We start from the raw sequence: 60,948 nt of genomic DNA, 5'->3' as shown, positions 1-60,948 counted from the left end.
CCAGTCAGCAACACCCCATATTACAATGGTTTTATCAGACTCTTTAACTGACACTTTTATGTGATATCATCCTGAACTGAAAGTTTAGAGCTTGTTCAGTGAAATCACATCTCAAATCATAAACCCACTATTCATAGCCAAACACACTGTCCACTAGGCCAAATATTTTTCTCATAGGCCTATTGCATAGGGTAGACCAAAAGATAATAACAATTTTAAAGTGATATTGCTCTAAAATACAATTAAATTTTCAATTTTTATTGGTTGCTAAAATCCCACAAAACTAGCATTTTAATGAAGCTCATCACTTTCATTATGGATATATTAATTAATAGAGAGAACCTTCTGATAACATTTCGACCCAAAATCTTAAATCTCACACGAGACGAATTTTGCGTACGTTTGTTATGTGACGTTAAAACCACGACTCCAAACTACAGAACCATAACAAACAACTGATGATGAATTTAAAAAGAAAGAGCTCCAAAGTTTGTACACGAAATGTAGAACAGAATCGGGAATTAAACAGGATAAGGAGCTAATGCATTCATGTAAACTGATGTCTGTCAGAAAAGTCTGAAGTATCTGCAAATTGCAGGTTTATGGATTGTAAAGCGAAGAATAAACTGAACACGGACAGAAAAGGAAATAAATAAACAAAATTCTTCATTTTCATTAATATATGTAATGTTACCATATTGGTGGCTGGATCCTAGTTGTATGAATACTGTCTGGCAGCTGGAATCGAGGGTAGAAACAACTAGAACTGAAAACGAGAGCAAAAGAAACAAATCCAAAAAATATATGTGTAAAAACGGCTGTTTTGGGTTCAGAAAATTGATGACCAAAGAAGGTCGAAACGTTGTTCGCTCCTCTACGTAAAAATTTTCTCAACTCAAACCAGCCGTTTATATATATATATTTTTTTCTACAAGTGGGTTTTCTCGACATCATCTTTTATGGTTTGAATAGTATGCCTTGCAATACAAAAACACATAGATGTTAATATGCTGTTCTCAGATTAAACTTATTTCCACAAAAGTGTTTTAGGTACGTTTGTTTGATTTTTTTTTAATTTCGCGCAAATCTACACGACAAATATCTGTGCCAGTCGTCCCTCATTCAACAGTGTAAGACTAGAGAGAAGGAAGCTAGTCATCACCTCCCACCACCAAGTCTTGGCCTACTTTTTTACCAACGAATTGTGGGATTGACCATGACCTTATAGCGCCTCTACAACTGAAAGGGTGAGCATGTTTGATGCGGTTGGGATTTAAACCTGTGGGTTACGAGTCGCACGCCTTAACACGCTTGGCCATGCCAGGCCTTTTCTTATCTACTAACACTGACTTGACTCTTTTATTTCAAACACAAAGGCTAAGAAAATTATCATATTCAAAATCACTTTCCTTTTGTTCCTAAGCGAATCTGCTGTTATGAATTAAGAAATTCGTTTATCTGTGGGTTCGCATCCCCGTCGCGCCAAACATGCTCACCCTTTCAGCCGTGGGGGCGCTATAATGTGACGATAAATCCCACTATTCGTTGGTAAATAGTAACCCAAGAGTTGGCGGTGGGTAGTGATGACTAGCTGCCTTCCCTCTGTTCTTACACTGCTAAATTAGGGACGGCTAACACAAATAGCCTTCGAGTAGCTTTGTGCGAAATTCAAAAAACAAAAAACAAACAAATCGTTTATCTGATACTTGTGTAGAAAACACTGGCTAGGGTTACAAGTATTTCTAGAAACAGTATAATTATGGTAACCTATTACGGAAAATTTGATCTTAAAGTGCTATTTTCACTTATTAATAATTTTCCTAATTAGTCAAATATTGATATTGAGGGAATTTCTGATTTTAAATTGTAAAGAAAGCAGTTAAGTAGGAAATTCTGAAGAAAAATGTTTTTTACAATACTCTCGTTTCTGTGTTATTTGAATATTTCACATGTTTGTTTAAATTATTCATCATTTATTTATAAATTAAATTTTAGTTCGGAAAAATTGTTCCAGTGAAATAATTGATTCAAATTACTCTCGTTCGCTGTAACACGAGTGTTTCATAATTTGTATAAATTGTTCACTAATTATATATATCTCTTATAGTAGTGCGAGAGTAGTTCTTTTCATTTGGACTTTGTTGGGAGTCATTTGCTGGAGTGGTTTTGACCTTTAGGTATAGATCTATTAACATAAAATGGGAGATACAAAGTTATATGATCTGTTAGGTGTTTCACCAAATGCTTCAGATTCTGAAATTAAAAAGGTAAGGTTTTATTTTTACTTGTTTCAATGGAATTCTTGTATTAAATTAGTTTAAAACAAAGACGAGGGTTCAGTGATGTAACCTAAGCCTACTTGGCACTACGTGTACTGTGAACTGATGCGCAATTAACGTTAGGCTTAACACTATTCTACAAGGTCTCTTGTTAATTTTGAGAACAAAAGAAAGACATTTGAAAAATGATTTTACAAATTACATACGCATATATTGAAATTTTAAAAAAATCAAGTTTTGTTATTAGTAAAAGAAATACGAAGAAAAATTGAGAATAAAGCAAACTAGTCAGTTTTTAAATTTAAAAATGGAATGTCTTTTAAGTTTTATAATAAGGATTATGTGTTCTGTATCAGCCTTTTGTTTCTTTAAAGATGCAGAAAAGTTTGGAAGTACTGGTTGTGTTAACAGTCCACTTGGAGTGGAAGTTATATCCAAATTTCAACTTTTTTTTTTGTATATTGAAAGAAAAAAGGCTACCTTTTTAAAATTGTAGTGCTTTTGGAAATTTTCAGAAATTGATACATTGTGTGACTAATTTAGAATGTCCAAAGTTCTTAAAGCAATAAATTTATCTCTGCAGTTGATATTTGAAAAACTGGTGCTCTATGCTGAACCACCTGACTCTTGGTAGATTTACATGAATGAATGTGACAATGATGTCTATCATATTTAAGTATTACACCAAGATATTACTAAATCACTGTAATTTTGGGAATGCTTCAGTACAATTAACATGCTATTAAAAATGTTTAACACACCTACAAAAAGACGTTTCTAGTCCTGATTTCTCCAAGACCGTTCCCCTGGCTGTGGTTTTGCTAGATAGTAGATAGGGACAGTGGGAATCTCGTTAATCCATTCATTAATGGATTTAAATGGCAATTTCATTTAAATACAAAATTATTAGCCTAATATTAATAACCTTTCAAGTTGTTCTGGGGCCTATTAGGCCCCACTTTTCGTAGGAATGTTAATAGCATCTTTCTTTTGAACTGAGAGAACCTAAGTGTGGGCACCTCTAATCGGTTGTTAAAGCACATGTATTTTATACGTGGACTGGATTATCAGATATGTATAAAATAACACAAATATTGCTCGTGAAGTGGTAATATGTTGTATAGTTTGTTATAAGCTTTGTGATCAGCTTGCAGTGGTATGAATGGAGCTTAGCAAGTAATGATATTTGATATAATAGATTAATAAATTTGCATCTTAATCAGTTACATCTGACTAATTCATTACTACATACTCCACCACTTGTCCACCTCTGAACAAACATAAAAATGGATGTGTGGTATCATAGTAACTTTTTCAACAGTTTTATTTTACCACAGGATGATCGCTGTTTTGTTGTGTTCCGAAGTAATTTTCAAAATAATACAATAAACCTCTTCCATAGGTCGTCATATGCACATTTTGCACGTACAAAAAAAAATGCTTTAAAAAATTTGACAATTTTTTCAAAGTACTCTGGACATTTTGTACTTGGTAAATGGATCTGTAATGTTGACTCAATACCACTGTTATCACCATTGTACTTTTTTCTTTTTTTTTAATATTCAATAATTCCATAGAAATATTCTGATAAATAATAAAAACACATTTCACTTTCACTTATAAGAGTAACAGTGATTTTATTTAAAACATACCATAGTTACAATTAGAGATAATTAAGTAGTTAGTAAATTCATTTTTTGTAATTGTTTGAATAAGAAAAAATATTCATTTAAAGTTCCAAGCTGCCAGAATATTTTTCAGTCACCTGCCATATAAATAGTAAATATAACTTACTTAATTTGATGAACATAAAATATTCTCACATAAAAAACATATGTTAAAAGTAAAAACATCAATTTGAAGCAAAAGATTAAACCTCAATAAAATAGATTTATTATTCTGAGGTCAATCAAGTCATGTGACTTTGTTTCATACTGTATTCCTGTCTAGATAACATTTGTTCCTGATGTTGGCAAACATTTGTTAAATGTGTAATAAACTTTTGGTTATTACATATTCAAACTATCTCTGAACTGTACAAGCTTACTTTACTTAGTTTTTGTTTACGAATTGTGGAAGTATTTGTTAAATTATATCTGCTTGGAAGATAAATTTTCTTCAGTGAGAAGACAACTGTAAATAAGGTGAGCTTGTATGATTTCTATTTCATTTCTGTGAAGATTTCTTAAAAACCTATGTTTCTCTAACATCATGAATTTACGTAGTATAATATCTATCCAAGTATTTGAATTATGAACACACCTGTTAAATTGTTCTATAGGTTTCAAAAAATGTTTTGAAACATAATTGTTTACTGTTTAATCCTATAAAGAAATCTTCATTTATTTTTGCATAAGTCAGTTTTTGCTATATCCTGTAATACTTGAGTTGAACTTTCTTTACAACTGTTCTTAAGATGTTTTATTGGTGTGATGACATAATGTTTCAGCTAAGGCATGTACAGAAAGTAAGGAAAGTGATTGAAAATCAAGAAAATGATAATGTACTCTTAAGGTGTGATAGGTTCTTAGAAAAACTGACTTTATGGGGTAAGCAGAAAAATACCAAAATAAATTGATAAGTGGGTTTTCATTTTAGACAAATTTATGTAGCTACGTAAAGATAAAAGTATAATTAAAACTACCTTTTGAATTACACTAGAGGTGTTGGAAAATGACTATCAATTCTGTAATATTTTAGTTGTTGAAATTTAGTTAGAACTAATATTTAAAATTTGGGTTTGAAGCAGTTTTATCATGTGGCAAAAAGTATGGTAAACTGGTAAAAGCTCTAGTTACAATGATTAAGTTATTTTTTAATTCTTAGCTTTGTACTTGAAAATATACATGCAGTTCAACTGTATTTTAATATTTAGAAACAATAAAATATTCATTATTCACCTGTTGCAACAATATTTACAATATTTAGTGTTCAACTCCTGCTTAACTTGCTTTTTAGTAATCTAAATTAGTCTGTAGATAATGTGACATCCCAAATTTATTATTCAGTATTATACAGTGGACCAATTGTCTGAAGGTTACTAAATGGTGGGATAAAACTGAAAAATAAGTAACAAAACTTTAAATATTACATACATACTATCATTATAAGAAGTCTTACTATATTTCCTTGATTTGCTGACACATTTTGGTGAAGAGAAAAATCTGTTTTTATCACTATTTTTCCAGGCTTGTTATTTCTGACAATTTGTTTTACATATAAGTTTGTTTACAGTAAGGTTAAGTTTTAGTTTGAAAATTCAAAAAAATCTTGAATTTGCTTTGTATATTAAATGTCAAATGAGCCTATCAAATATTAAAATCCTAAGAGCTACTAAGTGTTTTCTTATTGTTTTATATTTTAACATGACATTACTGTTAGATTGTAAGCTCTGAAATTATATGCTTGTCTCAACACACATTAACTATTCTTTGCTTCTCTGCTTTTGAGGTTTCATATATGATACTAACCTTGTTTTCTCCTACTTAAAACATGTAAAGTGAACTGTGCTAGTGCATAGAATAAGCATGCAAGAGTAGCTCTCCACCAATAAAGGAAATGCATCCTCCATGCACAGTCGATACCCATAAGCACTTGCACATGAAATTAACTGTTTCTTTTCTTGTACTGTATTTAATGACTATGTTTCTTTAAACTTAAAATTAAAAACTGTTTGTTGCTTTTTCAGTGTTAACTTTCATTTACTTTTAATTTGGTTGGTTTGATTTCAGTTTCATCTCCAACCTGAAGTCTTACACCATAATTTTGACAGTTTGTCTTGAGAGATATTCCCCTTTTTAATATGTTGGCCAGGGCTTCATATTTTGCATAGTTTCTGGTTACTTGATTCCTATGCTACTGAGACCTCCTAGGACACAACATTCTTCTCTTTATCATTTATCTTTTATATCCTTGACTTCATCTGGCTCCTTTTATTTAGACAAACTTTTGTATGGTATTCATAACTCCTTGGACACTCAGTCTGAGACTACCCAACACCAGTTTTTCTTTTCCTCTTATTGTATCATAAACCTATTCCTGTTTCTCAATCCCTTGTGCCTTTTAATCTTTCTTGTTTCTTGTCCCTTTACCATTTTGTCTTTGTGTTAAGTCGGCAACTCTCCCTCTGTCTACTCCTTCAGCTCAAGCTGTATAGTTTTTGAGACTAATCAATGTAATTACTGCTTATAGGTGATAGGTTAAATCATCCAGATCTAATACTAATACACTGCATAGCCAAATGTTGAATAATGGTTATGTAAGCAGAAATTCAATAGTTTGGATCAAATAATGAGCAAAAATATTTATTTCAAACTATATATACAAACACTAGCTAACTGTAAATTTTGTACACATAATTATGATCTATATCAGAATGCACCTTTGAGTAAGCTTTTCTAAAATAGTGGATATTTACACACACACACACACACACACACACACACACACACACACACACACACACACACACACACCTTAAGGACATTGACATACTGATTGTCAAAATTCAATCCTGATATTGGACGATGTTGAGTCCAATCATGTTGAGTGCATTCAGGTTGTATGTGTAGTCAACTAGAAACTAGAATAAGTTTTAGAAGTCTGAATGCACTTTATTTTTCTTTAGTTAATTTTTGTTGTCTGTACAATTTAATGTCTGTGTATATAATGTACAATTTTTTCTCATATTTTAGGCTTACCGTAGGCTTGCCAAAGAATACCATCCAGACAAAAATCCCCAAGAAGGAGAAAGAGTAAGGAATTATTTCAACTTCATTTTAAATATTGTATTCTGTCATATGTTATTAATCCAAATTATTGATACAGTTTGAACTTTTTCACTGCAGCTGGCATGTATATTTCCCATTGCACTGAGTAATATTGGGGGTAGAAATATTCTAAATTTTCAGCAGGACACATGTCCTTCTGGACATGGAACTTGCTGGGCATTTGAAATTTTAGCAGGAGACCTCAAAATTTTCAACTGACGTTACCAAAAAAAAGAAATCAAATACAGACAATTATTATATAAAACAATCATTTTATTTATGGCAGAAACATTATTTCAAAGTAAGTGGCAGCAAGTCTTGTATCCATGAAAAATGACAAATCAGTCAAACTCATAATTTATTCATCTAGCACTAAGACATCAGCTGATGTAATCTCAGTATCTCTTGTCTTTGTGTGTGAGTTCCATGTGGGCTCACAAATCATTTTTTTTTGTTTTTGTTTTTATTTATTTATTTACTGTCCTTCCACCAGGATTCTACAGACTTGCACAGTAATTCTGTGCTTGCAAGATCACAGGCCTTATTCTTAGCTAATTTTATTGTCATTAAGAGAATCATTTATTAGTTTGGATTGCCATCTGGGAAAATCCACATTCTGGTTCAGGAGATAACGTGGAAATCACCTGCATGAGGCATACCAAGGCCAACACTGTTGATCCAGGGAAAGGTTTAATGTCCACAACAGTAATTTGACTTAACATGTGGGCCCACAATCCACTTGCAGTACTAGCCAGGGACTCATCTGATTTGGCAAGTCTTGTGGCTTTGAGCAGTGTCTCGTGCAAGTTGGCTTGGCAAATTTCAGCTGCGGTGTTGAAACCCTTAGCTTCTAGCAGAGCACCAAAGTGGTCCAATAGTGTCTGGAGTTCATTATGGCCATAAGATGACAATGCTTCCTTGCTTTTAGGCCAGTTACTTGGTTCAAAAATTGGAAAGGCACAAATAAAATCCTTGTCAAATTCTTCAAATCTCATTCATATATGTGACAATTTTACCTATGAAGATGGCAGTTTCTTTAGCCACAGATTGAGCAACTGTCTCTTTTATGGCACATTTTGAGTCCTTGTTTCACCACTAATAGCAATCACCTTTCCTCTATGTAACCACTTGCCAGTTTGTTCACATGTTGTGAGCTCTTTAACAATTTTCTGGAATCTCTCAGCATGATTCAGATTGCCCAGCTTCTCTTTGCAAACAGTGAGTTTGTCAAAAACAATTTTCACAGTAGCAGAATTGTCTTGCATTTTGAGACTAAGAGATGTCAAAACAGGCAGAACTGCCAAGAGTATGTCCATGTACAGGATGAATTTAAGGCTTGTCAAAGTACTGCATAATCCTGCAGCTTTCTGTCCACATTCCCCTTTGTCATGCAGCTTTACTTGATACAAATGCTGTGCTAAAGCTGGCCAGTTATAAGAAACTGACTCCAGAGCATGCTTTTTGTAGGCCACCCACCAGGTTCCTATCCTTTTTGTTGGCTTTACCAGCTTCTTTGAGGCCAGTCCAGTTCTATGGTGAATTGTCAAAAACTTCCATAGGTTTTCTAAAAATATTTGGATATTATCAAGGTAAGGGATGTACTTGATGGTTTTCTTAATTGCAAGTTCCAATCTCTGACTAACACAGTGGATCCCTATCAAATAAGGTTTTTGTACTACAATCTGTTGGCAAGTCCTTTATTTGTGCCAAAATTGACAGCTGTTTTATCAACTGTCAGGCATATAATTGATTCAAGCCAGTCGGGAAACTTGTCATATATGGACAATGCTGCAAGTACAAAAAGTAGTATCCAATATTAGTTACTTTCTGTAATAATAATAAAATAAATTTAAATTTGTACTTTGGAAAATTCAATTGCTCCATTATTTATTACGCTAGTTGTGTTAGGTTATGCTCCAATTCTGTCAGTGGTAAATACATGGTTCTTCTTGGTTTAAATCAATTGAAAAATGCTTGAGTTTTCACTGATGTCTGCTGTATAATGGAATGACTGTGTAAACCTGAATTAAAACACAAATATACATGAAATATTGTCCATTTTAATCTTTCTTAATTAGGAATTCAGGATAAATCCAGAAAATTCTCATCCCAGATAATTAAGGAACCTTTACTTGAACTAAGTGCCTGTAGCAAGTGTTCAGAATCAACCTTCTCAATGGACTGCAGACACAGGAAGTGGGTGGTTACTGGGCAACAGATACTGTCCAAGTATCTTGCACAGACTCTCCTGCTCAATGTTGGCAGTGTCTATTGAGCCATCAGTCATAATGCCAAAGAATAATGAGGTGTGCAGACAAGATCTGACATTAATTCTAATTGTTTTTGCAATATACTTCATAAAGATAACTGCTTGTTTGTCATTGGCATAATGTTCTGTTAAGTTCATACCAAAGTTGTGCTTCCACAGCAACAGAAGCTCTTGAAAATTGCTGAATGGTTTGGCATTCAAAGCCATTTAAAGGGTAGTCCTGAACAGCACAAGCAAAGTGCCAGTCAAACTTGATTTTATAATGGACATGTCCTGCTTTAAATGGAAAATTTCGAACCCTGAATATTCACCCCAGCTGCAATGAATTGGTTAACTCACAAGAGCTGTGGTTTCTCCAGTTCTGTTAATATTAGGTGCCAACTTCTATCAAGCTTAAGTGATACCATAAGCAGCTTATACTGCTGTGATGCTGGTATCATTGAATTCTGTGGTATTGGTCAGCATGGTAAGGTCTTCAACTTGACTTGGACATATCATTATCTTCTTGTATGTTACATAATCAGCCACATAAATGTTTAACATACAGACCAATATTCACTCAATATATAGGCAAGGCTTTGTTTGGTCCTTCTTGGCTGTTTTGCAAACTAACTTGATAAAAGTAAAAATTAAGTCCATCGTTTCAAGAAGACATGTAAACTACTGCTTTAACCCTTTTGCTGTAGGTCAGAAGTCATGTCATTGCATTTGTTGACTTGCATACAAAATCTTATTGAACTGCTGTTTTATGAGTTTGTCAAGTTTCAAATCAAATTGTAGATTATAATTTAAACTTTTATTATGAGTTAATTTCTCAATTTAACAGTAAATATTAAAAGAATGCGTGTAAATATAGATTTTAGTGAGTCGCTTGGCATGTTGGATACGGCACTGTTTAAAATTAGATGTTTGTGATGTTGCAATACTAAGTCTGTAGTTTGTATGAATTAGGAACTCATTATTATTATTATTATTATTATTATTATAAAGGAACAATATAAAATAAGAACCACTTTTATTTTGCTGAGATATGGCTTATGTATTGAATGAAACAGTGGCCCTGTTCACCTCTTTCCATTTTTGAAAACCTTTCTTTATATATATATACTTACTTTGGTATTTGACATGTTAATAACCACTCAGCAGCTTAGAGTGCTCCCAGAGTGGTTTTCTCAGCCACTTTAATATGTGAAAAGGCTACTGCTTTCTTTTGAACCAAGGTTTTATGAAGGTAGGTTGTGTGTGTAGTCTGCTTGAAGTTTCATATTTTTAGATCTAAATACATCTTAATTACTAAGCTTAATAACTTAGTGGAATTATGTGATATTAGTATAGTTATTTGGTTTTTTTTGGTTATTTAACTGGATATATAATATAAAATCTAAAATATACATATCCTTTGTGTGAAAGGTTGCTAAGCTTTTATTTTAAAATAAAGTTATCCAGCAGCAAGCAAGTTCAAAGTTGATAGTGAAAAGAGAATTTTGTTTTTCTTTATGTAACAATAAATCTGGAAGTGAAAGAATTTTATTTTTAAATAATAATTTCTGTACATGTATAATAATTGACACATGACTATATATTACAAAATACTAGTCCACTAACACAGGAAGACTAAAGGTCAGTTTTTATTATTGGATAGTAGCATGAGTGCATCTGCACTGTGTCAATGCAAGTTATGTTATGTTATCTAGGCAGGATTAGAAGGTTAATATAATAGAAAAATAATATATATATAGCATTGAGACTTTTGATACTTAGACCAAACATTTCTATTTTTGTTGGAACATGTAGTCATTGCAGTATGAAAAAAGCATAATTAATATTTTCCTATTGTCTTTATGATGGTTGCAAGGTTGGTTAAGTGGCAGACCCTACATAGAGTATAGAAAATAAAATCTTATTGAAAATGAACATTTGAAATGTATATAGGAAGTTCTAGAGATTATATAAATGTTTGAGAAATTTTAGAACAAAGAATAGTTTTTTAATCATAACGTAAAATCACTTTGCACTCAGACTAGCAAAGAAACTATTTTCACGAACAAATCTTTAGTAAAAATAGTTCATTTAAAAACTGATTTATACAAAATACTTGTAATTTTTAATAAAAGTATTAAATTTTGTGAAGATATACATGCTGTATTAATAGCTGTGATGCCTATGGGTCATTCCATGCCAACTTGCTCGGAAAAACTTTCCCAAATCATGTCACGGATTTTCTTGAAAAATTCAAGTAAAAACATTTTTGATTTATTTGGCCATGCAGAATTCTAAAGCTGTACTCCAAATAGTTTTATAAATATGGCCACTCTGAAGAAAAAAACTGACATTTTTTTTCATTGCTTGAATTTTTTCAAGAAAATCTGATATGAACTAGGAAGTTTTTTGTTTTTTTTTTTCCTTCCTGGGTGAGTTTGTGTGGAATGTATGTTATACCAAGCCCATAATGAAATGGGTAAGAGAAATATACATGTCAGAGATGGAGGCTATCAGAAGAGTTTTTCCTTTTGCAGTGTTTACTGTCTGTTTTCAGTTTTTGTAAATTTTTAAAACTTTTTTCTTTCAGTTTAAAGAGATTTCGTTTGCATATGAAGTGTTGTCAGATTCTAAGAAAAGGCAGATTTATGACAATTATGGAATTAAAGGCTTGCAAGAAGGTCATCATACAGGTGAGTTTCATTTAGTATATCAAATTCACCAGGCTTAAAGTTGGCACATGTGAATTTGCTTTAAAAAACAAAATTCCATCATGGAAGTATTTCTATTTCCTGGAATTAAAAAAAAATTAACAATCAAACTATTTTAGAGCAGTTTATTTTTTTTTTTTTTTTTTAAGCACAGGTTGATGTAACTGTACTTTTAATCAGTAACTTTAACATTACACTGATTAATATATTTCAGTTAATTGACACATGCTTATCCGAGATACATTGTATAAAATGTGTGAATTTTATTTTAGTTTGAGAAGCATAATTTGTTATTCTGTATTAAATTATTTAAATGGTGTTTCCTTGATTTATTTAGTGTAAAAAACATTTTTGTGTTCCCCAACCTTGCATTTAAGACTATCGTTAGGCATTTTTAAAGTGAAGTTGTTTAATGTTTTCTTTTTCAACTAAAAATATTGTGCATTTTATGAACTTAATTTTAAACATATTTCTATATCTAGAATATTATACTTTATTTTGATCTCAGGTGTCCATTTTCCAATATTCCCCAATTCAGTCTGTTAAAGATCCCACATTGTATAGTTACAGTAACTCTTGTATTTGTGGTATTATTTTAGACAACTTTAAATTAATGTACTATTGCATTAGAAGTGTATGTGGGTGAATAAAATAAATTTTTTTAAACAAGTTTTTGTTATTTAATACAATTCTACTCTAAATATATTTAGTCAGTAATATTTAATCTTTTTGATCATTTTGTTGTGATGACTTTGGTCAGATTAGTACTAACATGTCATGTTTAAAAATATGTTCTGCTTTCTTCATCAAGAAATTCTTATTAAACATAGTACACTGGAATAATTTTATTGTGAAGTGAATATTTCAGTTTCTAAGCAGTTGTCTGACTCATCTTAATTTTATCAGCATAATTGGGCCAATTTTTTTAAATGTTTTACTGAGTAAATAACCATCGGATAATTTTCTTTTAAAGAACATTAGTAATAAAAACAAACGAAATTGTTAAAACTATGAATCTCTTCACTGAAAGAAATGAAACATCAAACTTTAGCATTGCAAGTCTAAACCTACCATCAACCCTCTGAGGGACAGAATTTTAAGAGTTTTTATTAAAATACCCATCAATCCTTTATCAGAAAGTATTTAATATTCCTAAATGTTTTTGTGTTCTCGTAAAATTACTTATCAGTGTATCTTCTAAATATTGCTGGCTTCTGATAAAAGTAGTCCACTGTTTGTTGTAACTTCAAAGTATAGAGATAAATAAAAAAATTAATTTCATTAGTAACAGCAACTTTCAGTACATATTCACTCAATATCATTATTAATTTCATTAGTAACAGCAACTGTCAGTACATATTCACTCAGTATCATTAACACCATGTGTCTAAAAATAGTTCATGAGTAATATCAGAATGAATCGTGTCTGCTACTATACATTTTGTTATTGTCCTATTCAGCCTGCAATTTATTAATCTCTTCCAATAATTTCATATTTACCTACCTATTTTATAGCTTTCATTGTGGCATGAACTAAGGAAACTGTTTAAATGAATGTATGAACAGTTTGGCCAAATGCGTCTTGGGACGGCTGTTATGGGTAGTAACACCTTTTTGTAATAAAGCAGAGAACAACATTTTGACCTTCCTAGGTCACCTCCAGGTTGAGAAAGAGTTTGCAACAGACCGTTGCCAGGCATGTTTTAGGGACGAAAGTATAACGGGTACGGGATTGTAGGTAGTGTTGCAGTTAGATATTAGGTTATTAATTACTATAGGGATAAAGGTATTCCTTTATATTTGTTTAATTTTAGCTTTAGTTGCTGTAGAAGTATGGCTTCTTAGATTTTGCATTTGTTTGTGTTTCCATACTTAGTGTCTGGGTGGGTATTTTCTATGGTTATGTTGTGTTTATTTGATTGGCAGTGTTCAAAGTGTGTGAAGGTGTTTCTTGTGTCATTTGAATCTAGTTTTCATTTTTCTCCCTGTTTTTCCAATATAGAAGTTGTGGCAGCTTGTTGCATTGTATTTTATGAATAATGTTGTTTGTCTGTGTATAGAGTTTACATAGTATGGACTTTAGTTTTGTACCTGGTTTTTGAATAAATTTGATATTTTACTGGAATGTTAAGTTTTTCCAAATGTTGGCTATTTTTTCACTGATGTTGGGAACGTGCAGCAGTATAAGGTTTTGAGTTTGTATGTATGTTGGCCATATGTATCAAAACTAATATGCTGCTGCTTTACACACACACACACACACACACACACACACACACACACACACACACACACACACACACAGCAAGTATGTCTGAAGATCTGTAAAAATAAAATACTTGTTTAAGATTATGGCTGTACAATTATGTTTTAGATATGTTAGAATTCTGGTGGTCTGTTGCAGAGGTCCAGAAGTAAAAATTCTGAATGACTTATTGTTTTATGGTTTGAGTGAATTTTAAAGTTGTACTAATTATTCAATAGAGAGAGCACGAAATAGGTAACTTTTTATCATTTTTATGAACTTATCAGGTGATAATATATTAGCAGTATTTCAAAAAGAACTTAGTTTTTGGAGTTAAGTTTTTCATGAAACATTTTGTGTGTGTATTAATAACTATATATGGGCATGTGTTTGAATCTAATAAACGGTTTCACTTCATATTACTTTTTTTGGATGAATAAATAAGAACCCATATTATACATCAGCCATACGACATGATAATTCTAAGATGTTTATAAAAATAAAAATTGAGTTATTTAAATAAATTTGTGATGGGTTCTTTTTTAACAGATGGATTTTCTGATGATATATTTTCTCACTTGTTTGGAGGAGGTCTATTTGGGGCTATGGGAATGGGGTTTGGTGGTGGTGGCCGTCGACGGAAACAGAAAGGAGATGATACAATCCATCCTTTGAAGTATATTGATATTTTTACATTTGTTCTCTCAGTAACATAGTATTGTACCATAAACCATGTGTACTGATGCTCATTTTCAACATTTAATAGCATAATGGTAATGAATGAGTGAGAAAGGAATACCCTGTATTTTTTTTTCAAAGTTACTACATTTAAAATATTAATATATGTCTTTCATTTTTTATTCTAATGTTGGTGATTTTTCAGAAAATTATATTTATCTGTTCCTTTATTTTTTTATGATTTATTGTATAACAATTTTTCTTTTAAATGTTAGTTTTAAGATACTTTAGTGAGCTTTGTGAATGTTGATGTTGGAAAACTGAGTATTACATTTAGTGCTTGGAGACTTAAGCTTGCTATTGGTACTAGATGTTGCTTGAATAATTTAATCATTTAATTAGTAATACACTATAAGCTTAAAATTGTTGAATTTATTTTCTTGTTTCAACACAATTGTAAGAAACTTACAACTAGGTTCACGTTAAATAACACTTAAGTAAAAACAGAAATTTCTAATACATTTTTCTTAGTTATAGTATTTTATTTTTAGGGTTTCCCTAGAAGATCTGTACAATGGAAAAACAGCAAAGCTACAACTTAGTAAAAATGTAATTTGCTCTACTTGTAATGGGTAAGAATAGTTTTTGTTTTTTTCCAGATTTATTAAAATTGATTATGAATCAAAACGCATTCTTTCACCCACTAAACGCACACTGTTGTTATTAAGTTGATGCAGAACTTATGTTATGTGGTGATTATTAAATTAATTACATTAGAACCTTCTGGTGCCAACAAAACTTTTTTAAAATTGAGACAGCGCAAGTGAAATAGTTAAAGAAATAAGTTGTGATAGTATGTAATACAATGAAATTGTCACATACAATTTCAATATTACTAAAAGCATTAAAAATATTTGATTTTTCACTTCTTTATTAATTTTGTGATGAACTTAATCTTGTATTTGTTTTTACCCTTTATTGGTTATAACAGTGTGACTGAAATATGTATAAGCTAATAAAAGTTAGTTCTTTCGTAATGTCACATTTGACACTTACCTAAACTGTACTTCCAGTTTTAATACCCATGGTGAATAGAATGCAGATGGCACATTGTAATGTAACTTTGTACTTAACAAACAAATGCTTAATTATTTTCGTATAGAAACAAAAATCAAAATGGTCAACACTGTACCTGTTTAAGTTGATGGGATTTATTTTGCTGGTAAACTGTCAGTTATACTCCTTAATTGTATAAACTATATATTATATAATTGTTAAAGAATTTATTTTAAATTAAAGATTGAAGTTTAACAATTAGTGTTTTCATCAAAGGTCTTGAATTTTTACCAGACATGAACCACAATTTTATGCATTATCATAGGTAATCTTACTGTTATTTTACAACACTTAGTGTAGTGTTAATTGAGTGAATGAAAATTAATGTTGCAAAATAGTTTTACACATAGAAAAAAGAAGTCTGGTTTTAACTATTAGTGTAAACAACAAGAAATATTTAGTTTCTTTACCAAATAAATTTGGGTAGAGATTTTTCTTTTTAAGCCTGATTTTTATAAACCTGTTTCTTTTAATTATTTTTTTATCAGGGAAGGAGGGAGGCATGGTTCTTCTCAGACTTGTCGAGGTTGTCATGGTCAAGGTATTAAACTAACTGTTCGGCAGCTTGGGCCAGGGATGGTCCAACAGATGCGGTCTGTTTGTCCTGATTGTAGAGGAGAAGGTAAAAAGTTTTCTGATTTCTTTGTACAGGATCTTAAGCAGGAATAAGAATTTACAATTACAAGGATAAGAAACCTGTAAACAGACATACCTTTATATGTTATGGAATATTTGTTATTACCCCTGGCGGTAAACACTAGTTTGAAAGTCTGCTTTACTCAGTAGGCCAGCATCATCTGAGATAGTTTGTTGTTGCATTTATTGCAGAATAAAAATGCAAACAAAGATGAAATCAACAGTGGTTATAAGGAGCAATTCTGCTTGTTGTTTGAAGTGATGATACTTGAACTCAAATGGCAGTGGAGAAGTGTAAAACATGGCACAAACCTGAATGGATTTTTTTCAAAAGAATGAGTACTTTTATTAGTGCAGTATGAGAGATACACAATATAGAAGCAGTAATGTTAACATCAATATTGATTCTTTATAGATTTCTAAATATTAGTTAACCCTATCATTACATGAAGGGATCGGTGTGTGCTATCATGTTTGCAAACTTTTATTCAAACCTTTATTGAAATACTATTTTATAAACATATCTATAAATATGGCATCAAATTCTATATAATTTTTTCAATATAATACATTAGTTAATTTTTTTAAATTTAAAACTAAATATTAAAACAAATTCCTAAATATCAGTTTCACCTGGTATATTGGATGCAGCTTTATTTCAAATACTGGTATTAACAAGCTAAAATATAAAATAAGAACTTGCTGTCTTATCAGTTTCCTAAGATATATAGTGAATCAAACAACCTGACCCCACCCACCTCCTCAATCTTTAGAAATGCTTGGTGACATGCACCTACTGCACTCTGTAACATGTTTTAAAACCAGTCAGAGGCTCAAAATTTCCCCCAGCTGATATTTTTGTCTTTGCAAAAGATTTTCTAGCAAAAATACATCATTCATTTAGTCTTGCAGACTATAAGACCAGAATACATCATGGTTACTAAGCTTGAAAATTATAATGGATATCTGTGGTACTGATATGGTAATTTACAATTTTTCTTTTATTTCAAAGTGCCTATATAAAACTTTGTTGAATTTTGTACGTGGAGTATGTAAAAAAAAATTTTTCTAAGTTTAGCAAATTACACCAAATCAGTAGAAACTTCATAAGGAGAAGAGATCAGTGTCTGTTATTTCTTTTGTCAGTTTCATGTGTTTTAAAAAAAAAAGTAACTAAAATTTATACATAATGTACTTCAATGAAAATTTTGTTTTTACAAAATATTGGTCCACTAGAACAAAGCTACAACTGCCAGCATGCAACTTCTGTAATGTTAGTCAGACACAGCTGAAAGTTCCATGAAATGAAACATAATAAATGTATACAGATGTTATGAGATTTAAACTAGTTTTGGTCTTGTGTTGTAATATATAGTCACCAGTTTGAATATATTTTCATAATTTTATTTTCATGGTGGATACAAAATCTATTGAATTGACAAAACTTGTACTGAGATCAGATAGATTAAATAACATGTTTTACTGAAAAGAAAGGGGGGGGAAGATGCCTTCACTCATACATTACACAAATGAAATTTGTTATTTTTTGAGACAAAATATTTTTAATCTTAATGTAAAATTCACTTTGCACTGAAAATTGTCAAAATAGTTGACATATTCATGGACAAGTCTTTAAAAAAAACTTCTTGTATATTGATATGTAATGTGTACTAAAGGTCTGTTATAATTTTCATGCTATAAATTTTGGCACTAACAATAGTTATGAGGTCGATCCCTGTGTCCAAGTTCATAAGAGTTAAATACAGTAGAATTCCTTAAAAAAAAAAAACGTTAAACCTTCCCTCCAGAACATAGTGCCAGTCTTGGATTCAGATGTGATTCTCATTAACCACAAGAATTTTTTCAACCTAACTTGTTTATCAACTTTGTTTCAGAGGTATATAAGAGCTAAGGCAGAATTTGTTAGAAACATTCTTATATTGGATTTCCTGTTGAAACAATTTTTAGGATTTAAAAAACCTGAGTCAGTTAAAAAGATCTTTCAAAAGTTAAACCTGTGTATGTTGGCACTTGCTAAAAAGAAGCATGTATTAATCAGTTTTTATACTTTATTTTATAAGGCTGTTATGTTTTTATACAACTGAATTTGTTGCAGTTTCTGATCTCTTGTACATACTGTTATATGCTAGGTGTGAGTTTTTGTTCTAAGTTTTATAGAAAATTTATTGGTTTTTGTATTGGCTTTTTCTGGCTTATTATCTTGGCCTATCATCAGTTTAACCCTTTACCAACTAGTGGATATTCTAGACATTCCTGTTCCCCAATGGTATGTGTCTGCCAATCTGCAGTGCTAGAAACTTGTGGTTTTGATACCCATGGTAGGCACAGCACAGATAGTTAGTGTGGCTTTGTGCTTAAATAACAAACTTAAGTTTGAAAGCTTAATTAAAAATGTGTAATTCCAAATATTTTGGATATTTTGCACAATTGATATTTTAGCATGATTAGTAAATGTTTCTGGCTGAAAGTTAAGAAAATGTAACAATATGTCATCCATGCATATTTCTACTATATGCAATGTTAATGTGACCTTCCAACCTGTGTCAGAGATTAGACTGAGTTATGACAAAGTGGTTGAGGTACTATATATTACCAAATTTTTTGACAAAACTTATGGTTTAAGATGGGTTAAGTTGTTATTCATTAAATTTTATATGTTGGAACACATCAGTAAGGCAATTGCTGCCATATTTTTTAAAATGGATGTGTTATCCTCAGAAAGTTACTAAAATGCATGCTCATCATGATGGCCATCCTTTGGTATCCCTCTGGCCATTGTGCTTTCACTATATAAATTTGTTATTTCAGTAAGTGGGAAAACCATTGGGATCACAACTACTTTCTTGTGGGAGACATTAAGCATTTGATTTGTTATTTATGCTATATTTTTAAATAAATGTATAAGAGAGGAGTAGAGCCACTGACTGCTTGATTTGGTACATAATCATTATCTCCTCATATAGGAAAAATGATGTTTTTGTTTTATATTCTAACTTGTCACTATCTGTAATTTGATTTCCTAATTTTTTATGAAGCTATGAACTTCGTATTTTGACATCACAAACATATAATTTGAATCGGAGCTGCATTCAACATACCACGTAACTTGCAAAAATTAATATTTGTGTGTTTGTTTTTTTTTAACATTTACTTTTAAGAAAAATGTATAATACTAAAATTTTGAATTATAATTTACAATTTGATACCATATTTGTTGACATAAATTCATAAAAATGTAGTTCAATAAATTTTGAATGGAAATTAACAAATGTGATGCCATCCTTTGACTTCTGACCTGTTGCAATAGGGTTAAAGTCACAGGGTGTTTTAAAACTTTGTACTTATCATAAGAGCTATATAAGTCTTAGATATTGTTCTATTTATGTTCTTATGTTCTTTCCTACTTTACAACTTATAACTAGAAAATGAAGTTCATATGGATGATCAAATTCTTTTCTATGGAAAAGTGATATGTAGTTTTAACATCAAAAGCCAGCATGTCTAGACATGTTTCTTTAACTTTAGTAGACCGAAAGGATTATTGATTATCACAAATGGTTTTTTCAAACTTTTTTTTTAATAACATGAGGGAACTTCAGTGTTGGATGCCACACCTAACAAGTCATTAAACCTACACTGTTCTTACTGCACCTATCTGCTAATTCAGTTTAGATCCATGTTTGGATCTATTTTTTATTAAAAAATAACATTTTATTACACTATGTAACACACATTTTATTCGTGGATAGTATGTGTTATTTCTTGCTTATGTTGTAAAAGTACAGAAAATGGCCATTATTTGCTTCAAACTTTGCTTTTATGACTTAGGTTAATTTCTAAATTTCATTATCCATTTTCTGTGTAAAAACGGACAAATTTGGGCATTTTCATTTACATAAGGTCTGAATAAAACAATATATGAATCAAGATTTACATGTATTTATACTAAAGTTATACAAAAATATGTAGAAGTAAGTAGTTTTTAGAGATTTGCGACTGTCGTGTAAATCACTTTCGCGTATCAGCGCCCAAATATAGTCTCCCATCATGTTTTCGTTATATGCTCCCACGTCACAGAAGGAAAGTTTGAAGAGAAAAATAGGTCTTCTCCATTTATTTTAGACATGAGCAATTGGGAAATAACACTTTCTGCCCAGGAACAAGAGCAAACATTTTGTTACATAGTGTTATGGAATGATAGTCATTTAATTTTATGAAAAAGTGGTAGGTTATTAGGTTTTGTATAAGAATTACTAAAGATGAATATTACTTGTACTGATTTAAGGTAACACATTTTATGAAAAGCAAAATTATATAAAGTTGCATACATTTTATTATTCTGATTTTAAGTAAATGTGTTAACTGAATTTAATCATTTAAATTTGAAATAATCATCTGTTTATAAGTATTCTTTTTTTTTGGTTTTTTTTCAGTATTGTTTCACAAAGTACATGTGATTTGGAGGTTGTTATAGACAAGATAAAATTATTTCCATCTTTTATAATTAATTAATGATGAATACATAGAGAATAGTACAGAAACTGATGGAACTGTGAATTTCTGAATATTGTTTTTCAGGAGAAGTGATTAAAGACAAAGATCGTTGTAAAGTCTGTAGGGGTAATAAAATTGTAAATGAGAAGAAAATCTTAGAAGTTCATGTGGATAAAGGAATGCGAGATGGACAAAAGATACAGTTTAGAGGTGAAGGGGACCAAAAGGTAAACATAATGACCAGAGAATTGTCATATTTGTTTATGAAGCTGCAAAGAAAGTAGAAATATGGACATAGTACATGCTAACATGTTCTGTATTTCTTTGGAGTTACTTTTATTAATAGTATTAGCTGGAATATTTGTATATAGTTTTATCAGTTCCTAATATTGTTTTTGTTATTACTCTTATTATAAAAAAAGTTTTTAACTTGCTAATTTAGTATATATTTATTCAGGATTGACTTGAATCTTTTAATCTGAAAGAACCTTGTGATATGATGGGATTATATTCAAAAATACTTAACAGCAAGGGTACCCTACTGGTGAAACAATGTACTTCAGTTTTTTTTTACACAAGAGATTTTAGAGGATGTTTAATTAGCTGTCATCAATACTGGTACAAGGTTTGGTTTTATACTAAAAAGCTACTTAATTATGTATTACTTATAACCAACTGGAAGTTGTAGTTTTCACTAAATGCTCCCATGAGAAGGTTAACAAGTTTTAATAAATTTGTAATGGCTTTTGTTTCAGTTAGTCAGAAAATTTTCTAGTTAGGGAAAATTGTTTAATGTTTCATGTTATTACTGTTTTTTGGTTATTTACTACAGTAGTATATTAAAAGTAGGGTTAACTGTCGTCACTAATCAACAGCAAGAAAAAGATAAAATTGGGTAAATAGTTTATTTCATGATTTTTTTTACATATTTATTATAAAAACAAGTAAAACCTATATAGGGACCTTATGTTGGTTAAGGTTAGATTAGGTAACATACAAATAATTTTTCCTAAGGCATGTACATGAACCAGCTTGTACCAAGTCTTGGCTAATGTAATTCAATAGTATGACCCGAGCATCATGTTCCCCAAGTGATTTACAGCTTATAATGGTGAGGATAGTAGTTAGACATGTTCAGAGGGCAATAAAATGTAGTTATAAATAGGTACATGCTGTTACCAGCTTAAGGCTACCTAAGATGAATTAGTTTCGTGTTACAATTTGAAGCCATTGTAGGAATAAAATACAAGGTACTTTAGAATTTCTTTTTTGGTGGTTATGAGGTTGGTCTAAATGACTGATCCTGTATAGAGATAACATAGAGGAAATAACAGAAAATAGTTTTACTGAAGAAACAAATATGTTTGAAATGTGTTTAAGATGTTTTGGGAACTACATGAAGGAAATTTTGAAGGTAAAAATATACTATTTAAAGTTAAGTATTAAACCTATAAATATTTTAAAACGCGTACAGAAGTCGTGGTCAGTTAAATTGACCGAGCCTATGTTGAGAGAGTTAACTTGATAGATTTTCTTAAATGAAATAATACTTAAATAGAAAAAGTAACCCTATAATTTTAACTAGTTGTTGCAAATAAAGAGCAGCTAATTAGTACAACTCTTGTTTGTTATTGTCAGTATGCTGTTAAAATCCTATGTTCAACACCATGTAATTTTTCAAGGAGTAAACCTTATTCACAATAAGAAATGTTATTACCAGTCTTTCTTATTTTGTAACTTCTAAATTTAGAAATTGGGAATAATTTTGGATCTTATTAGAAGTCTAAAATTCTACTAGAAGTATTTAGTAGTTTTAAATTATACTTTTATTATTAGATAGGATGAATGGGGAATCCAGAGTATCTATCTGTTAGGTGGATGAGTAGAAGTGAAAGAAAGTGTTAATTTAGTGTGATTTTATTTATTGATTAAAGCTTGTGATCTTAGGTTTAAAACTATATACAAGCATGTTCAGAACAGTGAAAAACATTATCCAAAGACTTATAAAACAAAAATAACAAAAAATCAAACATCATTGCACTCTTCAAATGGCCAGGTGATTAAGGCACTTATAGTCTGAGAGTTGCAGGTTCAATTTCCTGTCACACCAAACACACTTGCCTTTTCAGCCGTGGGGGCACTATAATGTGATGGTCAATCCCATTATTCATTGGTAATAGAGTAGCCAAGTGTTGGAGGTGGGTGGTGATGACTATCTGCCTTACCTTTAGTCTTACACTGCTAAATTAGGGGTGGCTAGCACAGCTAGCCTTTGTGTAGTTTTGCACAAAAAAAAAAACAACAAAAAAAACTTCAAACACACTTGGAAAAAATTCAACAAGAAAGTATTTAATGAATAAACCAAATTTTAGAAATGTAGTTAATTCTTTTGAAGTGGGTACTAGTATCCAGCTGTTAGGACTGTGGCTATCATTATGTAGGTGTTAGAAATACAGTAAACAGAAAATATATTCTGATCCAAGTATCAGAACTAGCTAAGTGTAAAAAAAAAACAAAAAAACAGGTCAGTATATAGGTATAAAGACTTGTAAGTAAATATAAGCAGTTTGTTCTTATCCAGCTAAAGGTGACAAAGATGTAAAAAAGGATATAAATAAAATGTGTGTTTTTTCTTGTTTTGCTACTTGTGAGAATCTTTTACATAATTCTTTGATAAATGACAAAAATATAACTTAGTTTTTATACAACTAGTAAATAAAAAATTTGATTTTGTTCATTTACATTTTAAAACTAAGATAAAAGTGCAGTTGCAAATATTTAACAGTAGTTTTGCAATTCTAAGATTCAACAAAATATTTGTTGAATTGAATAAACAGTTTGAAAATTTTCTTCAAGAGTAAAGATAATTGTCTAATGAAAGGAACTTGGTAATTATTTTGAAATAGTAAAAATAGTGATGTTTTTCAATTAGTATTCTAATTCCCTTTCCCCTTTCAGCCAGGGATGGAACCTGGAGATGTGGTCATTGTTCTCCAAGAGAAACCTCATTCACATTTCCAGAGGAATGGTAATGATCTGTACATGAACTACAAAGTTAATCTCACTGAATCACTTTGTGGATTTTGTATTGCTATAAAACACTTAGATGGACGTGACTTGATAATAAGGCATCCTCCTGGAGAAGTTGTGAAACCAGGTAGGCTCCACTTAGTGGAAAATACTGAAGTACAAACAGTTCTGCCAAAGTTCTTTAATTTGTATTTAATACATTTTGAAATTCTTAACCTTTAATAAAATAAATCATCATTGCTGCTGTTGAAAACTGCTTTTAACTTTAGCTTTTTACTTTGCTTTTCACATTTTTTTTTTTTTTTTTTCAACAGATTTGTATCACATACTAGCTAACCTTATATTTTGTGTTATGCACGTATTTATAGATACCATTAAGGGTATTCAGGGAGAAGGAATGCCTATTTATAGGGATCCATTTGAGAAAGGAAATCTGTACATTAAACTTGATGTTGAATTTCCTCCAGATCATTTTATAGAAGAAGAGAAACTTAAGGTAAGAATTATTGAAGCTTCAAATCTGTAAACCTGTTAGTTGACAGGTTAAGAGATCAAGTTATTTTAGTTTAATATTCGTAAGATATCTAGTTTTGTAACTGTACTCTTGGCTTATGGAAGAGTTTATTCCCACAGCTATAGTTAAGGCTTGATGTGTACTAAAATTAATACATTTATTCTCATACACTGATTTAATGTCTGTCAAGAACTAGTAGAAATGTTAATATCATTGATTGTTATGTGAATGTCAGCAGAAGTAATAAGTGTGTCAGCACAGTTGCTTGTTAGTGTAACGGGTATTGCAGCATTGTTTTACAATACTATAGCAGCAAACAAATTGGTAGTTGTGATGCAGATAAAAATGTATTTTGGAGAAGCTGTGAATAAAGTATTTGCTGTATCACTGAAATGTGAACACAACATAAACTTGCTTGTGCACCTGGCAAAGTAAATTGATGCTTCTAACTCTGCATCATATCTTCCCATTTCTAGTAAGATTCATTATATATTTTTGATTATTTCAGCTGCTGGAGAAACTGCTTCCAAAAAGACCACCTTGCCACATTCCTCAAGGGGAACATGTGGAAGAAGTGGATCTTCATGATTATGACCCTAACACTAGAAGCCAGGGTGCTGGGAGAAGCACAGAAGCCTATGAATCAGATGATGATGATACTGGAGTACACATGGGCCATGGTGTTCAATGTGCACAACAGTAGAATTCTTACAAACTTTATTCTTGGATAAAAATAGTTTGTGACATGTTTTTTTGACTAAGTAACAATCAAGATATCTTTTTCAATATGTGTAAGTATTGGTTTGAAGAAGTGAACTTAAAAATAAGACTTTGATTAAGTAATGTATGGTGAATGTGTTGGACCTTCCCCCTTTATGTTAATTTTTTCTATTAAGATTTTATGTGGGCCCTGTATAGAACTTATACCTATGGAATATATATATTTCCATTATGTAGATTTCCAGTTACTGGAATGAATCTTAGTCAATAAATTTTGTTCTCAATGAATACATCTTCAATTTCAGTGCTGTTGACAGCAATCTGAACTACATGTAATTGTTGTGCTATCTTGTGTCTGGATCATGTTACTACCACTCAAACTCAGTGTAGCTGTTATTTGCAAACTTGCAATATAAACATTTTTTTTAGAAAAGTTGCTTTGAATGTTTAAGTAGTGTTTTTTCCATTTATTCCAGTACAGAACCATCTACTTCAATGCACACAGTAAATGATTCAGATTTCCTGCATATGAATTTTATGCAGTAAAGATGTAGTTTCATTTATGTGCATAACATAAGTTGACAAAGGCAGAAAGTTATTTAAATAACAAAGGTACATGGGTTGTTTCAAGTAGCCTCACCAAGCATGTATGATCTTATTTTATATATTTTAGTTAACTTCTTGGAGAAGATGAAAGTAAGGTTAAGCTAATATAAGTACATTAGATATGTTTTCACAAATTACTTGTTTCTTCAGCTGTTTTGAAGATAGTATGTGTACAGAATGTTGCAAAAAAGCAGTATACCATTGGTTGCATACAAAGTGTGATGGGTGGAAGATTTGCACAATTAGCAAACTAAAAGTGCCCTGGACCAACTCAAGGGTGAGGAAGTTAGTGTTTTGGTTTATGAATGGTGAATCGTAACTTTAGTTTACGACTGCTTTACCAAGACCTGAAACTTCCATGGACTTTGAAGGAGACACTGACCTGATGTTTTTTCATCACCTATGATTATAATACAATGTTGAAAGGTTAATATATTCAAACTAATGAAACATTTTATAAACTTTTATGCAGATGAGAAATCATTCAATTCGTTGTGTTGGCTTTAACTGCAATAAACTTATTTTGATGATATTTTATCTTTTGAAGTAATTCACATGATATAATATTTGATGCCACATGTGGTAAATTTTTTTAGCTTTTGAACTTTTTTAAAGTCTTCCCATCTGAACTTTAAACATTTGAAATACTGACGGTCGGTGTGTAATGAACGCGTTGTTTACAACCTGAAATCTCTCGCGAAAGGAATGGTTGTATGTGGAAAAAAGTTAAACTCAACATTTGGTAATCGAGCTATTTATCAGAGCTTTTGATATCTACGTAAAGTCACGTGAGTTGTAAATGCTCAAATATTCCGTTTATTTTACCCTAAAGACAACGTACATGAGTGAGCGAACTGTCGAGATTTTGATTAATAAAGCCATGATTATTTAATTATGAAGTTTCAATTATTCATAGAGTATTGTAGCTATAGACAGTTACACTGAAAGAGTAATGAACTTAATTTTTTGACATCATTTGGTACCAGCTAACAGATAACGTAGGTGTTTTGTCGTGTTATAGGTATTTGTACAGAGTGCCTCGGAAATATATAGGCTGAATTTCTCCACACTGTTATTAAATGAGATCAGATTGTTCAATACAAGTCACTTCTGCACGTTCAGTGTCATCGTGCAAAGTAAAACAATATTACAATGGCAACTGTGTTTGGGGGCACAGCCTGTACAATATTCTAAAAACCGACGTTCTTCCATTTCTTGCCCAATATATTTTAGGGTGTGTTGTGCTAAAGAACACTGCAGATGTGAACAAAACTGAGTTATTTCATTGGACTACCCCATTTTGTGTGCACATAAAGGGGAGTTACTCACTATTAATAAGGTTTATTATCTGATAAAATTACGAATTTCCTTTCATTAAAACGTGCAGTTACAATGAAGAAACTAAAGAATCCATGAATGATATAGATGCCTGATGTATTCATTGATTCGATACTCCTTTTGCAATACACTAGTTTCACCGAATGCGTGGTTAATCGGTCTTACTTGAGAGAGTACTTACGTTGATAGTACTTACTTGCTAAAGAAAAAAACCAAAATTTGCTCCAAAACACCTTTTGTCGCTTTCTTAAATGCTTTTCTCCAGTTCCCGCAATTCAGACAATTAGACAAAAATAGCTTTCCGTTGTAGAGCTTTATGGCAAGCATTAAATGTACAAAATATCAGTATAATACGATTTTTCTACATTAACTGCTTAAATTCATTGGTTGAATCCCCACTTCCGCACCCAAAAGACTAAAATACTTTAACTGTCTAGTTTCCATCTGGTTTATAACGGTGACTCTGTGGTATACCCAAGTATGTATCCTATATATGCTTTGTCATCTTTACTTCGTCATGACCTCAAGCCTTATTTGAATAATTTTAATCGTAAACTTAGGTACGGCTTGCGCACATGGTGACACAATAAGAACGATTGTATCATTACTTCATTTTCAGTTTTCTCTGGTAGAGCTACTGTGTAATAGCGACGCCAAGGGAAAGCAGGGTGCCTCTTTAAACATGCCCGCTTTTAACATCTCTACTAACTATATCTCTGAAAATGTAGTGTATTAAATTACTTCGACGGAAAACAACCCAGTAATTCTATGTCGTATCTGGCACGACCTACTGTCTTTGAAGCCTGTTACAGAAAGATAAGGTAAAATTTGAAACTATTTTGTTAGCGTAAACTACTATTTAAAAATTTAGAATTGTTGAAAAATATAACAGGAACCCTTCTTAGTGTGGACTTTGGCACAGTCAGACAGTGAAAGAAAATTCAATACATAATTACATACATGGACATGGCGATGAAAGGAGTCGGTGGGAAAGAGTGGACTAGCAAAATTATAGCCATGTAATAAATCAATATTGAATATAAATTTATCAAGGTCTTTTGAACCTGACCTCCCCAGCTATCTGTTTCGAATCTGTTTTTCATTAAGTTGGAGCAGAAATCAACCCATTTTTCTTGTTTTAATAATTGTACTTTTGCTCTGATTTGGTTTCTTATTTAGTTTGTGTTTTCAATTCTCTGTCTCTTGTATCCATGTATTGTCTTTTTAATTGGCGTCTATGCTTGATTTGTGTTATTAGTTGTTTTGGTATTGCTTTGTTTGCTGCGGTTTGAAGAATCCATGATTATTTGAGAGTAATTATCAATATCTGTTTTATTTTTAGCTGTTTTTATAATTTTGTTTGGTAACCAATTATATAATACTTTGTGGTATTCCTTACTTTCTTTTTTTTATATATTGTATTTTTATGGGGGATGAGATCGAAGACAACCCTATAAGTAAATGATCGCTGTCTTGTTTTTGACTCGTATTATACAAGCTTAGACAGAGGTCTAGTATGTCACTAGTATTAGTGGCATACTTGTAATTATATTTACAAATAAGTTTGTTTTGTCGTTTGTGTTCGTTTCTTTAGTGGGATTGCCATTATCTTATGTTTTTGGTGTATGTGTGTTGTTTTATTTGTGCCCTGTTTGTCTGTTTGTTTTTTGAATTTGCCACAAAGCTATCACTCGAGGGCTATCTGTGCTAGCCGTCCCTAATTTAGCAGTGTAAGACTAGAGGGAAGGCAGCTAGTTATCACCACCCACCGCCAACTCTTGAGCTACTCTTTCACCAACGAATAGTGGGATTGATCGTCACATTATAACGCCCCCACGGCTGAAAGGACGAGCATGTTTGTTGTGACGGGGATGCGAACCCGCGATTCTCAGATTACGAGTCGCACGCTTTGCCTTGCCGGGCCGTGTTGTTTGTCACAGCTGTTGGTTTTTGCTGTTCGTTATGTTTTGGTAGTTATGCGATTGCTTTTTAAGTGTTTGTGCGTATGTTATTTTGTCTTGTGTCATTGTTGGTTTTGTTTGTTGTGCATTTGTATGTGTTGTTTCAATGTCGTTTGGTGGGGTGTTTTTATTTCGTAGATTCGTTGTTTTGTTTGTATTTTTCACAGCCTATATAATTTGCTGTGTTCTTGACTACATTACAACATTTCGGTTTTTCCTGTTCTTTTTTACATTGCGATATGTTGTGTTCCCCCCAACATCCGCGTCACTTCGGTGATGCTTGACTTGCTGCTCAAACATGACCATATCTCTGGCAATTGTAGCATTGTGTTACAACACTTGGTGTTTTCATTTGTTCCACTTGGTATATCTAATACCAAAGTATGATTCCATTATTTATTAAATAATGTATTGTAAGTGTATTCTGTGTCGACTCGTACAAGGTTTGTAGGTTAGTGTTATTTTGTATATGATACGATCTACGTAAGGGTGTGGAATATTTGTTCGTCTGGTTACTTTTTGATGTCGTCTGTATTTATTGAATGACGACAGATTTCGGCTGTGGTTTGTTTCCAGGTAGGTGTATAATTATCTTGTCTGGTTTAAACGCGTCTTCAGCCACTTCAGTAATTTATTTAGGTCAGCTGCCTCTTGATCTTGGACAAGGACAACACCTCGGGATAAACTTTAATGGTGGCTAGAGACGCGTTCGGCTTAGTGTTTGATTTCTGCCACCAGTTGAAGTTGGTTATATGTGCTTGGTATTCCTTCAATTATTATAATATTGAGGTGGTTTGGTTTGTTCCATTATTCTGTGTATTGCCTGTTTGCCTTTTTCTTTTTGAAGTTACTAATTAGCATCCATCATTTTCGGTGTTGTGTTTTCTGTTGTGGTTTTACCTGCTTCATTACTTATTTCTCAACATCCAAAGTTGTTTTCGAGTTAGTTTTAACTTCTTTTGGGGGATACTTTCTGTACCGCAGTACTGGAAGTATCTTCCAAATCGTCTTCGTTTTCAGTTGAATTAGACAATTTAATTTTTTCTTCTAGTTTTGCATTTTTCCTAATATCACTTTCTTTCTCCACCGAAGTTAGTTGTTTTTAAGCTTCATTACAAAGCAACATTAGGGGGAAATAATTTAAGTCACATCAAACTTACTAGTAGATTTTAGGCAACCTACAAGACTAGACTTTCTTTTATTCTCGAAACGCTTGTTGGTCCCGGGTCTTTGGTTTTTAATTTCAACGTCATATTATCGTTGTCCTTGGTAGTTTGTGCCGGCGTCCTAATAATCCCGGCCCTCACTCACCGACGAAGTCAAGCTCGAAGGTCTGTTGTCTTCACTTTTTTTTCCTGCCTAAACCTATTTGTCGCTGTTAGTTTTTGTGTCGCCCAGATATACGATTTAACTCGAAAGACTGTAGAGGTGCCCGCAATATATAAATTCGCATTTCTTGGGAGCCTAGAAAATTACTTCCTTTCTCCTCTCCCGCCAATAACGTAATCTTTGTTAACCTCTAGATGGCCCTAGAAGTTTTGAATTTCCCGCAAAGCTACTTGAGGGTTATCTGTGCTAGCCGCCCCTAATTTAGCAGTGTAAGACTAGAGGAAAGGCAGCTAGTCATCACCACCAACCGCCAACTCTTGGGCTACTCTTTTTATCAACGAATAGTGGGATTGACCGTCACATTATAACGTACCCACGACTGAAAAGGCGAGCACGTTTGGTGTGAGGGGGATTCGAACCCGCGACCCTCAGATTACGAGTCCACCTGGCCAGTTTGGGAATAACTTTAACACAAAGAGAACCAATGAGTTTTACAGTTAATAGTAAAACTATCCCCATTCTTCTCTTTAATTATCACGCTTCCTTTGTTAAGCTTTACAATCCCTGATAAAAGAATATTGTCACAGGAGATTTTCTTAAATTGTTCGTTTTACATTACAAATTATTTTACGGGCTTAGCGTTTATTTTTTTCATTGAGGTTTCACGGTGCCTTTGGATATTTAGAGAAGGCATTCGACACTGTATGGTATCACGGTCTCCGGTTTCGAATGCAAGAAATGTGACTACCGCGGGAAACTATTTACTGGCTATCTAACTTTCTGGAAAACAGAATATGTACACGAGTTAATGTTGAAGGAACCTTCTTAGGATATTTCGCTCCAGAAGCTGGTGTTCCTCAAGGTTAGCCCTATCCTATTCATCATGTACGTGAATAATATTCCTCCAAATAATGGATACTCCTCACAGTTCGCAGCAATAGCAGTCACAACTATACAGAATAGACAGAACAAGTGAATATTGTAAAAAATATAGAATCAAAATAAACACAAATAGTATTCACTAAGTTAACTAAACATAAAAAAGCACAACCACAGATCTAAATGAATGGAACACTCCTTCAGACTGCTACATCTGTAAAATTTCTAGGACTTGCATTCGACTCAAAACTAACATGGACAAACCACATAAATAATATCAGACAAAAATATGGCGAAGAGCAAACTATGCTAGGAGTCTAACTGATAGAAATAGTGAGCAACGGCAGATAATACAAATATATATAAAACCTGCATTAGACCCGTCATTGACTATGCAAACCCTGCATGAATAAATGCAAGTACGAAACTACAAACCATACAAAATACACAGCTTATAAAGTACCCAGAACTACCTCATCTGAATTCATGCATAAATACGAACATATAGCAACAATAGCAGATAGACTCCTCCATAGTACAATAAATTATTTTTACAAAAATTGGAGAAAAATGAAAAAGGAACTTGAGAGGTACTGTATACATGATGAGGATAGACCTGAACACCTTTACCCAGTGAATATATATTTTCTAAATAAATAAATTTAAAAATAAGAAAAAAGGCCACCTATAAACTAGACTCCACGTGAGGCAGGGGTCACCAAACTTTTTCCTCAGGGGACCAGATTACTTTGGAATGAGAAGCGCGGGCCACATGATCATTATGTTCAATACTCATAAACTAGAACGAAAGCTCTTTGTAAATGACTCAACACAAAGTTAAGGATGCCACATTAGCCATGTGGGAGTAGTATGCAATACACACATATAATAAAAAACAGACAGAAATATAACCAACATTTTTATTTACCAAAAGGTTATCAAAGAAGGTGACATTAGCAAAAACAATTGTCATATCCCACATAGTGAGTACATATTTGAATTTCACTAAGCCGCAAAAAAGTTAGTGAGATTTATGAAATTGGCATTTGGCTTTCAAAATATCTTCAATGTTCGGTTTTGAATTGCTGCATCCAATCATTAGAATTGCTTTCAAATGTTCATCAATCAACCTTGATCGATGTACCGACTTCACATACTTCATTTTTAAAAATGCTTGTTTACAGACAAGTTGTTCCGAACACTGATGCCATACCAGATGCGAACTGCTTCAACTTTGGAAAATCATCTTCAGGTATGCAGCTGTGAAATTCAATAAGTTGCTCCTCTCTGTGTTTTGCTTTCAACAAGTCACTTCCTTGCAAATCGATGACCTTCAGTTGAAGTTCCACTGGCACGTCATCAATGACACAATCAAAAGGATTCTGAGAAAGGAGACTGTCACTTTCGTTTCTGTCGAGATCCGAAAATCTCTCTAAAAATGCTTATTTAAATCGCCAATAATCTTTTTCTGAAACTTCAGGTTGACATCTTCTGTGATTCCAGCATAAAACTCATTAAAACACTGAAAATGAGAGAGGTTTCCTTCTTCCAAATGTGCTTCAAACAATGACCGCTTTCTCCGAAATCCTTTAATGATTCTATATAAATCACAGACAAGATTATTCTTTCCCGGAAGTTTCAAGTTCAATTCATTCATGTGGGATGTGATGTCAACCAAAAATGACAACTTTGACAACCAGGTTGGATCCGACAGAAGTAGATCGGCTCTATATTTCTCGATAAGAAATATATCTTTCTCTTCTCAGCTTTTTAAAACGAGACAAGACTTTACCGCAGCTGCGTCACCTCACCGCCGTGTGATAAGAGAAGTCACAGAAATCTGAATCAATTTCAGAAAGAAACGCCTTGAACTGACGATGATTAAGTGCATGCCTCCGAATGAAGTTCACTGCAGAAATGACTGGTTTCAGTACGCATCAAATGTGCTGACTGACCAGGATGTAAAAAGCGAAGAAAATGTAGAGATTAGTGATTCCACTCTTCTTGTCTCTTAGTCACAGGTGGTTAAGGCATTCGACTTGGATTCGAACCCGTGACCCTCGGATTATGGATTCGAATTCGAGTCACATCAAACATGCTCGTCTTTCAGCATTTGGAGCGTTATAATGTTATGGTCAATCCCATTATTCATTGGTAAAAAAATAGCCCAAGAGTTGGCGGTAGGTGGTGATGACTAGCTGCCTTTCCCTCTAGTCTTGCACTGCTAATTTAAGAATGGCTAGCGCAGATAGCTCTCGTGTAGCTTTGCGCGAAATTAACAAAATATATATTTGATGGCTCAAAGCAATGTCATCTTAGAAGTTATCCACAAACATGTGATCAGAGTGGTTAGGTTTTAATCAGTATGTGATTGAATATATTGTAACAACTAATGTAATGATATTGTGTTTTCTATGTAGAATTTTCCCTACCTCAAACAGAAATCCATTATGGTCTCCAATTGGAATAAAACCTCAAAGAAAGATACTGAACTGCGTCATCATGACAAAGTGAAATTCATAAAAAATGTGACTCAGTAGCAGTGTTACAAAACACACAAACTTGACGATGACCAAGGTTAAACCAATTAGGTTTTGTTTTTTCAGAATTAAAATGAAACACACAAGCTATGTTTATCCTGTAGAAAAGGTTTTTACTGTTTAGCACAGAGGAGACATGAAGAAAGTGAAACCAGTTTAAATCGTAAGAATGTACTAGAACTCATGAGTATAATGGGTAAATATCATGAAACAAGTTCATAAAAGATTTGGGTGTGTGGCGAAAAATGGGGCTTAGACCCCTCATCAATACAAAATGAAATTTTTAGTGTTGTAGTCAGTACTGTGAGGAAATAAATTCGTAATAAAATTGAAACACCTGAGTATTTTGAGTTGAGAGTAAATGAAAGTAATGATGCGAGTGAAGAAAGGCAGGTGTACAAAAGTCCTCGATATTTTCATGAGGAAGTTTTAGAGATATCTGGGATTCCAAACTGTTTTGTTTGTAAAAGATTTAATGTCATTTAATTTGATACCTGCGTTTTTTTTCAGTTTGATGCATGTAACGTATATTGTTGTATGTGTATTGCTCAAGTTCCACCTGCTTTATAAATTTGTAGAAGATTCTTGAGAGTAATAAACAACAATAAAAAGTTTTACGAAAGCAATAGTATATCTTCGAATATTGTTGTACTTACGAGAATCTCGCCGTTAGTTATATAAACCGACGCGCTGATACTATGAGCCTCATAAACTATAATTAGAATTAACGCTTATTAATCTGAAAATTACAAAATTTGACCATGAACGTTTATAGATTTTGAACATTAAAATCGTTTAATTTCAGTGAATTAACTTTGGACATTAGTATTTCTACCAGGCCATTAAATATCTTCGTCAGTAAAATGTCAGCTTGTAAACGGTACGAAGCCAGCTAAGAAAAGACAGCTAGCTTAAGTGAGGTGTAGGAATATCAACTCTGAATTAATTTGCTCGTTGTGAACCTAGACCATCGATAAAATATTCAGTTCTAGATCAGATAGAAGACTCAGTATGATTTGTAAAACCATTGTATATAAGCCAATATTTGTAATAACAATTATTATAAATCGTATTGTTGTTTTTATATTACAATATACTTGTGTTAAGAAAGAAAATTGTGTCTACCAGTCTTGTTGACAATTATCATAAATGTGATGCATATCGACATTCATTTACCTTCTAAATTGAAAATAAATTTTCAAACTGTTTGAAATCGTAAGATGTAACATACGTAACATAATAAATCGGAGACTCGTCCGAGATAATTATAATATCTAACAAGTCGAAATGTAAAACCACTTTTCAAAATGGTATCAGTGCCCAAAATCATTTATACAATGGGAAAGAGTAATAAGTAGATATTTCCTCAGTTATATCATAAGCTATTTATACTTATTGCTTCAATCAACGGTTGAACTTAGCCGTTCTAAACACATGTAGAGAATTCAATGAAGCTTCTGAAGAAACTTTATTTTTCATATCTCGTTCAGCTGTGCATTTCCGTTGTTTTCTGAGTGTGCAAAGATCATTGATTCTTGAACAAGAGTGATCGAACTAAAGTGTTTATATGATACTTGGTGAGCATGTTAGAGTTCACATTTGTTAGGAAGTTGCTGTATGGAACTTCCACAACCAATCCAGCTATTGTGAGGGATGTACAAACAGGGTCTTCTTCTGCAACTTAACTTTGTCTCCTCTTTCACCTTTTTATCAAGAATTTTAAAAGTTCGAAATCATTGTCTGATTACATTATGCTACTCTTAAATGGCATTTAGTTTCTACATGTAGGCTTGTGAATGGCACTTTGGAAAATATTTACCAACTGAGGGAATCTCCAGAATTTGAAGCATTCTGAAAAGAAGTTGTTTCTTTGGCTTGATAAAATAACATTGATGAAGAATTTAATACAATGCAACAAAAACCACAAATATAATGCCTACTTTCTGTACATCTCAAGATATGTGCCACAGAACATTGTACGTAGTAAAAAGGTATCACTATCAACTTCAGAGGAGTACCACTTTAAATGGTACTTACTATTATCAACATCAGAGGAGTACCGCGTCAACTGGTGTATACTAGTCATTAGCAGAATTGTAACCTAGCTAGCAAATAGATTCAGTGGAAATAATAGCATTATGAAGGGCGTCATCAATATGTATCCTAGGAGCAATACGTTCCTCTAGACTTTATTGATGACATGGACATTAGGTAAAATCTGTGAGTTTGCTTGCAGATCGCGTTAAAGGCTGTTATGAAGACAAGGAACGGAACAAAACTTATCAATATTTCAAGCCTGCAACATAATCACAGGATTGTCTTTCAAGCTCTGTACAAATTGTGTATCATTGCTACTACCGCGCCGATTGTAATTTTGAAAACATCTACAAAACCAAAATGAACGACAGCCGTCTTTCTAATCTTGCTATAATGGTTGTGGAATTTGACTTGGCTAAAAACTAGACTTTGATGTTGTTGTGGACGAGTTTGTCTGGAATGATTACAACAGACTAATTCTGCTTATTTACAACATTGCTACTTTAAAAGGTAAGTTCACGGCGCCCTTAGTGTATCAGCAATTGTTTTTTCATGGCGCCCCTAAGCAAAAAGAAAAACTTAAAAGTTCCCTTAAGTAGTTAAGTCCAAACAACTTAGTAGCCGTTTGAAAGAATACTACACTTAAATTGAAAGAAAAACAATATTTATATTTCATTATTAAATAACCACAATTACGAACAGGATGTGTGCGCCTGTTGTGCACTGCACAGTTTCTTAAACCTTGGAATCAGATTGGACACCGCCACTCTCATTTCCTGATCCACATTGATTTTCGAGGCACTTGCTTTTTATCACAACCGCCAAAAACCAGCTTCGCAGAGATATGACGTCACAAACAGAATTAAGATTCTCTGAGCTTTAGCACTTAGCAACGGATATCCATCTTTTACTGATATCCAAAACTCAGTTCCATGTTGCCAAATGTTTTTTCTAAGTCTTGTCACAAGACAATTCAATGAGATTTTCTTCTTCTGCAGAGGTAAATTCAGATGGGACCTTTGCCTTGAATGGGTCTTGGATCCATGCAAACTTCTCCTTCTCTGCGAGTTTCAGAATGTGCGTGTTGCTTCCCTGCAGAGAGAGATTCAAACACATTCAGTCTTTCGAAGACATTGCACAGGAATGCTAATTTTGACAAAAAAAATCAGTATCCAAGAAGTTTTTAGCACATTTGTGTTCTTCTTTGAGATAAGAGTATAGTTCCTGTCCTAATTCGAACAGAACGAGTCCCCCGTTAACAGTAGGAAAATGTCCCTAGCAACGGGTGTAAGTAGTGTGGGAAATGTCCCTAGCAACGGGTGTAAGTAGTGTGGGAAATGTCCATAGTAATGGGTGAAAAGCAGTGGGGAAAATATCCCTAGCAACGGAGTGTAAGCAGTGGGGACATTTTCCCTAGGAACGGGGGGTAAGAAGTGGGGGAAATATCCCTAGATACGTGGGGTTAGTAGTGAAGAAATGTCCTTAAAAACCGGGGAGATTCAGTGAAGGAAATTTCCCTTGCAACGGGGGTTAAGCAGTGGGGGAATTTTCCCTAGCAACAAAGGGGTATTCAGTGGGGGAAATGTCCCTAGCAACGGGGGTAAGCAGTGTGGGTAATGTTCTCAGCAACGGGGGTGTTAGCAGTGGGGAAATGTCCCTAGCAACGGAGTGTAAGCAGTGGGGAAAATGTCCCTAGCAACGGGGGTAAACTGTAAAGGAAATGTCCCTAGCAATGGAGGGTAAGCCATGTGAGAATTGCCCCTAGAAACAAGGGATAAGCAATGTGGGAAATGTCCCTAGCAACATGGCGTATATAGAGGGGGAAATGTACCTAGCAACGGGGGTAAGCAGTTTGGTTAATGTTCCTAGCAACGGGGCTGGGGAAAGCAACGTCGGGGCGTATTTAGTGTGGGAAATGTCTAGCCCTAACAACGTCAGTAGGGGTTAAGCAGTGAAAGAAATGTCCCAAGCATCGAGGGATAAGCAGTGGGTGAAATGTCCCTAGCAAAGAATATAAGCAGTGAGGGAAATGTTCCTACCAACGAGGGGCAAGCAGTGGGGAAAATTTCATTAGCAAAGGGATTTAGCAATGGGGAACTTCCCATATCAACGGGGTAAGCAGTGGGGGAAATGTCCCTAGCAAAGGGATTAAGCTGTGGGGGAAATGTCCCTAGTAACGGGGGGTAAGCAATGGGGGAAATGTTTCTAGCAACGGTGGGTAAGCATTGGGGGAAATGTCCCTATGAACACGGGGTAAGCGATGGAGCAAATGCCCCTAGCAACGGGGCGTAAGTAGTGGGAAAAATCTTCCTAGCATTATAGGGGTAGGCAATAGGAGAAATGTCCCTAGCAACGGGGTAAGCAGTGGGGGAAATGTCCCTAGCAACGAAGGTAAGCAGTGTCGGAAATATCCCTGTCAACGGGGTGGTTAACAGTGGGGAAAATGTCCCTAGCAACTGGGGGTAATCAGTGGTGGAAATGCCCCTAGCAATGGGGGGTAAGCAATGTAGGAAATGTCCCTAACAACGTCGGTTAAGCAGTGTCCAAAATGTCCTTAGCAACGGAAGGTAAGCAGTGAAGGAAATGTCTCTAGCAATGGGGGGCAAGCAGTGGGGAAAATTTCACAAGCAACTGGGGTAAGCACTGGGGGAAATGTCCCTAGAACTTAGGGGTAAGCAGTAGGGAATATGTCCCTAGCAACGGGGTAAGCAGTGAAAGAAATGTCCCAAGCATCGAGGGATAAGCAGTGGGTGAAATGTCCCTAGCAAAGAATATAAGCAGTGAGGGAAATGTTCCTACCAACGAGGGGCAAGCAGTGGGGAAAATTTCATTAGCAAAGGGATTTAGCATTGGGGAAATGTCCCAAGCAACGTGGTGTAAGCAGTGGGGGAAATGTACCTAGCAAAGGGAATAAGCAGTGAGGGAAATGTTCTTAGCAACGGGGACAAGAAGTGGGGACAATTTCATTAGCAATGGTTGGTAAGCAGTGGTTGAAATGTCCCTAGCAAAGGGGAGTAAGTAGTGGTTGAAATGTCCCTCGCAAAGGGATTAAGCAGTGGCGGAAATGTCCCTAGCAAAGGGATTAAGCAGTGGCGGATATGTCCCTAGCAAAGGAATTAAGCAGTGACGGATATGTCCCAAGCAACAGGGTGTAAGCAGTAGAGCAAATGTCCCTTGCAACGTGGGGTAATCTTTGGGGAAATTTCCCTAGCAACGTGGTGTAAGCAGTGTGGGAAATGTCCCTAGCAACGGGAGTGTATGAAGTGTGGGAAATGTCCCTAGCAACGGGAGTGTATGAAGTGTGGGAAATGTCCTAGAAACGTGGGGTAAGCAGTGAGGGAAATGTCCGTAGCAACGGGGGAGTTAGCAGTGGGGGAAATGTCCCTAGCAACGGGGGAGTTAGCAGTGGGGGAAATGTCCCTAACAACGGAGGGTAAGCAGTGGGGGAAATGTCTCTACCAACGGTGTGTAAGTTGTGGGGGAAATGTGTCAAGCAACGGAAGGTAAACCGCGTGGGAAATGTCCCTAACAATGGAGGGTAAGCAGTGGGGGACATGTTCCTAGCAATGTGGGCATGCAATGAGAGAAATGTCTTTAGCAACGGGGGGTAAGTAGTGGTGGAAATGTCTCTAGCAACGGGGGTATTCAGTGGATGAAATTTCCCTAGAAACAGAGGTAAGCAGTGGGGAAAATGCCCCTTGCAACGGGGTAGTAAGCAGAGAGGGAAATGTCCCTAGAAACGCGGGAAAGTAGTGAAGGAAATGTCTCTAGCTACGGGGGGGTTTGCAGTGTCCGATATGTCCTTAGCAACGGGGGTAAGTAGTCTGGGAAATGTCCCTAGCAACGGTAGGTAATCAGTATGTAAATTGTCTTTAGTACGGGGGTGTAAGCTATGGGGAAATGTCCCTAGCAACGGGGGGTAAGCAGTGAGGAAAATGTCATTAGCAACGGGGGTAAGCAGTGTGGGTAATGTCCCTAGCAACGGAGTGTAAGCAGTGGGGAAAATGTCCCTAGCAACGGGGTTTAAGCAGTGGGTGAAATGTCCCAAGCAATGGGGGTAAGTAGTGGAAGAAATGTTACTAGCAACAGGGGTAAGCAGTGGGGTAAATGTCATTAGCAACGGGGTAAGCAGTGTGGGAAATGTTCTCAGCAACGGGGGTAAGCAGTGGGGAAAATGTCCTCAGCAACGGGGGGTTAGCAGTGGGGAAATGTCATTAGCAACGGGGGTAAGCAGTGTGGGTAATGTTCTCAGCAACGGGGGTGTTAGCAGTGGGGAAATGTCCCTAGCAACGGGGGTAAACTGTAAAGGAAATGTCCCTAGCAATGGAGGGTAAGCCATGTGAGAAATGCCCCTAGCAACAAGGGATAAGCAATGTGGGAAATGTCCATAGCATCGGGAGGTAAGCAGTAGGGGAAATGTCCCTAGCAACGGGGGTAAACAGAGAAAGAAATGTCCATAGTAAAGGGGATAAGCAGTGGGGGAAATGTTTCTAGCAACATGGGTTAAGCAGTAGAGGAAATGTCCCTAGCAACATGGCGTATATAGAGGGGGAAATGTACCTAGCAACGGGGGTAAGCAGGGGGTAAATATACCCAGCAAGAAAGGGTAAGCAGTGGGAAAATGGCCCTAGAAAAGAGAAATAAGCAGTGGGGAAAATGTCCCTAGGAAAGGAAGGTAAGCAGTGTGGGAAATATCCCTAGGAAAGGAAGGTAAGCAGTGTGGGAAATGTCCCTAGCAACTTGAGGTTAAGCAGTTGGGAAAATGTCCCTAGCAACGGGGGGTAAGCAGTGGGAGAAATATTCCTAGCAACGGGGTATAAGCAGTGGGTGAAATGTCCCTAGCAACGGGGATAAGCTATGTGGGAAATGTCACTAGCAACTGGAGTTAAGCAATGAGAGAAATATCCCAAGCAACGAAGGTAAGCAGTTTCGAAAATGTCCATAGCAACGGGGTAAGCAGTGGGGGAAATGTCCCTAGTAACGGGGGGGTAAGCAATGGGGGAAATGTTTCTAGCAACGGTCGGTAAGCATTGGGGGAAATGTCCCTATGAACACGGGGTAAGCAGTAGAGCAAATGCCCCTAGCAACAGGGCGTAAGTAGTGGGAAAAATATCCCTAGCATTATAGGGGTAGGCAATAGGAGAAATGTCCCTAGCAACGGGGTAAGCAGTGGGGGAAATGTCCCTAGCAACGAAGGTAAGCAGTGTCGGAAATATCCCTGTCAACGGGGTGGTTAACAGTGGGGAAAATGTCCCTAGCAACTGGGGGTAATCAGTGGTGGAAATGCCCCTAGCAACGGGGGGTAAGCATTGTGAAAAATGTCTCTATCAACGGGTTTGTAAGCAGCAGGGCAAATGCCCCTAGCAACGGGTGGTAAGCAATGTGGGAAATGTCCCTAACAACGTTGGTTAAGCAGTGTCCGAAATGTCCTTAGCAACGGAAGGTAAGCAGTGAAGGAAATGTCTCTAGCAATGGGGGGCAAGCAGTGGGGAAAATTTCACAAGCAACTGGGGTAAGCACTGGGGGAAATGTCCATAGCAACGGGGGAAAGCAGTGGGGGAAATGTCCCTAGAACTTAGGGGTAAGCAGTAGGGAATATGTCCCTAGCAACGGGGTAAGCAGTGAAAGAAATGTCCCAAGCATCGAGGGATAAGCAGTGGGTGAAATGTCCCTAGCAAATAATATAAGCAGTGAGGGAAATGTTCCTACCAACGGGGGGCAAGCAGTGGGGAAAATTTCATTAGCAAAGGGATTTAGCAATGGGGGAACTTCCCATATCAACGGGGGAAAGCAGTATGGGAAATGTCCCTAGCAACGGGGGTAAGCAGAGGGGGAAATGTCCTTAGCAACGGGGTGTAAGCAGTGTCCGAAATACCCCTAGTAACGGGAGTTAAGTAGGGGGAAATGTCCCTAGAAATTGGTGGGTAAGCAGTGGGGAAAATGTCCCTTGGAACGGGGGTTAAGCAATGGGGGAAATATCACTAGCAACGAGGGATAAAAAGTAGGGGAAATGCCCCTAGCAACGGGGTTTAAGCAGTGGGGTAAATGCCCCTAGCAACGGGGTTTAAGCAGTGGTGTAAATGCCCCTAGCAACGGTGGGTAAGTAGTGGGTGAAATGGTTTTGTGGTGAAGAACCTAAGGCGAAAAATATGTTTATTAATATAATATAGCGTTATCTGTTGGGGTAAAATATATTTAATTCTTTCTGACTCATAGTTACTCGTGTTTATTATGTAACTAGCCTCGCCCGTTAAGAAATGAGGGGTTGGGGTGTGTTACCCCCGCCCCAACGTCCTCACCCTTCGTTCAGTGAGTTTGTTTATTAAATTTCCCCCATCATCATAAAAGAAAAACAATCATACATTGTACAACCATAAAAATTTAGAAAAAATCCTAAATTACAATGAATTTTTCTTTTCTTACATTAAATTTTGTTTCTCAAAAAATCGTTTTCATTACTTTCTATAGGTATGAGGCTAATGGCTTATTACGCTCTTAGCACACCATATAGTTTAATGGCATCATTCTCTATAACATGATGTTTTAAATTTTTAACAAAGTTTTAATGTGTTACCAAAAGATAGACAGTGGGTTTTACATATATATTAAATTACCTCTTCACCTTAAGGCTAGTAATAAACAATTTCTGATGGAAAGAAACCATAGTTTTAGTAACATACTCTTGTTGCCCAAATCTTTACCCATAACGTTCCAGCGGAGATTGTTGAACTAGACCCAAATTATCTATTTCATGAAGTTGTCTTTTTCAAGTGTCTCTGTGATAAGTTAGAGTTTACATAAATTCATCGGTATTTCACGTGTACCAAGACGTATTTTTCTAATTGCATAATATAACCTAGAAATTACGGTTTAAAGGTCGAAAGAAGATTATTTAAATATAATAATTAATTTGAGATGTCATCATTAGTTAAGACTAATGACAATACGGTTGGGAGAAATAAAGAAAAACATGTTTTACCTTTTAAAAAGTAATAATATAACTGACAAACTTCACGAAAACATAATAAAAACAAAGGATAGTTTTGAAGCTCGATAAAAACTTCTAAACGTTTTCATCAAGATAAACGTGTGAATGAAGTAAAAGGTAAAGCGATGAAAAAAGTAAAATTCAAGCCAGCTTTCGTAAACTTCGAAGTTTTACTTTACTCACCTTTTGAAACTATAAAACAAGAATGAAACTAGTTAATTCAACCTATTCAAATCTTTATAAACAATACAGAAGTAAACCAGCTGGTATCTTTAACTCCTATTTACTAGCTTTAACAACACACTTTACTAATTAAATTAATCACCTAGACACAGTTAGTTTCACAAGATCTCTCTCAGTTATATAACATAAGTATTTTGCTATGTAATAACTATAGCTACATAGTATGTTAAAGGGTTTTAGCTCGATTTTCCTGAGGATACACCTTACTAGACTACATTACAATAATATAACTGGTTTTATTATTCGAAAGTAGTTTTCACAATTAAAAGGGCTTTCGTCACCACTATTGCAGAAGATCAAAACAGTATTTCAATTCAGTATTTACTTTTAATACTGCAGACTAAGGGGAAAATGTGAGTTGTTATAAATACATATTGCCACGCATATATTACTTAGTAATTTATAAATTTATATGTTTAATAATTTAAAATATTCTTTTAAAAATTGAAATTCAAAAAACACATGACTAAAAGAACTAATGTGCAGTTGACAACATGCCACTGCACATGTGATTTTGAATATTTTTAAAGTTTAACTTAAGTTGAAGATGAAATAAATAAATGATACAAATTGGATAACTCGAGTGGACCTCTCTGTGACCCAGCGGTATGCATTGGGGATTTACAACTCTAGTGAGCAGGGTTTCATATCCATGGTGGGCTGAGAACAAATATTGCATTTTGTAGCTTTGCGATTAATTACAAACATAATATATACATCAGAGTTCTTCTCCAGACAATGTTAAAAACAACAACAACAACACAAACTCTACAAAATTATTTTCAGTCAATAGAGTCCACTTCTAAATTGGTTTCATTATTTCTAAAAATATCCCAGGTTTTACGTAATAAAAACAATAAATATAAAATAAATTAGTCGGTATGATTAATAAACTTCATATTCTTGCTCTAAGACGAATTGCTTATTTTTTAATTTTTTTTATTTATATATTTATCACTTTTATTAATGTTATGCGTTTGCATGAACGTCTGTTGATTGTTCCAATATTTCGTTCCTAATTAAATTAATTATACTGACATATGAATGTACATTATTTATAATACTGTCTTTTACAAAATACAGATTATATCCTTTTCCAAGTTCTCGATTAATTTAAAGATAATCCAAACAGTTTTCTCATGATAAAATCTAAATTATGTTTTCCTTATTTGTAGATATTATTGGGAGATCAACTTCACATTAAACTTGTACATCTGTATTTCTTATACATATACTTAGCCTACACAAAAATTAGCCAAGGGTATTTAAGTTAAGAGTGTTTTGGTCTCTGGATCAAGACATCCCACTATACTTACACGCAACAATCCTTGACAGATTCAAAATTATCTTAATTAAAGCATAATATATTCAGAGCTGTTCAATGTTTAATTCTGCACGCATGTAAATAACTTATTTAATAAATAAAATTACTTTGATTCTCTACGTTGTCAGATTCTAAATATACTGCGGTATACAGCATGCGAGAAGATGGGGCATAACAGAAATCAGAATTTTTAACGTTTCGTCTAAAGTTGTCATGGCAACGTGTCATTGCTGGTGAGATTGAACGTAGTAAAACTACTGTTGCAAATATCTTAAAAGACCTTGACCGGAACGAGAATTTCAAGCGGTCGACCAAAAAAAATTTCGCTAACGTTGAGCAGTAGGATTCGACGGGTTGTCCGGTAAGATAACACTAGCCAATCGAAGAACCAGATTAAGGCACTATCGAACGCAGAATGCAGCTCAAAAACAATAAGACGGCATTTACAAGAGAAAGGCTTTAGAAAACGTAAACGTGTTCAAAGGGCACGCCTCCTTCCACACCACAAAACAGCTCTTTTAAACTTTGCTGAGAAGCACGAAACATGGGACGTAGAAAAGTGGGTAAAGGTTTTGTTCTCTAATGAGAAAAAAAGTTAACCTGGATGGTCCAGATAGCTTCAAACGTTATTGGCACTACAAGGATATCTCACCGAAGACATTTCCTACACGACACAGTGAAGGAACTTCCATTATGATCTGGGGTGCTTTCTCCTTCCATGAAACAATGGAGCTTCAGGTTATACAGGGACGTCAAACAGCAGTTGGCGATATTGGCAGTCATTCTTATTGACTGAATACCCTCGCTTGTGTGAAAATGACTGGATCTTTCAGCAGGACAACGTTGAAATCCACAATACCCGCAGGACAAAGGACTTTTTCATGGAGAATAACACGTTTCTTTTGGTCCATTCAGCGTGTTCGTCAAAACTGAACCCAAATGAAAATGTTTGGGGTGTATGGCAAAGGAAGTCTATAGAAATGGACGTCAATTTCAAACAGTGCATGATCTTCGTAAAGTCATCTTCACCACTTGGAATAACATTCCAGTCAGCCTTCTGCAAACGTTTCTGTTAATCATGCCAAAGCGAATGTTTGAAGTTATTCGCATTGACAGCCGTGCAACTCACTACTGAGACTTCTTGTTGGGCATTTCCTATCTTGTTTAGGACTACTTTTTGGTATGGTCTTAAACATTTGACCAGATAGTATTTAGGCTTATTTCATAGTTTTCACATTTTCCCTACTAAATGCTAAAAATTTGGTGTTTTTTTCCTTTTCTTATTTCCATCTTTCGAAGCTCTACTCAAATAAGTGGTTGAGTCTAACAACGCAAAATGCATATTTTTTCTTTATGTTCACAAGTGGCGTTTCTCGTCATTAAGATGATAGAAAAACGATGAACTTTGCTTACACATTGTACAAAATAAAGGTGCTGTAGCAGTTAAGGAAAATAGATATTTATTGTTATTTACATTTGTGAGTATATAATTACAGTTAGATTAGAGTTTAATGTGAAGAATCGATTGTTAGACACAGTTTTTAACATGGATTATCATGTTCATAAGATCTCAAAGACACTCCTAAATTATATCGCGTCATAATTTAGTTTATGAAAAACGTGCTTAATGAAAAGAGAATCTCTCTTATAAATCAGGTGAAATAACCTTATTTGTTACTTTTGAATGTTTCTTTTTGAAGTGATTGATGAAACATAAAATACAAAGGTGTCATCACGAAAAGTATAATAAATAATCTTAGGTGTGTGTTTTTACGCTCATAAAAACGAAGTGAAGGTGTTTTTGTTTGTTTCATAATTTTAGCGAAAAGCTGAGCAAGTACTTTGTGAGTTCAGAAGTTTTGTATTTTGAACTAGAGAAAAGACAGTTAGAAAAAGGTATTCATTGTCAACTGTTTTACAAATATTGGAATGTTACTGTCCCTCTTGTAGCGAATCCATTTTCCTAAAGTGCGAGCGAAATTTTTTTAAAAACCGGGATGCGAATAAAACACCCTCCAGGTACGCTAACACCGGAACGTGCTCTCTCACTGAATAAAGAAACGATAGATTAAATAAACGAACTCCGATTTTGTGTCAATAAACTAAAAAAAATGTACTTTACGAAAGCGCGAAAACATTCTGTTAACCTTGATATTTTTGTCTACTGTGAATTATACATTTGTGGAGAAATGAGAAAAAAGTACCGAAGGTAAAGAATAATAAAATGGGAGAATACTTCATTTCTAAGATTTTCTTGTTTGATTTGTTATTTTCATTATGAAAAATGATATTTTTCTACAATATATTGTATAGAGTACATAAATACCTAGATGTATTTATAGCCTGTACTGAATAGTTTAGATGATACTTTTGAATGATGACGCGAGTATTAGAATAAATTAGTACTTGAAATATCTGAAACTTATTAACGTTATTCTTCGTCAATAGTCTTTGATATAACTAGACGTGCAAAATAAAATATAAAAGAAAAATAATCATATGAAATACAAAACAAAGAAGCTTTATTGAATTTAAGTTTGATAACTGTACAAGTCAAAAATATAATAAATAAAATACAATTCAAATTTTGAAGCATAATAGGCAGATAATTTTGTTCAAGGTAAGTGGAATACGCCATTATTTGAATATGATTACGTTTTGACTGAAGGTAAGGGAGCAACCTAATTATTTTAGTATAAATGATAAACGTTTGTAGGAAAGTGGATTACTTAAATTTATTGTAAATATAATAATATATTTTTGTATTATAAATTTGAAGACATTTTTCAAAATTTTCATAATTTATTAATTGGCTACGTGGTTCGGACGCTCGTTCTATTATCTGAGGGTGACATGGTCGAATCGACGTCACACCTACTCGCCCTTTCGTCGGTAGGGGAAGTCATAAAGTCATGTTAAATACCACAATTTATTTTTAAACTAGTAGTCCTACAATCGTCTGTGGGTCTTTAACTGCTATATTAAGGACTGCTAGCGGAAATAGCACTCGTATAGCTTAGCGCGAAATTCAAACAAAAATTATTTATCAACTGACATTTTCTGATCAGGCAGTTGATCAATAAAAATAGAAGCTCCCTCTTTTACCGTTATTAGATTTGTCCAATATTCCTAACAATTATCTTAAAAATAGTGAACTTAATATTTAATCAAATGTGAAAATTATTAGAAACAACCACTTTATAATGAAGTATCTGATTTTTTGAATCTATCCTCCTATGTTTAATAGCACTATGGCAGTTTTTTGGTAGTTAAAATATTAGAATTATTCTGCACAATGTATCAGTACTGCTGTTGGTTGAAAATTGTTTTTCTGAAAAATGTAGCTCATGAGAGAGTAAAAATCTGAAGTTTTCGTGATTGTGGATATTCTACATCGGATTTAAAAGTTAAATGACGGTTTAGTTTTAACATTTCTTTCTTAAACTAATAAAATATTCGTTTTATCGTGTGATGAATTGTATTAAGTTTTTGTCCGACATTTTTTGTCAGGACGAATTAATTAAGATCAAACAGCCACGAAATTAGAATATCTTCGACTCCAGCCACTAGAGCAACAACAAAGTTACAGGCAGAGCACGTGTATTGAATTTGATGATAGTAAAAATGATGATAAGAAAATTCTAGTTGATTATTAACTTACACTCCAAGAATGTTGCTCAGTTGTAAAACAGATTGAAAGCATAGTTGCCTGTTTACATTTTGATCGACATTTAAGATGCGCCAAATCAACAATAATCTAACGGAAACTTTGATTTTGAAAACACGACCTTCCAATGGGAGACTGGCGTCCTTTTCAAAAAACAAAACATGTATCCATGTTATCAGATGTTGGAGGAAGTCTTAGAGAACCTGACCCTCCAGGGTATGTACCCAAACACCGACGACATTCACTCATTCATTATCAGATGATGGAAAGAGTTTTGTGCAGAGGACACGCTATACATGCACGTGAAACACGTGAACTAGTTAACTATGGTCGAGAGTCAGTTAAGCTATCTTTATTTAGAGTTCTAGCATATCTGATGGACTCAAAGTAAAAATATATTTCAACTTTTAGTTTATTGATCTCAGGCATAAACTGTAACAATCAGTGTGACGCAACCTCTAACAGCTACACGTCACTCTGAAAGATGACACATGTCAATAATACTTTAATAACCGAAAATGGTGCATGTAAATTATATCTTAACAGTGTTACACGTTAATCACTGAGTTCCATTTGAAAACGATAAATATAAACTGTAAGATAAGAACAGAATATGTCATAGGCATATCACAACAATTCTACTGAAAATGTTGTATAATTAATACGTAATTCAACATGTAGACAAAGCACAATAAAATTATCAATGTGTAATAATTGAAGAACCAATACGTGGCTTAATCGAAGTAATCAACTATGTCAAACACATTAAACGTAGAAATTGAAGAAGTTCATGTAGATCATACGTTTCAGTAAAAAATGTCGCATGTAAATCTCAGTGTAACAACTGTGAATTGCTGGATTATATTATGACAGTCAATATACTTAGAGCTATATTACAAACAATATAAACAAACACACAATTATTACCGAAATGAGCATTTAATGTATAATAGCTGTTACATTTAAATGGGCGAAAAATATGTATACAAACATTTCGTTACTTTTGATTTAATATTATAAACAAGTTTTAACATTATATATTGTAATAAGTAATTTACATCAATGTAAATAGCTAAATTACTATGTAAGTTTCTGCTAAACCAATAATATCAATGATGGTGAATTTAAAAATTTTGTGCAAATGTGAGTATCATTCCCATTAGTGTAACTGTATAGAGCGGAGATAAAAGCCATCTTGATTTCTCTTAACTCTAGAGTGAACATATCAACAATGGCTGTTTTATAAATTCGTTTATTAATTCTATTTCTCAGTTTTGAAGAAAAATCAGTTTGGTTTCCGAACTTTTCCAATGATAAACGTATCTTGGCTGTCAGAATTTTCAATGAGAATAACAACCTTTTTTTTTCGATGTCCTTGTTTACTCTTTGGTTTAACGATAATAAGTTCATCGTAATTGTTCACATTTCTAGGAAACAGAGGTCGCTGGATGTATTCTTTAATAGCTTTTCCTTGTTTTGACGCTGGTGTTTCTGTCTGAAGATGTAGAATATAGTTATGTTTAGTGGTGCAACACTCAAAATTTGAGCAATAATTTTACTATAACATGCATAAAACCAAATAAATGTTTCTATAAAAATTATAAATTGTGAAATTGGTTTCAGTTATCTCATAAATGTTTTCTGGAAACAAGGAAAACTATTTCAAACATTGTTTCACGTAGTGAATAAAGAATGATATACAGCAGACAATAGCTTAAATACTGTTTTCCATTTATATTTTACACGTTCACAAAGGATAACTAGATTGTTTATATTATTGTCTAGACAAGATGAAAGTACAGTTACAATTAAATATCAAGTGTTCCACTCAATTTATTGTTATATAATTAGACAAGATGAAAGTACGGTTATAATTAAATGTCAAGTGTTCTACTCAAATTGTTGTTATATAATTAGACAAGATAAAAGTACGGTTATAATTAAATGTTAAGTGTTCTACTCAATTTGTTATATAATTAGACAAGATGAAAGTACGGTTACAATTAAATGTCAAGTGTTCCACTCAATTTATTGTTATATAATTAGACAAGATGAAAGTACGGTTATAATTAAATGTCAAGTGTTCTACTCAATTTGTTGTTATATAAATTAAACATGAAAAGTTATGTGATCTGAACTTAAAACGACTGGTTATTTACCTTATGTTACAGAGAGAAACAGTTTACAAACTGTCTTATTTTTTTGCAACTTTGGAATAAATCACGCACCATATTGCGTTTTAAAACAATCAATAATCTTAGTAAAGCCCAAAAGAAGAGAACTGGATATTTCACTAAATGTCTTTCAGACCAATGAAAGTTGTCTGACAGTATAAAGAAGAAAAAAAACTGTTGTAAAATGTCTCAAAGCGTCATTAACAAAATATAGTAGAACCACTTGCAACAAAATGGCACAAATACACTGGTACTTGGCTAAGAAGGGCCCAATCCACCTTTAAAGCAGGTTGCCGTTATATACCGATTCTGTGTAACAACGAAATAAAGTGAGCAATATGAGCGGAAATGATATATTATGGTGCCACTAATGTACAAAATGATTCGCTTTTATTATCAGTAGGGGTAGTATGTATGTGAATGAAAAATTACGAAAGGGCATTCTGATCTTTATGTTTTCCAGATGTTACTAATGCTGTGGACATCAGGAAAGGTAATGCGAACTTCTTACACAATCATATATTGTTACGATTGGCTCTGGCTTCAGTTTAATGGATGGTAATTGTCTTCCAAAATGTACTAAGATTGAAGAAGAGGTGATTCATGAATTTAACTAGCATATAGACTTATTAGACCTCAATGGTATCGAACATGTATAGGTCTATTTTGGAGAAAAAAAATTGCACGTATTCAAACGACTTTAAAGATTCTCTGAACGCATCTTTTTTTTTTTTAACTGTAAAAATGTGAATTTACTTGCATCAAATATTAATTATAACGTAAAATGAATAAGAACTTAATTGAATTTCGAACCAAAGTATTCCTTTCTCCCAAGGTCGTTTTCATATATCGTCTCCAGGGTTGTTCGTTTGGTCACTTTTTGCTTTCTTGGTATATTAGTTTTTGTCTTCTTAACATTCTTTGCAGAGACCTTCTTCTCACATTCAGGGATCAGTGGCATAGCCTCCAATATATCCAATTCATCAGTGGTTATCTTTTCAGCACCAGGCTGTTTGTGTTCGACACGGTTTTTCAAAACATTCCGTTCTTCTCGAGGTTTATATTTCCAGGCGTAGAAAACACAAAGTACGCTGCATGATCATTACAGAAAATAAATAAATAACAATCACGTGTTTCAAGTCCATTAAAATACACATTGTAATTAAATAAGCTATGGATAATGCGTCACAGTTAAAACTTGCAGTCGTAACTTACCACAAAGCACTAAGACACATCAAAGTGAGTGCTGTCCGCCAAGCACATTTTGGAACTGTAAATTTTGAAGTCAAGTGGAGCGTAGCCTTCGGAACCACTTCAATTCGATCTTAAGACAGAAAGTCGTATTTAAAATCAGTTTACGTACTCCACCGGTCAAAACCGAAAAATAAAACTTCAAATGTAAGTTAACAATAATAGAAATGCGTATTATTCTTTAAGTTCAACAATAATCTTCATTAACATATTATAATTTCAATTGAATAAATATGAAATTTCTTACATTTATAATATATTTTCATATTAAGCACTGATAACAACCTTTACAATTTGACAACTGTATATATACATTTTTTCTTTACACGTTAAACAGATAATTAGCAAAGAAAAATGACGCCTGTTATATTATTTGAGCTCCTTACTGGAAGACAAATGGTACATTTATATAATAACAACAACTATATAGTTATATAACAGTAAATCAGCTAAGTTTTCCAACATATTTACATTAATAGAGAATACAACAAGGAGCCTACTGACTTTCCATTCCAAACACACGTGATCAGACTATATAAGAAAAATCTCGACATTTCTTTACGATAATTGACATATTATACAACTCAGTATAACACAGTGAGTTAAATCAACTTCGATTCATTAAAACTGTAAAGACGAATAACACAAATTAAACAAACTGTCTTTCCACTGACTACTTAATAAAGTCAGTTTGTTTAATCGGTATTCACTTACTGTGTTAAGTTTTATAAATAACTACTTCACTTATTATGGTGCATAATTATATTTTACTATCGAATCCCATCCACTGAATGACAGTTTCTGCGTCTTTACAACACTATTAAAAAACAGTAATTTTTACAAATTTCTCTTTACTCTAAATTTCCCAGAGAAATAACGATACCATTTTGACCACAAACACTGAACGTCGTACGTCACTGCTCATGAAGTTTTTCGTTTACTTGGTAACAATTGTTTTGAATAGTTTTATTGAGAACTCATTAGACGCTGCTAACGTTTTGATAATCCAATGTTATTATAAACTTATAGTAAAACATTTGTTTTGCATTTGAACAAATTACTGTATTTTATTACAAAAACGACATTATGAACACAAAATAAACATATTAAACATAGATTTAAGTTATGTTTTGGGACATACACTGTTTTAGTTAAATATCTTTAGGTCTTTTTTAGTAATAATGTTTTGTTTGTTTTTCAATTTCGCGGATAGCTGAACGAGGGCTTTCAGCGTTAGCCGTTCCTCATTTTGAAATGATACGAGGGCTGTTCAAAAAATACGCGGACTGACGTCATAAAACAAAATGTACTTTATTTAGAAGTTACAGGTCTGGGACCCCTTCAAAGTACTCTTCTCCATAACGCACACTCTTATCCCAACGGTGTTTCCACTTGTTGAAACACTCCTGGTACGCTTCTTTTGTAATGTCCTCCAGCTCCTTCGTCGCATTTGCCTTAATCTCGGGAATCGTCTCAAATCTTCTTCCTTTCAAGGGTCTTTTGAGTTTCGGGAACAAGAAACAATCGCAAGGAGCAAAGTCAGGTGAGTAGGGGAGAAGAACAGTGATCGAGTGTTTGGCCAAAACTTCACGAGTTCTGAGGCACAAATTTCGCAGCAACGCGATGCATCTTCAATTTTTCGATCAAAATCTCGTAACAAGATCCAACTGATATTCCACACTCTTCAGCAAGCTCCCTGACAGTCAGACGTCGATTTGTCCGCACCAGTGTGTTGATTCTGTAGACGTGTGGGTCGTCAGTTGACGTGGAAGGACGTCCAGGACGCTCATCATCTTCAATGGACTGTCGATCATTTTTAAAACGTTCATGCCACTTGAAACATGCCGTACGCTTCATAGCAACATCACCGTAAGCCGTGTTAAGCATAACAAAAGTTTCAGTCGCAGATTTTCCAAGTTTAACACAAAATTTCACAGCAAGTCGTTTCTCTTTCAGGTCATTCATTCTGAAATCCGCCAAACGAAAACATCGCACTTCACTTAAAACCGCGTAGCTAATACACAAATGAAGATATCTACAATCTGGAAATGGCGTCGTAATCAGCTGATCTGTGCAAACCTAGCGACACCAAGCGGATTTCCCTGGAACCATCTGGAGCCGCGCAATTCAAACAGTTCGCGTATTTTTTGAACAGACCTCGTATACTGGAGGTAAGACAGCTATTCAATACTATTTGTCGTAAATGTTTCAGTCCATCTTTAAAAACGAGTAGTAGGATTTCCCAGTTAAAGGAAAGCTTTTTAATGCATTAAAAACCATGAAAGTTATGAAGAAGTGTCTTATTATAACAATCTGTTTGAACAAAAATAAACATTTTTAAAATGTTAAGGAAACAATAAAAGAAAACTTTAAAACCCTTTTGTTCCATTACTTCTACAAAGATCTTTATTATCAGCTCCTTCTTCATCAGTAATTTCGTCTGCAGGACAAGCTATACAGGCGTCAGCAGCAAAAGATGTCATGTAAGTCCCTCCTGGACACGGCAGGCAGTGAGTTTGGGATCCGTTATCATAGTGTCCAGGAGGACATGGATCTAAAAGCGTTAAAAGTACATAGCTAAAAATTTATTTACCCAGTGTTAATTTTTATTGTTCTAACAACGTCTTTAGTGTGAAAAAACGTATTTGTTTAACCAAAATTCCATAATTTTAAAAGTCATTCATCTATTTGTGTTTAATGTGAACAGTTTAAAGTAATTGAGTGTCATGTATACTTACAACACCTGTCAGCATCTCTTCGGTATCCCCGAGTACAGTTGAGATTCTCGGCTGGAACATACACTGGGGAAAACAACAGAGCGTTAATATTTTTGTTAGCACGTTTTGTGTCACCGTTGGAATTTTAAGGTTTTTCACAATGAGCACGACGCACTCGTTATAATATTAATTATGACTCACTCTGTAAAATAACAACATAAATGTTACCTATCGTGAGAAAAATAAAACGTGTCAAACGAGTTTCTTAACAGTAGACTTTTGTTTATTTATGTTCTTCTTAATGGAGTTACCTAATGAAACTAACCACACAAACTTGGAAATTTATGAAATTACACACGATCTTTTTTTTATTGGTACATTTGATTTCTGTTGGTGTTTCCCTTGTAAAATTCTTATTTGTAACAGTTAAACGTGAAACTGTTGTCACTGTTTATGTTAATATCAGTTATGAAAATACAGGTTCTTTTGGGAATATTACGTTGGTAAAATGTACCAGTATATGATTGTGTCTTGCAAAAACGAAATATCAAATAATATCCTCATAATGCAGAAGTTGCATGAAATGCATTCCGAGAAAATTTTTCATTTGAAGTTAATATAAAAGCAAATACTTAATTTTTTGTGGATTTATCAAGATAAATAATATTGCGATCTAACACCTTACACTGTAAATTTAAAGTATTGTTTATTGAAAATACTTTCTTAAAAAACTTCGAAAATATAATTTGTATATTTACAGTTCACAAGACTTTGCTTCAACATTCACAAGTTGAGTTCATTATATCAAAATAACTTTGGAGCCTCATCACTTCTCTCTACAGGTTTACCGTAATGCATCTGGTCTCTGATCACATAGAAATCTATAATTACTACACCAGTGACGTGACTGGTAAGTGTGTGTGTGTACAATAACATGCATATCTATCTAATTACTCAGCGGTTAGAAGACAGATATTTTTTACGTACTGTCGCCTGGGACACTTCAGCGTTTTTTATCCTGACATTTGTGTTCGTACGACTTGTTGCACGTCTTTTTATGAATTGTTCTGGCGAATCAAAATAATTTTTTGATGCTCTTAAGTACAATAAATACTTTTGTTTCGAAAAATTTAAATTCTCATTTGAATATATTTTCATATTTGGGCATATAAAAATTTACATTGGAAAGGTCTGTTACAAACCTTTCCCAAAAGCAACCAATTTTCGGTTACATCACACCATTTACGAAATGTTAAACAATGTCATAAAGTTGTTCTGATAAATTTTGTTCTACCGTGACTTACAAATAAATATCACAAACATATAGTAAGATTGATAAAATATGGTTTATCGAATTTTTAATGACAATTAAACTAATTTCAAATGCTTTACAAACGATAATTAATGACAGAATTAATTTTCATTTTTCTTTATATGAACATTCCGCTTGGTTGTTTACAAATAAGTAACACATAATATGAAATTTTTATTGCGAAATAATTAAGTTAAAAGTGATACTATTGTCATCATAATCTTATGTATACATGGGTAATATAAATAATTTTGTAGTCAATACACGTGTAGAAACGGGCACATTTACATAATGTCTGATTAAAACAACATATGAATCAAGATTTACATGTTTTTATACTAAAGTTATACAAAGATGTTTAGATGTACTTTTTCGAGATTTGCGACTGAAATATATAAATCCCTTTCAAGTATCAGCCCCCAAATATATTCCCCCCATCATGTTTTCGTTGTACACGCTCCCAAGTCACAAAAGCAAAGTTTGAAGAGATAGGCCTTTTCCATTTACTTTAGGCATAAGCAATTAGGAATATTTTGTCCCCAGGAACAAGAAAAAGTAAAAATTTTGTTACATTGTGTAATCTTACGTATACACAGGCAATTATTTTTATAATCAATACACATGGTGAAATATCAAACGAAAAGGTTATGGCTGAAAGAAATTTAAAAGCAAGATGGACGATTCAGATTTAGATGTTATTTCTGTTAAATTACTATCGTTTAATAAATAAAAATATGGTCTACAAAAAAACTTTGAATTTACCTCTGACATCATGTTTGTAATCACCTTCACGATTTTTGCATGTGTAAATTCCCGCGTCTACAAATTGCACGTCGGTTAGCACTAATTTGCCACCGTATTTTATTTGCGTTCTTTCATTATTAATAACTAGTTCATTGCGATTTGAGTACCAAATAACTGGTTCTTCTCTCCCTCTTTTATAAGCTTGGTTTGAACATATTAATGTAAGAGTAGAACCACGTTTAGTTTCGTAGACGAATTTAAAACCTGAAACAAGCAGGAAACTACCGAAAATATAAAATAATTGAGTGTAATTAGCCATTGAAATCTCTCTGAACTGTACGCTTTGTAAGTCACTTTCTATATTGTTTCTATGTAAAATATCAGTGTTACTATGCTCACAAAGAATTCTTGTTTGAATGACGTCATGAACTGAAGTGGCATTGTTAGGTGGAAAAAAGTTGTACTAACAATAATGATTGGTGATTTCAAAGTGTATTGTTTTCTGTTATTGGTTGAAATGAGAAATTATAATCATGTTTATGTTATGCAGTACCAACTCAAGTAATTAAGATTTAATAAACAATAACAACACTTGCCTAAGATTTCAATTTGTAATTTAGTTAAAGCAAATAAAATTTATTTGAAGTTTTGCTTTGCAATTTCTTTTGACAATACAAGTCTTGTCGATATTTATGATATCAACGACAATAAGACTGCTAACAGATCTCTCATGACACATATAAATTATAATTGAGTAGTTATAAATGTATAAACATTGTAACCATATTTAAATTTTAAAAAAATCAGTTAAAGAATATTCGAATATATAACTTATGTGACAAATACTGCATTCCATGGTGTTATATAGGGATTAATAACTACAATTAACTCTATCAAATATTCTGTTCTTCAAAACTATGAAAGATTTCATTACTTTGTTTTTGTTTTTGAATTTCGCACAAAGCTACTCGAAGGCTATTTGTGCTTGTCGTCTCTAATTTAGAAGTGTAAGACTAGAGGGAAGGCAGCTTGTCGTCACCACCCACCGCCACCTCTTGGGCTACTTTTTTACCAACGAACAGTGGGATTGACCGTCACATTATGACGCTCACACGGCTGAAAGGGCGAGCATTTTCGGTGTGGCGGAAATTCGAACCCGCGATCGTCAGATTACAAGTTGAGTGCCCTAACCACTTGGCCAACGCACAAATCTAAGCAAGACCTATTTGCTCTAGCTGTTCCTACTTTTCTGGTGACAAACTGAAGGGAAGACGGTTATTCGTCAACACCATCCTCATGAAAAAATCTAAATGTTTGAGGAGAGGTTTATCAATACAGATTACTGGAAAAGTTTCACATTAGTTAACAGATACAGCGATACGGTGTTTATTTATTTATTTTGATTTCACTCATTTGTTTTTGCCTTTCCTACCATTTGTACTATAAAGGAATTGTTGATCGAATAAAATCAAAGGACATAACCACATGATTAAACCAGGCCGTTTTATTGGTATAACTCTAATTATGTTTCTATTATTTTATATATCGAAACACTACCTTACGCATCTGATATGTCTGTTATATGTAGAATAATAAAAGAGTCCGTCTGTGTAAGTGACAACTATATATCGTATATCATTCATCATTCATTCACCACTCGATTCCATCAAGGAACATAGAGCCGCAATCACTTGCGGATTCTCAAAAGGTATTTAAGTGAGTAGGTTGTTAGCCCACTGCACCGAGTCGTCCCTAATTTAAGAGTGTAAGACTAGAGAGAAGGCAGCTAGTCATCACCACAGACCGCCAACTCTTGGGCTACACTTTTACCTACGAATAGTGAGATTAACCGTCACATAATAATGCCCCAACGGCTGGGAGGGCGAGCATGTTTAGCGCAATGCGGATGCGAACCCGCATAGTAGGGGTTTTATAGTGCAAAGTACAGGGGTTACTTGCAATTTTTACACGTTAAACAAACCATACTCTTCAAAATGGGGTAAAAGCTCACATTGAAGAAACTGTATCCATTCATTCTAACGATTTTCTTTGTCGTTCTAATTATGACTAAATGACTAAATCAATAACCTAACTTAACAGTGTGTACAAATATTTGGATAATCTTTCCTAATAATGTCTAAATATTACTAGAGGTATACCTTTATACCAGTTAAATAACACGGGTGAATTATCAAGTGTGTTAGTGTTTATTTATAGGAGGGTTAAGAAAGTGGTAGTGATACCACTACCATGTGAGTGAAATAAAGTGACCATGTGAGAGAAAAAGAAAACATAAATAACTTGTAAACAACTGCTAGTCAACATATTAATAATATATATATGTTGTCAAGTAATCTATGTTAACATCAAATTATTACAGACAAGCTAAAATACTTAGAAATGCTTGTGTTCACTAAGTCATTATATGTTTAAGCACTTATCTAATTTTATGGTCCAATCTTTCCCAAGTAAAATGTTGTAACTTTTAATATCTCTATGAACTATGTTGTTGAGATGAAAAAAAATGTATTGCCTGGAGTATCTAAATGAAATATTAATTTATTTAAAAGTTAAATCAGTGTGCTTGTTGTGTTCAATATTTTATATATATATATGTATTTCTTGTGATAGCTGGAGACAACAACATAAAAATTAATTAAAACAAAAAATATCAAAGTTTCTGTACATTAATAAAATACCAGAATTACTTTCATCATGTTATTTGGTTGATATATTAGTTGTTTTAACATCTGTTGCCAAGAGGTAAAGGATCTTACAAATCTCAACATCCAGTATAAAGCTGGCCTTGAATAAAGTGTGGGCTTTGTAGGTTGACACCCACAACCTTGAGTAACTACCTCTTGGTAATTTTAAACTTAAATTATTTTTGAACTAAGGTATTTGCTGTTATGCCACCAATGTTTTCAATGAAAAATGAAGTTCTATAAAAAAATATTTCGTTTTATATTTACAGTACGGTATTAAGCAATACTTTTATTGCTAAATAACATGACAAAAGCCACTTCAGGAAAGTACGATTACCAAGACACATTGGTTTTTTCTATGTATTATACGTTATATGAACGAATGTACCGAGCAACTGTCTTGTTTTTAGGTCGATATATTTTGTGTGATCGAGTTGGACACGGGCTTCCTTGTATGTAATTCAAAGATCACATATGACTCAGATTACTGGTGGGATGGTATGAGCCCCATCTCATAATAAAATGGCATGCTCCCTAAAAGGGACCCAGACCACCTCTGCTACATGACTATGTGATTCTAGATATTCTGAGTCTATTTCAGCATAAAACTACAACCTATATAGTTTTCTTGCTCAGGAACATGACATAAAACTCATTATTGGAAAACGTCTTCACCAAAATTTATTGACTATTTTATATTCGTGAAGTTGTTATACAAGGTACCACTTCTTTTCTTTTGCTACCTTTCCACATAAAAAGAATACATTCACAGGTGTATAAGTACTAATACTGAGATGCATACCGTCGAGATCCACTTAGCAAGGGTGCAAAATGTCACATTTCAAGGTTATTTCCTTTTAGAGCTATGGTGGCCACACACATACACAGATACACACCATTTTATTATTATAGATAAACAATGCTCAGCATAATATTACTTGCACAACATACACAGTAGATTTTTCATGTTTCCATGTAATCTTGAAAGTCTAGACTGTTACCTGCAGTAGTTTTTAAATATATGCTCTTGATAACTTTAATTAGTTTGTGATTTTTCGATAAAATCAATTCTATAATTGTAAATTTTTAACCCATTTTCATGCCAAACCACTTTGTAAGTTTATACAGTATGTATTTCATTTGAACTATCAGTTTTTCTTAGAAAGGAAACGTGAATTTGTAAAGACCACTTTTATACCTTTTTGTTAATTCTTCAATTTCTAACTTTTATTTTTTCTACGTCAAAAGATGTTTTTTCGTTTTTTGAAGTACACTCATTTTATATATTGGTAATTAATGCTGTAATCTCTTTCCCAACATTTATAAAAGATTACATTGGATTGTATTTTGTGTGAGAGACTGAAAATTTAATAATTTAATATTTATTGTATTACACACTAAACAATGTTTACAGTTTTGTAGATAATGCTACATTTGAGTGTATTGTATAAGCTGCTAATAATGTAACACACTCAACCTTTCTTGAATAAAATAATTTCAATAAAACATTGTGTGTAAAACATACCAGGAAGATGAATCAAGCATATTAAAAACTACAGATGCTCATAAGAGATAACATACTGGTAGAAGCTGAGAATGGAAATATAAAGTTATTGTGTCAAAAGCAAATGTGGCTGCATCCTCCCACACTAAAATTATTGCGTATTATTTA

General features: G+C 33.6%; 2 protein-coding genes across 3 annotated transcripts; one reads left to right on the top strand and one right to left on the bottom strand.

Moving 5' to 3' along the window:
• The first annotated feature begins 2,096 nt into the window (after positions 1–2,096).
• LOC143250916 (dnaJ homolog subfamily A member 2-like) lies at positions 2,097–25,749 on the top strand. 2 transcript variants are annotated; one of them, XM_076502094.1, is made up of 10 exons: positions 2,097–2,267; positions 6,974–7,033; positions 11,887–11,989; positions 14,802–14,928; positions 15,482–15,562; positions 16,535–16,668; positions 21,282–21,424; positions 24,156–24,354; positions 24,596–24,723; positions 25,250–25,749. In XM_076502094.1, the coding sequence occupies exons 1-10, from the start codon at positions 2,199–2,201 to the stop codon at positions 25,442–25,444; spliced, it is 1,239 nt and encodes a 412-aa protein (XP_076358209.1). In that variant the 5' UTR covers positions 2,097–2,198; the 3' UTR covers positions 25,445–25,749. The 2 variants fall into 2 exon arrangements, with proteins under 2 accessions (XP_076358209.1, XP_076358210.1); XM_076502095.1 differs by lacking the exon at positions 15,482–15,562.
• A 25,594-nt stretch (positions 25,750–51,343) lies between these two features.
• Positions 51,344–57,005, bottom strand: LOC143250325 (uncharacterized). The gene is made up of 4 exons (XM_076500777.1): positions 56,590–57,005; positions 54,537–54,599; positions 51,763–51,871; positions 51,344–51,638 (listed from the first exon to the last, which is right to left on the bottom strand). The coding sequence occupies exons 1-4, from the start codon at positions 56,888–56,890 to the stop codon at positions 51,344–51,346; spliced, it is 768 nt and encodes a 255-aa protein (XP_076356892.1). The 5' UTR covers positions 56,891–57,005.
• Positions 57,006–60,948: the final 3,943 nt, after the last annotated feature.

This window comes from Tachypleus tridentatus, chromosome 5 (genome assembly GCF_004210375.1).
Source record: "Tachypleus tridentatus isolate NWPU-2018 chromosome 5, ASM421037v1, whole genome shotgun sequence".
In the NCBI taxonomy this organism is placed as follows: Eukaryota; Metazoa; Arthropoda; class Merostomata; order Xiphosura; family Limulidae; genus Tachypleus; species Tachypleus tridentatus.
This window is presented reverse-complemented; position numbering and strand designations above follow the sequence as displayed.

What these genes read in the sequence shown, in the direction of transcription:
- LOC143250916 (XM_076502094.1), top strand. Translation starts at nt 2,199, where the DNA reads ATGGGAGATACAAAGTTATATGATCTGTTAGGTGTTTCACCAAATGCT. An exon ending in GCAAGAAGGTCATCATACAG is followed by an intron (nt 11,990 to 14,801) that starts GTGAGTTTCATT and finishes CTTTTTTAACAG; the next exon opens with ATGGATTTTCTGATGATATA. An exon ending in TCCTGATTGTAGAGGAGAAG is followed by an intron (nt 16,669 to 21,281) that starts GTAAAAAGTTTT and finishes ATTGTTTTTCAG; the next exon opens with GAGAAGTGATTAAAGACAAA.
- LOC143250325 (XM_076500777.1), bottom strand. Translation starts at nt 56,890, where the DNA reads ATGGCTAATTACACTCAATTATTTTATATTTTCGGTAGTTTCCTGCTT. An exon ending in TTACAAACATGATGTCAGAG is followed by an intron (nt 54,600 to 56,589) that starts GTAAATTCAAAG and finishes TGTTTTCCCCAG; the next exon opens with TGTATGTTCCAGCCGAGAAT. An exon ending in AAGAGATGCTGACAGGTGTT is followed by an intron (nt 51,872 to 54,536) that starts GTAAGTATACAT and finishes TTCTGTCTTAAG; the next exon opens with ATCGAATTGAAGTGGTTCCG.